Raw genomic sequence first — 50,823 nt, 5'->3', positions numbered from 1 at the left:
TTGAAGCCTCGAGTTCGTTGATTTTGACGTTGTCATCTTGTGTCACGGCCGTCGCCATGTTTTTTTTTATCTCCGCAAACAATGAAGTGACCATATCTGGACTAAGGAGGAGTGACGTAAGAGTGACGTATACGTCTCTGGTAGAGACCTGTCAATCACTGTGTAGCCCCGCCCCTAAAGCATCCCCTGCTTTATGGTCTGTTTGACTCTAAATGGACCATCATTTACTAAATGAACATCATGCTGTATTGAAGAAGACTTGAAACTAGAGATTGAGACCATAAACTCATGTTTACAATGTTTACTGAGGTAATGAATCAAGAGAGAAGTAGAGTCATTTTCTCATAGACTTCTATACAACCAGAGGAGTCGCCCCCTGGTGGACAGTAGGCATCGGCCTCACTCTGTAGCACCTGAGGTTGCCACCTGGTTTCGCCACAACACGGCACTAACTACCTGTCATACCCTCCAGTCTACCGACACTCACTAAGGGGGCGTTCCCGGTCTGAGGCGGCGCTGTGGACATTTGAGCACCGGGCTCAGTCAGTGCGGAGGGAGAGCTGAGCGCGGATACACGCTGCTGCTGCTGCTCGGCACCACCGGTGGATACAAGCCGAGATGTTCCTCTTCGAGAGAAAAAAAAAACATTTAATATTTTAAAATGAATTAATATAATCCGTGGACGTTGAAGTAGAAAAAATCGTGAATCCGACGTCTGGTGCCCGGCCGGAGACAAGAGGAGTCTGTGGTCTCTGTGCGCCCCGTTGTCGCGTCTCTTTGTTCGGGTTCGTTACATCTGTCCTTCACCTCCAACATGGATCATTTAGAGAAGGAGCTCAGGACGGATGACGAGGCGGAATACGAGGAAGAGGAAGTGGACCCCAGAATCCAGGTACCTGTCTGTGCATCCTTAGTATGGACTCGTGTTTTATATTTATATGTGTCTGTATGCATGTATGTGTCTGTATGTATGTGTCTGTATGTATCGACGCTGGTTGGTTGTAGTCCAGCCGTGTCTGTCTGCACACCGCTGCACCAGCATGATCTGCATTATTCTCCATGTTTTTCTTCATTTAAATGTAAATGCTTTGATATTTCAAATCAATCCCACAGATGCTGGTTATATTGATGCAAATGTGTTAGAAAGCAAATCCACTCCATGCTGAGTGACATTTAGAAGTCTTAAATATCTTTATGTTAAACAATAACCGACGAGTTGAAAATCGTTTTTCTTTGCAGAGCTTTTCAGAGTAAAGTTACAGCCTTTCAGTAAAGTACATATAATAATGAGGTTAAAATAATTAAACGTGATACAAATGAATGAATCTGAAACATATACAGCATGAAACACACTCTTATATAGAAGCAGTTATTACGGATGAAGGACTGTAAACAGACTTATGATCAAAGGTTTTTAAAATACAAATGAAACTACAATGAATGATTCTCATTTTAATCTTTTGCTTGAAATTAACTTGATAAATCATTTGTGAAATAAAATGCTGCAGATTAATTTTCTGTTCATCAACTAATTGATCGATCGACTAATCGTCTCTTTAAAATAACAGATTTCTGATAGTGCTGCAGCTAACTATTATATCGTTTTGATTATTTTCACACATATTTAATTAATTATTTGATCTTCTTTAAGCCAAAGGTAACATCTTGACATCTTTTGTCCGACCAACCATCCCAAAAACACCAAACACGTTATTTTTAATAATTACCGGAAACAAAATTGAGAAGCTTGAACTTGTGGTCGTTTGGTATCTTTGCTTTAAAAATGACTTAAATTAGGAATCGATTATCAAAATTGTTGCCAAATCTTTCAGCTTTAAAAATATTAAAACACACTGTTATATCCAGAGGTCCTGGTGTCGCCCATCATTTTCATTATCTGCTAATTTATTGATACATTCTTCATCCGTTAATTAATTTCTGGCTTATGATCCTTTAAACAAAGGTTGTTGTGCTCCTTCCTCACCGCTGAAAGATGTTTTCCTCCCTTTGTTTTATTTGAATAATCATTTTTAGAGGCAAATTGATCCGATAACGATAATGACGAGTATCAAAAGCCCAAAGTGATGTCACCTCAGCCGCAGTGACCGAACAAGTATTTAGTTTGAAGTGATTTTGAATAATTAGAACAATGTTGTTTTTATTGAAATGACTGTTGGCCGGATCGGTATCGAGGTGGATACTGAGCTCATTAAGCTGTCGTCCAGATGTGAAAGTTAAATACAGTTCGATGTTGAGCTCAGTGTTTCCTCCCACAGCGACACCTTTGGATTCATGTTACCTTTCATAAAAAAACAAAGCCGATGACTTCCTCACGGTGAGACACGGATTAAAAATTTGCTGAAAAAAAGGTATCGGAGTAGAAATCGTTCAGGTATCGGAATCTCTACCCGGAGAGAGAATGTCCAATCCGTGCAGCCCGCAGACTGTAGAAGTGGACGTTGTCGCCGTGACGTCACCCATTGGTTTGTGGACTGATGTTTTGAAGCCTCTGTGATTTTTCCGTGGGCATCTCGGATTACGATCGTCGCCATGTTGTTGTTTTTTTCGCAACCAATGAATGAATTATGACTGAGGAGGAGTGACGTAGAGACGCCGTATACGTCTCTGGTAGAGACCTGTCAATCACAGTAAGCCCCGCCCTAAAGCATCCCCTGCTTTATGGTCTGTTTGACTCTAAATGGACCATCATTTACTAAATGAACATCATGCTGTATTGAAGAAGACTTGAAACTAGAGATTGAGACCATAAACTCATGTTTACAATGTTTACTGAGGTAATAAATCAAGAGAGAAGTAGAGTCATTTTCTCATAGACTTCTATACAACCAGAGGAGTCGCCCCCTGGTGGACACTAGAGAGAATGCAGGTTTCACTTGGCAGCCTGGTGCATCCTTTAAAACATGAATTGGGTTATTTGTTATTTAATATTATACTAATTCACAGCTGAATTAGTTTTCTTCTTAAAGAACATGGACTAATGTAAACACAGACAGTTTATGTGAATATTTTGTGTTAATTCTTCCTCTTGATTCAGTCCAGATGTTGCTGGGTGCCCCCTCTTATACATCCAGATGTTACATATTGCACCTCTCTCTCTCCTCCATCTCTTTCTGTTGCCTCACCTCCTCTGTGGTTCTCTTCCAGGGGGAGCTGGAGAAACTCAACCAGTCCACCGACGACATCAACAGATGCGAGACGGCGCTGGAGGTCAGTCAACGCACACGTTTGCGTCGAATGTGTTGACGCGGGTTCACTTTGTGTTTGAGCTGTTTGACTGGCGGTGCATGAAATCACACGCACGGTTCAAAACATAAAATCTCACTGACATGACGTGTTACAGGAAACTCATTTGATCCCTTGAAGAGATTTTACCAACGACTATTCAGATCAATTAGCGGCGATCAAGCAGGCAGAGTTCGGAGTCTGACTTCATAACTGATCTTTGAATGCCATTAAAACCCTGTAAAGTCTGATGGCTTACTTTTTATGTGGGTCAGCAGTGTTCTGTGAGTCTTTACGGAGGTAAAAGTCCAAAGTCGTGTTCCTCCGCTGTGCCTGGTGTCAGTTCACATGGTGTTCTCAGTGACGGGCGTGTTTATCCGGTGAAAGAGGGACGAAATGGATCCTAGTTTACCTTTTTACGTTTTCTTTGTGATCAGGTTCCATCGTGTAGAGCTTGCCCTGATGTTGCTTTAATTTGGGACAACTTGGCAAGAAACAAAATCATTTGATAGATTCTGTTTAAATGTCTGTCGTCACATTTTGTTGGCTCAGAAAGAGGAAACTGTTACATTACTGTGGACAACCTTATTGTTGTGTTTTTGCTCTACACCGTGGTATTGAGTTTTTCGAGAACCGTGTGGTGTCACTGTTCCTGGCATCAGCCGTTGTCTGTCTGGTATCTCATCGTCTGTTGGTAGGTCTACCAAACAGGCCATGTGCCTGGTGTGTTCAACACTGTGTCGATTGTCAAAACCGTGACTGATTTTAAGTTTCTGCCCTTTTTTTATGGCTCCACAAGCTACGAAATCAAGTCAAGTTGTTTTCATGTCGCAACAAAGACGTCTGCTGTTCAGGACTGTGACCTGCTACCGTCAGAGGAGGGGGGGGGGGGGGGGGGGGGCTCATGACACACTAAATCAGTCTTTATGTGTAAACAAAAGTACAAACATGACACAGTAAAGACCAGGACTGTCTAGTCCTTGATATGGCTTCTGGTTCAAGCCTTTGCTAGCTGTCTTTGTCTTGATATATAACGTAAAACGGGTTTTGGACTGTTGTCGGGTAAAATAGGGGTTCTAGGAACCTGTGAGGAGCATTTTCCCCTGTTTTCTGACATTTTTATGGACTAAGCAATTATCCAATTAGTCAAGAAAGAATCATAAAAAAAATGGATATTTGTAATCTCAGGGCCTTGAATCCGGATATTCCTGTGAACGTCAGCACATGAACACGCAACGTGCTTACATCTTTTTTCTTAATCTCCTCCTGCCAAAGCCGATCCAAAATTCCCCCACTCGTGTCAGCCTAGTTTTATTTCCATGGGTAGAAATCTCCAGCAGCAGCAGCATTAGTGTGAGATCATCTCTTAACCCAAAGAGACGTTGTGATTCCTTGCTGCCGATGAGAGGAACAGGCAGAGTGACTGCAGTAATAATGAGCCGAGTGTCCCGGTGACGCTCTTCCGTAGCGGTGAGGCGAAGGATGCTAAATTTAGCGGATAACGACAAGTTCTAGACATTAACGCCTCAGGGCGCTGACGAGGCGAATCCGTCAGAGAGCGAGCGTCCGAGGCCGGAGACTCTGCACTGCATCGGTTTAATCACAGAGACGGAGGACAGGAAGCATCCATGGCTCCGTCTGTTGTTATGAGCTCTCTTTCTCCTAACTGTGTAGCTTTAACAGCTTCTAATGCATTTCACGTGTTATGAACAGTGAGAAAAATGAGAAAGAGGGAATCTGATGCAGCTTGCATGTTGCACATTTGGTGAACCCTGCAGGTTTCTAACGACCTCCTCTGCTCCACAGACTCCCATTCAACGGTTTCTTCATTTTCAGGCTGGTTTAGTGGATTTGGAGCTGGTCGTGTTTAAACGTTGTGTAATAGTGATAGTTGTTACCCAGGTTGGAAGGAGATGTTTGTTTCTAAAACGTTTTTCTTAAAAAGTTGATCATATTTATGCAGGAAGTGCAGTTAGTGACAGTGTGGGCTCCATGGTAACGTAGCTCTGACCGTTTGATGGTGTAGCAGCTGGGGGGCGGGGCTTAGCAAAAGATCAATTAACGAGCGGTATTTGTAAAACATGTCGTGCCACCAATTGCGATCTATGACCTTTCTGTAACGGGCCCCATACTGTTTATTTGTCTATTTCGTGGCCATTTTTCTGGTTACATTTTCTTGGTGATGCAGCCAGTAAGCTAGTAGCTACGTAGGAAGATGATGTCCCCATGTTGAATCTGCTTTGACTGGTAAAACCACATCATTCCCTAAATGTATAGCTTTGTGGTTTATGGGTCTATGATATGTTTTCTTTGAAGGAAACAAACCCTCTCTGGATTTTATGCTTTTTATCTCACAAGTAGCTTGTTTACTGGACAGAGCGTTGATAAGCTTTCATCGGTCGGGAGGAGTTTGACCTTGTCTCAGTTATGACATGTCAACAATTTATCTCATGAAACCTTTTGACCCAGGAGGTCAAAAGGTCTGGAACTCCTCCCCAGTCCGGAGTCCTGAAGAAGCCTCTGGGACGACAAACCTTGTGGTTGTTTCCTTGAAATGGTTAAAATTAGACTGTCAGTAGCTGTTTGTTAGGGCTGAAGCCTGCTGTTTGATGTGTGGTCATTTGGTGCCTAATAGGGTTGTTTTCCAGCTGGAGAGTTGCAACCTTTCATGTGAGGACAAACATGTTTTGTAGCCTCTAAAAAAGGGAAACTCTGCCAACAACGTTTGGGGACAGCAGGGTGAAATTTTATTTATTTTTATTTTTTAACAGAAGGCCATTGGTTTAAGCCCGGTTGCTGCCAAAAACATCCTTCCCCTGATGTCACTTGTGTAACTGACCCTGCTAAAGAAGATGGGAACTTAGAGAGAGATTATCCGGTTTCTGACTTGTTTTTCCTCTTCTTGCTATTTTTGTTCGCGGCAATTATACGACCGCGATGCGCTGAAATCATTCTGAGAATCTCCCCTCGACAAGGACAAGTGAACCAAACAAAGCTCTCTAAGACGTAACAGTTTGCTTCGTGCCAGTTAACAAAATTCTATCGGACATTCATTTTTCACAGGCGCCTGTTGACAGATTGGCCCTGATCTGTTTTTCAGTGTTTATTGGGACACTCAGGATAACACATGGTGTGAATACTTTGCCCAGATTAGATCAAGTTTAATGGTTACCAGCTAATGTTTCTTATCCCTTATTTAGACCTAGTGTTTGTGGTTTTATCTTGAAAGTCTGGGGTTTTTACATGCTCCAGTTCTGAGAAGTTGTGACTCACGGCAGAGGCAGCAAGGTTTAATTTCATTGAATTTACAAGCTGCTAGTAAAGCAAAGTTCAAGGTTCCAGAGCTACAAGGCCCTGTCAGAAGATGTAACAAGTGTTCTTTCAGAAGTGCAAGGGGAGCAAAACCAGAAACCTGTTTAAAGGCTGGACAGGAGCATTTTCACTGGCAAGAGATGGATAAATATCAACTGATTTAATCCAACACAGTCTAAAATGAAACCCTTTATATTGCCGCCTCCTTTTAACTCAATGAAACACTAATATTATTGTTTACTTCATTCGATACCCATCATGAATGGAAGCTAATTTCCGCAACACTGCACAGAGCTAACAACAGGCGGCAACCTCTGCTTCTCAAAAGTGAAACCAAAGCTTCATGTGTTAAAGCTGCATTCTCTCTAGTGTCCACCAGGGGGCGACTCCTCTGGTTGTATAGAAGTCTATGAGAAAATGACTCTACTTCTCTCTTGATTTATTACGTCAGTAAACATTGTAAACATGAGTTTATGGTCTCAATCTCTAGTTTCAAGTATTCTTCAATACAGCATGATGTTCATTTAGTAAATGATGGTCCATTTAGAGTCAAACAGACGTCTCATTAAATCAAAGAACGCTTCCATTGTTTGGCTGCGAGCAAAAACATACAAGTATTGTACTTTTATTCTTTATTTTGTGCACAAAAAGGAACGATTGCAAGAATCGTTTGACTGGAGAAGTTTTGCTACTACTTGGTCGACCCGTTTAAAGGTATAGAGTACCGATACCGAGCCCTAATTGATCCCTGCATAAAGAAAGCAGTGTGTGGTGGTACAGAGGGCTGTAAGCTGGGAGGGAGCTACAGATATAGCTCAGGGAGCTCAGGTGTAGCAGATGTTGTAAAAGTTCAGTTGAGTCCTCAAACATCCAGAAAGTTCTGTTGGTATCCTTTTTATTTCTTCACAGACCTGAATTTACCGAGGCTTCTCTTGTTCTCTCTCTCTGTCAGGACGCGAGGCAGAAGTTCCGCTCGGTTCTGGTCGAGGCCACGGTGAAGCTGGACGAGCTGGTGAAGAAGATCGGCAAGGCTGTGGAGGAGTCCAAGCCCTACTGGGAGGCCCGCAGGTTGGCCAGACAGGTCGGTGGACAATGCACGGTGGGACGGTGGTAGAATCATTCAGGACCGTTTGATCTCAAGAAGGGTCTCTGGGTCCGCTCGGTTCTGAGGGACCAGGTCCACATTATACCCCGTATACCCGGGTCTAATTGGGTCTCGTTTTACTGCTACAGATCTTCATGTGTGTCAACATGTCTGATGGATCCAAGTGCCCAAGGGTCATTTTCACTGCGGGATAAATGAAATATTTTAGGAAATCAGTAGCCTATGTAAGAAATTACACATCCCATCATTTTTGGAATGAATCTCCTCGTCTTCCAATTCGTTCTTAAACCGTTATTACCGAATAACAAGCAGCTGCTAATTACATATTCAGAATGTTTAGCTGTGCATGGTTTGTGTTACCAGGTAAAAAGTTTAGACTTGATTTAATTATAAAAGAGTTACAAAAAGTCCAGACCCGAGTGTATTTCTTTAGTCGTTAAATTGTGTTAAACGATGTGTGTCGAGGAGGAAGGAGACTTTTCATGCTGAAACTTTCAGTCTTGTTGATCATTCAAATGCAGAAATTGGTGACGAGCGTGCAAACTTCACAATCATTGCAGACCACAATCTCAGTTCCCTATTCGTGTGTGTGTGTGAGAGAATAAAGGGGGAAGCCGCCACCTGTCCGTCTCGATAAGCGCCCCCACAGCTGTAGGAGCTCAGTCAGGAAGCACGAGGACGGACTGAGACTCTAAAAGGCTTCATTATGTAGCCCCCCCCCCCCCCCCCACCATCTTCGGATGTTTGCTCCTATCTCGATCGACTGCATTCAGTTTTTTTTTCCTGAGGGGCTTAATCATTTCTATAAATACGATGGGTAATTTGTTCGTGCTGAAATTGGGGCAATGATGAAAGAGTTCCTGTGAAGTGACACTGCAGTTACACTTCTGCTTTCTCAGCTGCATGTCCTTTTAAAAAAAGATCTATTTAAACAAAGTTCTTTGATGCCTCGGCTACTATTACTATGATTTAAGGATCACATGGAAATGTGAGATAGTAGAGAATATAAAAATCACATGACACATGAATACCTTGAGCAGCGAGTCTCCGGTTCGATTCCCGGCTGGCCGGTTTGTTTGCTGCATGTTATTGCTCAACTCTCTTTCCCCACATGTCCCCTCATGTCTCTCTCCACTCTCACTATCACGTAAAGGCATAAAATGCCCGAAAACCTGTAGAAAAAAAATATCAATTCAGACTCTTAAAGATTGAAACATACTGTTCTTTGGCTTTTACCCGAACATCTTTGTATTAATTCTGAGAAACGTCACAAAACCTAAAACCTAAAACCTTTCAGTTTAGTCGATCATTTTATCAGTTTTTGAACTATGAAGCTTTGAACCGATGTCATGTTGGCATGAATTGTTTTGGTTGAGGCACCAAGGCTAAAAAAGACAACCATTAATTCATCCCTCCTTCATTTATGTCAAACCTTCTTCACAAAAGAAATGCTGCTTCACAGACGAACTGCAAACTGAGATATAAGTGAGAGACGCGGTCGGCTGACTTCAGTGTTCGTTTGTTAGAATAAATGGAGGAAGAGTCGCCCGCTGTGGTTGTGGCGTACCGAGCCTCTCGATTTGCGGGAACTGAGATGAGGACGTGCAGCGTGTGATCGTTATAGTTCCTTCTACCTGTCAGCTCACCTGCTGGCCTCATTTTATTTCTGTCTCCTCTTGATGTTTACTTTCACTTCTCAAGCTCGCATCGGCTTCACTTCCACTTTAAAATGTGCTGCACGCCGCTGGTTCGCACCGCTCGGAGAGCAGAAATACAGTTTTCATTCTGTGTCCCTGGAAAGGTCATTCATCTGTTAGGGGAAGTGCAGAGATATGCTAACGTGTTGCCAAGGTAAAATATGGAAGGAGACAAAGGTTTTTATTCTGTGTAATAAGAAGAAGAAGAGTGTTAGTGGGAGGAAGATTAGAAATGCAGAAGATCAGGTTGAGGCCGGGTTCGTGTTTTCCTCCTGGGAGGCAAAACATTTTGAAATTGAACCCGCCCACTGTCCTCTTCTCCGTAATGGATACCAAGTTCGGACATGGTTGTCGGTTATACTGCACCATCCCTTTCTGCATGACCACACAGACTGATTCAACTCCACATCCGTCTGACAAATAAACTCAGTCAAAGTTTAGGAGAAGAGTTTAGCCGATGACCCACTTTTTGCTCTCTTTGCTCAGTTAGAGAGTCCTGGAACTTGAATGAACAACACAAGTAAAGCAGCCGTTGTGTTGTGACGCGTCCTCTTGCAGAGGGCAGCGATTTCCAGCCCAAAACCACTTGGTGTCCGACTCCGCCTTGTCCAAGCCGGGTCCAGTCCCACTTTACCTAAACCGTCGTCGGTCTTGATCAGTTCGGATCAGTTATTTGTGAAAATGTAAGAAGTAGTGAAGAGGTTGTTTGCATTGGGAGAACTTTGTCCTCGCAGTAACACATGGAACAACTTCGAGACGAGAACATTTCTGTGTTTTGTAAATCGTGGGCAGTGTGGAAAAATGCTTTGGTTTGACAGTTAAAGGATGGAGAGTTTAAGTTCCAACAATGGTTTGAGGGTTATTGGATTGAAGTTCTGAATGACTAGTAGGACATTTGGTTTCCTTCTAAACCACAGACCTTTTACCAACGTCGTCCATTGGGTTGTTTTTAGCGCAGTGATGGCGAAGACGGTGTCAGATACTCCACATGCATAATCGCAGCAGTAATAATGATTCTACCTATTTTTAGTCAAAGCATCTTCCATTTATCTCCCACATCCAGGTTTGAAACCAGTCACTTTTGAAGTCACATCCAGCTTCTCTATCCTCACCGTCGCTGAATCCGCTGGCCTATTTAAATCATTTCCATCTGGTGCATTTATCTGTTCTCGCGCTCCAAACGCCCCTCAGGCCACATTTAGCCTTTGTTCTGCTTTATATCAACAGAGAGGGATAAACCTCATGTTTTGGTAGTTTTTCTTTGGCAGTACTTCTGTGGGCTAGTCCAGCACCCAAGCATTTAAAGCCAAGGCTTAAAAGAACGTTCTGGTTGCTTCAGCTTTTGTTTATCGTCTTTCGATAAATCATTTATTCCGTAAAATGTTCGAGAATGGTGGAGGTCATTTCTACAAATGTATTGGTTTGTCCAAACAGTCCAAATCCCACAAACGTACAATTTAAGGTTCTAAGAATACGCAGCGAATCGTCACTTTTCAGAAGGTGGAACCAGCATTTGACATGTTTGCTTCGTAAACTACTGACCAAATGACTTTTTACAGTTTAGCCAATATCCATACATAGATACTAAGCCCTCATTACAGCAAAAACGATAATGTTTTTGGCGTCTTCATCCCTTTCCAAGAGGGGAGCAAGCAGCTTGGTGGCTTTAGAGACTTGAGTCTACCCCACATTGTTGTTTTGTTAAAGTAACCATCCTGTTGTCTTGTCCTCTGGCAAACTCTGTTGATGGTTTGTTGGTCCACCACTTGGGTTTCGAGTGAAATATGTCCACTTCGAAGTGGAATGCCATGAACTCGGTTCAGATATTCGTGGACCCCAGAAGATGAGGCTGACTGTGACGATCCATACAGTACCCTCATTAGATCCTCATTGTCCAATACTTTGAATACCTTCAAAACTAATGACATTCCCATCAGCCTCAGATGTTTTTGCTAATTAGCAGATGTTAGCATGCTAATATCAGCACGTTATTGCATTCATTTAGCATTTAGCACCACTGTGCCTTTGTGTCCGGCCTCACAGAGCTGATCGTATGGTTGGAGGCTCCTAGGTTTGCCATAAGTCATTAATGCCAGCCGAGACTAGATCAAGTCTCATGTTTATGGGAAAACTCGGTGGATTCGTAAACTTTTGAATTAACGTACTATTAGTGACAACAGTAATCACCTATACTGTGCAGGTATCCCTGTGAAGGATCATTTTCCATCTTTTTGGATCAGATTTCGAGGACGGAGCAGATTCTATCAGAGCAGATAGACGGTGGGCTCGTACTTTTTGCTCAGCGTGAACAAACTGGCCCCAGATTCCCGGCAGGGCTTCAGTTATCTGTCCGTCTTGTTTTCCTTGTCGTTCATATCTAATCCATCTCTAAACGAGCCGCTGCCCCCTCAGCGCATTCACATCTTTAACAAGACGGCGCTGGAGCTATTCGTAGGGAATACTTCTAGTTTATGCCGTGATACAGATTTAGTTTTTTTCTGAACAGATGGTGAAAAAGTCTGTTGGAACTGATCATTGAAACAGTCGGAGGCTGTGGGTGTCTAATGTTTATAATAAAGCTGTTTTTGAGAAACGTGTAAATGGCCCCTGACACAATCAGGCAGAACTCCACACAAACCGCCTTCGTGTCTTTCACTTTAATTATTCACCGGCTAAAAATATCTCAAATTAAAGACCCACCGAGTCTCTTTGTCAGAGTCTCCGTTCAGTGTTGTGACGCAGTTCACAGTCCAATGTTTGGCTTCAGCAGCAGAGGTTTGGCTTTGTGATTGGTGCATCCATTTTTATCTAGCTTTGTTATTGACAGTTGGATCTGTTTAGGAAGGAGGGAAGGAGGGAAGGAGGGAAGGAGATCTTGTTTTCCTCCAAACTCTTGTTCTTTTATTTCATCCTTTCCTTGATTCTGAATGTTCATCTTTATTTCTTAGTACATATGAAGCTTTTTCTTCCATATTTCTACTCTTTCCTTGTTTACCTCCCATTTCTTTCTCACCTTTGCCTTTTTACTTTTATTTATTTCATCCATAAACCTTTCCTTTGTTTTGTTTCCTAACCCCCTTGGAACAACTCCTTCCTGCCTTCATCTTTATATTCTATTATCTATACATTTGTTCTTCCTTTATTCCTTCTCACCTCCCTTCTCCCACTCTTTACTCTCATTGCTTTCCTTCGTTTCCACACCTTCAATCTCCGCTCAGTTTTGTCCTCACAGTATGCAGACAGTATTTACCTTGACTCACTGTTTTGTTTCCACGATCAGAGAAGTCCTTCTCTTTCTCTCCGTGCTCCCTCCATCGCTCTCCCACTCGGTCTGATAAGAAACGCATTGTTTGCGATTGCAGATAAGCAGCGGGCAGCGCCCAGGGAGCGGTGTGGGCGGTGACTCCATTTGACCGCGTCTCAAGGTAGAAGATAAGATACAGACCTATAGCTCTGAGAGCGTCAGATAATCCACATTTGCATATCCGCCATCTCTCTGGCAGCTAATGATTCATGAGGAGTACAGTAAGGGTTTCCCTGTTTAGCGCCACTACGGCCTTGAAAGATCATTGGAAGTTTGGGAATTTAAAAACAAAATGAGACTCCTTGAATGTACTTAAATCCAGTAGAGCTGTACAAAGTAGTTCAGCGCTTCAATCACAATGTTGACGTTTGAATTCCAAAATCAGTATTTGTGCTCAGTTGCAGATAAAGATCAGGCTTCACTAATGTTATTAGTGTTATACTATTTGTAGAATTAGATTCCAGTGATTGTTTCTGACTCGCTTGATCCAAACATTTCCACGTTGTAGTTAAAACAATTGTCCGAAAGTCAAAATTCATTGAAAATCAATAGATGTAATCTTTTACAAAATTCACAAGATGTTTTTTATCAAAGGAGATTTGGTCTAAAAACAACCTCTTCACCGTGATCAATAGGGGGGCGTCCCTGTGGTCCCGGGTCCTCTTGTAGGAGGTGGATGAGGGCGATCTTCTCTGTTCCAGAGACAAAAGAACGTCAACTCCATTCAGCCACGATGGAGAGATCAATGTCTCTTATCTTGCTGCCAAATGTGAGTGTGTAGGTTTCAAGGAGTTTAACATCAGTAGACTGTTCTGGTGTGATATCAACATATTGACCCAAGGGGAAAAAAAATCATTGCTAAGAAAATACACTCTTATTTGAAAGGTCTCCTAAATGAGTCATAATGAGGATATTGAGCTGGAACTTTGGAGGCTGGGAACATAAATACTTATAAATATTTAGGGCTGAAATGCTGCCGTCATAACGGCTCCTTTTTGAATTTGTGAGCAGATATTCTTCAGCTCGAGGACACATTACACGTTGCATGAATCAAACCTGTGACCTTCCCGTAAAGGAAACGGCATCTTCTATTCCCGTTTGATCTCCCTGGTGAAGGTTAAAAAAAATAAAAGAAGAGATGCACTCACCTGAGCTGAGGAAGTGGGTCAGGGTGACGAGGAGGCTGAAAAGTTTTGCTTAAGGGCACATCGCTTGAAAGATGCACGTTTTTAAGTGCCGACTCCGGAGGGACGGAGTTAAACCTTCAGCGGGAGTTTTTTTTTTTTTTTAATGTAATGAAATATTCATCGTGGCTCGCTCTTCATTCCACCTCATCTCCCAGAGACTCGAGGCTGGAGATGTAAATAAGGAAGTCAGGATACGTGAGCGTTTCCCTTTTGTGTTTCCATCTCACTGCCAGGACAGGAAATCAAATTCTGCAGCGTTTTTATTTACATGTTTGTAGGATGACATTTAAAGGCTTTCCTTGGATCCAGTTTGATGGTCCCCTTTTCTGAATTGTGTGTTTTTATGTTTTGTAGCTGAATCACGTTGCTGGTTATTCTGTTTAGTAAGAGGGTCTAATGACTGAGCAGAGCAGCAGTGAATACTCTGAGTACTACTGGGTTTTTGTATCATGATGGTGCGTCGAAGTGAGAGTGGATGACTCGATCGTCAACGTGTCGGCTTGCAGAAGCTGATTTAAAGCGGCCGCCCACTCAACCGGCAGCGGCACACAGTGAGTCTGCAGATTAGCTGAAGCCTGCTGGGAGAGAGGGGGGGAGAGAGAGAGAGAGAGAGAGAGAGGGGGAGAGAGAGAGAGAGAGGGGGAGGGAGAGAGAAAGGGGGAGGGAGATCCGAATGCACATGATTTGGACGGGGGATGAAGCAGGCGTAGAGTTAATTTGCAGACGGATTTTTCAGAGATTTCTTGTGATACTTTTGATGCGAAGATTCAAGACGAAGTGCACGTACATATAGTCATCGTCTTCATGGGGTTCAGACTAAGACAATGTGACCCAATAAACATTGTGACCTTGGTACAGTAGCGACCTGTCAATCACAGTAAGCCCCGCCCTAAAGCATACCCTGCTCTATGGGTTTTTTTGCACCATATGAACATACAACCCAAACTAGAGCGGAGAGGAGGGTACGCTGCAATCATATAAATTGGGTCACAACACCTTGTGAAAAACGTGAGCTCTTTCGGTTGATGTCACCTCCCGCTTGTTGTCCTCTGCTGTTAGATTCGAGTCTGTACGTGACCATGACTGTGGCTCGAGTTTAGACAGATGTCGGGGGGGGGATTAGTCGGGAGAAGAGGGGAGGGAAAAGGGGGAGGAAACGATGAGCAAATCCGGGCCGTTGAGAAGATGCTACGCTAGATTTTGATTTGACAGCAGCTGGAATGGGAAGCTGTGAGTGTGAAGGATGGAGTGAGAGAGAGAGAGCCAACATGCTTCACTTAATAGATGTTTGTTTCCATGGTGAACGCCACAACCTGTGTATCCTCCCATCAGACAGATGGGACTATGGGGTGGTGGAGGTGGTGAGGTCGGGGGAGGCAGGGTGCTCAACTGATGAGGAGATAGGGTGAGGTTTAGATGTGCAATTTCCCCCCCTGAGATAAAACGCTAAAAGCATGGAGGTGTGGTAACAGCTCACAGGGCTAGTTGTAGCTGGAGAGCTAATGGCTATCACGCTAACCGGTAACATGCTAAAGTAGTCAGTCAGCTTTTCAAACCTCATTCTATTTCTTTGCTGCCGTTTACGTGTTGTCATGATTGTACATCAATTCATTTTGTTCAGCTATCGAAGAGAGGAAAAGGCTCCCCAGATGCTAACTAGCGATCTCATTAGCATGGCTGCCAATGGGACAGTAAGGTCACCAGGTTATTCAAAGGACTTGTATTTGTGTCATCGGCTCGTGTCTCAACTGTCTGCAAACTGCTTTGTAGAGCAGATTATATTCTTTCAGAGGAGGTTAAGCAAAACTCGATGGTTAGGTTGTTGACATACATTTTGTCCACAAATTCTCCCCTAAATCAAGCATCTCTCTCTTCTTCTTTCCCTCTTCTTCTAGTCTTATTTTTTAATGTCTTCTTCTGGGGTCGTTCCTTCTCTCTCTAGATTTTCCCTCCCTCTCTCGGTCTCTGTTTATCTCCCTCCCTCCCTGTTTTTGGCAGGCAGCCCTCGTCACATCAGACATTAGCCACAGGGAACGCTGCTGATGGACGTAGTGGAAGATTTGGAGGGTTAGGCTTCAGAGGCAGCCTCTGCAAAGTCAGAGCCATCTGGTTTGGCTTTGACCACCTGGGACGCTGTGCGTTTGTCGTGATGCCACTGGTCGGTCAGTTGTTGCATAACAGCTCTTGCAGGAACGTCATTGGTGCAGCTCTGACAGTGTTGTTTTTAAACTTTTGACTGTGACTCAATGAGAGCTTGTTGAGTAACGCTCCTTAGATGCACTTCTTCTGTTTATTGACCAAATATGTTGTCACCCATGTCAACTATTGGACACCTCCCTTGCTTCTCTGCCATTTTGGATCAGGCGGTAACCTCCGGTTCTGCCGAGTGAAGCCGATGTGGAAGTGTGTTAAAGCTGCATTCTCTCTAGTGTCCACCAGGGGGCGACTCCTCTGGTTGTATAGAAGTCTATGAGAAAATGACTCTACTTCTCTCTTGATTTATTACCTCAGTAAACATTGTAAACATGAGTTTATGGTCTCAATCTCTAGTTTCAAGTCTTCTTCAATACAGCATGATGTTCATTTAGTAAATGATGGTCCATTTAGAGTCAAACAGACCATAAAGCAGGGGATGCTTTAGGGGCGGGGCTACACAGTGATTGACAGCTCTTTCAGAGCTCAGGTTTTCTAGGCCGGGCCGCAGTTTCGTTCACCTCCCTCCTGGAAAAAGCAGCGATTTCCAATGTGTGTTTCTACGAGGAAGGCTGCGTGTTAGTGGGTCACACCGGGACAGAACGGACTTGCGTGGCATTCAACAGCCGTCCGATTGTCCCAGATCGTGCTTCACCTTTAGAGGACATTAATTGCCAGACTTGAGCCGAGATAAAAAATAATCAAATTACTTCGGCCAAAACGGCCAAATCAGGTCGCTTTGAATACAGATGCTTCTCTCGTGGTAATGGTGGTAAACGGACCTGTGTGTCCTCATAGATCAGTCGCGCTTAGTTAGTTTGTGATGCAACGGATCATAAAACTCAGAGTCACGGATCGGATCAGCACAGAAGAAGAAAATGGACATAACATGATCAGAGATTATAAACACATCGATGATGTCCTGATCACATGTTTTACTCGATATATTGGAGGATAACGATCGTCAGTAAAACTTTATTGAACACTGTGGTGGTTAACGTTAAACTGCGTCATTAATCCGCCGTTCACACGTGTGCCGAATCCGTACGGATCGACAGCGGTCCGTTACACGACGGACGGTGCTTATCTTTGAACGTAAAGACGGTGAACGGACGAATGAGGGAGAAGCACGTGTACGTGGCCGAGCGTTTCAGGCTGAAGCGAGTCTCGTCGTTATCGTCTCGGGTGTCGATGTGAAGGTCGATGGAAAGTCTTTTTATGATCCTAAAGGCTCCGTTTCCCCAGAACGTCTTCCTGCGACAGCTCTGACTGATGGTGACACTTACCGACTGTCCTCTCTGTCTGTCCTCCCATCGGTCTCCCTTTTGTCTCCCGCTCTCTTGGGGTTCGACAGATAGAAGGCACAGATCATTCATATTCAGATTCAGTGTTTCCCATTATTTAGTTTCATCAACTCAGCGCATAGTTTGAGATTTTTGTGATCCTTTTTAAATGACGTGATGACCCCTGAAGGCGGTATATGGATGTATAAATCAATCAATACAAATATAGAAATATCATAATACGAACAACGGCACTTAAATACCTTTTAAAACAATTAAAAACAAAGATAAATATGGGAATGAGCAACGAGAACAACCTGGTGAATAACCAGTAGTTACTTAAGGCATGATTATTGTAACTTTTACATTATTTATCATTTTATTGATATTTACTCATATGAGATTTAGTGAACAGGGGTTTGGACAAATATTTAATTTCCTCGCCCTCCTCCCCTTAATATTAATCTTCTCCCAATGATGCTGAAATAAAGAACATTCTGAAATATTTTGTCAGGATTTGTTTTTGTTAATAATCGATGAGTCGGGTGGATTTCAGGATTGATAATCTGTCCATTGGGTCTTTCTTTTCCTCCTCCATTCTTCTCTTTCAGTTAACACAAAGCGTGTTTTCTTTGTTTAAGGCTTCTTGAATAATTGAAGAAGCCTGTAAAGGCCAAATTGCCTTTTTCCTCCCGGAGAAGGAAGCTTTCAGAAATTTCACGGGCTGCGTGCAGAGCGATTAAAATATGAAGCAAACGAGAGGAAGAAAGAGAGATGATGATGCTGAGAGCAGAGATGGAAAGAGAGAGAGAGACGCAGAGGGAGAGATTAGGCAAGATAGGGAGGGAAAGAGATGGAAATATGGCGAGCGAAAGGGATTAAGTGAGATACAGAAAGCAACGGATGAAGCGGGAAATGAGAGAAACTAACGACATTAGAGGAGAGAATGTGAGATGGCAGCGAGCGAAGGGGAAGGATGGAAGGAGAACTGTGGAGAGTGCAGAGAAGAGAGAAAGTAGATGGAGAAATAGGCCGAAAAACTGTTCGACAGAGAAGAGGAAAAGGAAGGCAGGTAGTTGCCACCACAGGCTCAGCATCTCCAGCGTAAACGTGGAGGCAGAGGGAGCGTGAGGCTGTCGCCGTCGTTAAAGGGGCTCTTTGCCATCTTTAATGTCCGATCAGTGTTGACGGTAATTGTAGTCAGTTGAAGCTTTAAATCCCTCGTATGTTGACCCAGAAGCCTGCTGCTTGTCGAGCCGTGCACGCAGCGCCGTCATGTACCAGGATGCATTGCGGCTGTGTCGGTGTGCTAATGTAGCCGCAGCCTTGAGCCTCTCTCTCCGCTGCAGGCCTTCGACCGTAAACTCTTGTCACGAATGACTGCGTCTGAAAATCAAAGTCAGCCATAACGGTGTAAAATGTACCCTTTTGTCCTCTGCACTAATATTTTGCCATTTTCACTGTTTGCGACGCAAACGAGGGGAACAAGGAAGTTCTGTTCCGAGTTACCCGGAGAAATCCTGAAACATAACCGCTAAGCTGCATCTAGACACAACGCGATGAAGCACATCGTTTGAGAACAAAACGCGTCGACTCTTGTTGCTCAAGGACACTTTGCGAGGAAGTCAAGGAGACGTTGGTCGACACATGTTGGAATAAAAGGAAAAACATTGCCTTCTGCACCAAGAGCTGCTGTTACGAAGGCCCAGCAGGGAGGACAGCGACACAGACGCCAGCAGGCATTACTGTAGTAACACGAGGCTCCCTGTAGCATCCAGTCAGCATGAGCATTCATGCAGCGTGGAATACAAAGACCGACACATGACGGCAACAAGGCAGAGGCTGTGTGCGCGTCTCGCTCCGCTGGCATGTTGATGACCATCGATAATGACATTACTGAAGAGCATGAGGTGATGTCAGAGCGGCTGGATTCTGGATGTGTGGGCTGAAACTGCTGATGACCTGCACGTTTTCTTTTATTCAGTTAAAGCGTGGCATTGGAATCCGTTCAGGTCGAGAGATTCCCACAGAAAAAAACGTTGATCAGGTAGCTGCAGTTCTGAGATATTTTGGGAAGATAACAAAATGCAGAATGATTTAATGCTGCACAGACTTCGAATAATAATTCAACGTTTATTCAGGTTCATACTGGTCAAATACTTTAGTTTTTTGATTTTAAACTTTAACCCCCCCCCCCCCCCCCCCCGCTCTGTGCATGACGACGGCTTGTCCCACAGTGATGCTGCAGAGTTCAGCCTGAATATGAGAAGAGGCTTGTGGGAGTGAATTTGCAGCTGATGTGTGAACATTAATCTGGTTGCATAACTAAATGGTGTTTCATTATTACAGCTGAATCACTGCTCCATGAATCACAGACGATACAGTCAAAGGGATTTCTCCACCGCTCCGTAAATCAAAATGGATTTAAGATTAGCTACTCGTGAATATACTGCAACATATACTTTCACTGCGCAAATATTTCCTCAGTGCAACAAGAACAAGTTTATTTGATGCATCTGAAAAAGAATCCATTGCATTTTCAACAAGGGTCATCATTTTGATAATGGTGATCATGTTGATAATGGTGATAATGGTGATATTGGTGATAATGTTGATCATGGTGATAATGTTGATATTGTTGATAATGGTGATATTGGTGATAATGGTGATATTGGTGATATTGGTGATCATGGTGATCATGTCCTCCCTCTGTCTTTCAGGCCCAGCTGGAGGCCCAGAAGGCGACCCAGGACTTCCAGGGAGCCACTGAGGTCCTGCGGGCGGCGAAGGAGACCATCTCTCTGGCCGAGCAGAGGCTCCTGGAGGAGGACAACCGGCAGTTTGACTCCGCCTGGCAGGAGATGCTGAACCACGCCACCCAGCGGGTGAGGAGAGGGGGAGAGGGGGAGCTGACACCAGAGACAGAAGAGTGTTATTTAAGGTTTAGTTAGTGGAGGAATAATTTCATTTCATTTTACGGCTTTTTTATTACATTTTTTTACCTTTTCATAGGTTATTATAATGATTAGGATTAATTGTATTTTTTTTTATTTTGTATTTCTTTACATTTTTAAATTAAATGTGTCCAAACTTTAATGAGTCTTCCTGCTCACTTATTTCCATTTTTCACACAATGCGATAGAAATTTGACGAAACACTTAAAGATATTGAACCCCAGCGCGAGGCTGACGGTGAGTTCTGATTGGCTGTCACAGGTGATGGAGGCGGAGCACACCAAGACGAGGAGCGAGCTGGTCCACAAGGAGACGGCGGCCAAATATACGGCAGCAATCGGCCGCATGAAGCAGCTGGAGAAAAAACTCAAACGCGCCATCAACAAGTCAAAGTAAGAGACTCAGCCAACAAGCAGGCCAGGTTCACTGCTTATCAATGAGGAGGAGGGGCAGCATGCAGTCTGGCAGCCATATTGGACCTCAGCTGATAGAATGTTTACTTGTAAACACCTGGTTGTTGTCGTGAGTGTTGTTGTTGTTGTGAATATAAGTCACTACTGGACGGTTAAGGTGGTCGTTTTTTCATTATTACTGTATTCTATGATACATTTCTAAACACGTAAGAGATGATTTCATTGAAGAATTACAGACCGACTCTTTGACATCAGACGTCCACAGAGAGGAACATATTGTTCTGGGAAATGATCTCAACAGCCATCAACATGGCGTCATCGGTTAGCTCTGTGCTAACTTGACCTGATTGAAACCGTGTCCTGGAGGGAAAGTCTTGTCTTACCAGACAGAGCGGTTTGTGGTTTTCCTAAGCAGCAGATCCAGCTGCTCGACCCAGATGTGGTCTGATGAGCAGGTTGCTCTTCTCCATTCAGCTGAAAGTCTTTTTTCTCTCTGACGCAGTGAAACTCAGTCCGGAGTATTTCAAACGGTCAGGTGTTAAAGGGGAAGTGTGGTGTCACGGGGCGATGCCTTCGAGGCCGTACCGAAACCTCAGAATTAGTAACCCTCCAGGTGAAGTGAAATTATAACGAATAGAAACTCTACAGTTTCCCTTCTGTAATATTTCTCACTGCCTCTCAATATTTCTGAGCTCATTGCTCACATATTTAAAAAAAAACTAGAAAAGCAACATATTCATAGAAAAAATACATTTTACATTTACAAATATTGGAGATTTTGGGAATTAAGTCAAAATATTTTGGAGAAAAAGTCAAACAATGAAGTAATGAATTAATGATACTTTTACCAAATATTATGACTTTCTCCTTTAAAATGGCAACTTTATGTTTTACTATCACTTCTTTTCTGGTAAAAAAATATGACTTTTTTACCAAATATCTCTAAATATTAATTTTATTCTTGAATGAAGTTTTAGTGACATTAACACATTTTAATTCACAGAGCAGCTCGACACTCATTTGTTAGTAAAACGTGTTTCAGTTTTTCAGATAATTAACAAACATCTGCAGACGTTTCCTGTCCGGACGCATCCAGAAGTTTTGACTTTCTGCAGAAAGACACAGATCAGAGAATTATTCCAGGATTGAAACGCATTCAATTTATTTAATGTATTTAAGCCACAAACACTCAAACCCACAGTATCTGCACACAGAAGGTTCACTTCAGCACTGACGATGACGTCATCACATCTGTCTTTTCTTTTTTTTTGTCATTAACAAGCTTTCAAAACACTTCAATTCCTTTTTTTTTTAAAGTCCGTTTGGAGCGTTTTATGAACTTCAGTAAAACTTTAGTTTGAATAACGAGGAGTTGCAGACGAGCCGTGTCAGCCTCCGACTGTTACCGCGGCTGCAGCGCATCTCCAGCACGGTTATTAAGAAGTCTGATGAAGTATCAGCGTCATAGAGAACAGAGCTGGTACAGACATGCAGGCTCTGAAACTTCTTATCTCAGCGGTCAACTAGACACCAGCCAGCACTCGCTCTACTGTCAAACATTAGAAATTGTCTTTTTAATTCATAGATTTTTTTTTTATATATAAAAAAATAATTTATAGTTTTTAGGTTCAAGTCTTCTTCAATACAGCATGATGTTCATTTAGTAAATGATGGTCCGTTTAGAGTCACACAGACCATAAAGCAGGGGATGCTTTAGGGGCGGGGCTACACAGTGATTGACAGGTCTCTACCAGAGACGTATACGGCGTCTCTACGTCACTCCTCCTCTGTGACGGCAGCAATAAAACCTAAAGTCTCTGAAAACGTGGCTTCAAGTATCAAAGTGTTTTTCTGTAACATTAAACGTTAGCGAGCAGCAATCTAAGTTAGATTGTTAAGTTATTTATGAAGAGTTTAACTAAACTCAAACCGATCGTGTAACGTCAGTCACTGGGGGGAAGGTTTAAACTGAAACACCGACAGGAAGTGAAGCAAATGTCAGACGTGTACATTTACTGGAGTACACGTCTGAGATGTTTGAGAGTTAACTTATTTCAGAGCGTAGTATTGTACTTTTTACTCTTCTACATGTAACAGATAAAGATAGTCGTTCCTTTGCAGATTCAAAGTTTGCATACTAATCATAACGATCAGTTAATAAAATACAATTAAAAGATTAAAACCGCATGTAAGCAAGTAGCTCAAAATAAACTAGATAAACATGCTGCTGACACATTGATCATCTTTAATAATAATAATAACTTTGCATTTGGCTGGTATTTACATACTTTAATGTAACATTTTGAAGGCGGGGCTTAAACTTGTCGTGTATTTTTTACTTGTAGCAACATTTAAAGTATTTAAATCATAAATTCTATACTTGAAAGGTCACAACTCAGTATTTATTTATTTATTCATCAGCAGCCTCGTGTTCCCTCAGCGGGATGTTAATCCGTTCTGCATCGTTCTCTCATCCAACATCAGAACCCCTTCATCTCCTCTTCCCCCCCCCCCCCCCGCCTCCTCCTCCAGGTTGCCATGGTGATGATGTTGGTACTGCTCTTTTTCTGGGTTACTCTGTCTCCCCTCTGATCTAATCGTCTCCTCTCTCTCTCTCCTCCTCTTCCTCTGCAGGCCGTACTTCGAGATGAAGGCCAAGTACTATCTGCAGCTGGAGGTACGTGACGGCCGCTCTGTGTCAAATTCATCGAGCGTCAGAAAAAACAATCTGTGTCAAAGAATAGACGCACAGACCGCTTGTCTTCGATGTCAGCTGATCCCATTGTTAGCAGCACCGTGACGTCATGCTATCCAGTTAGCATTAGCCAGTGCTAGCATTAGCCAATGCTAGCAGGCAGCATTGCTTACATGCGGCGCTGCCTCCATCTCATGTCAAGTTGAAGGAAAAACTCCACCAAAAGACGTCTTTAGAAGAAGTTTACATGCGGCTCCATCGCCTCTGATTTGTAGGAGTTCCAGTAGATTGCAATGGTCAAAACAATTCAGTTTAATACACTAGTTTTTAGGGAAAACTCTGCGAGTGATCTCGGCTCCGTCGTCTATGGTAAAGCAGGATTATATAGCTGTGTAAGGTAAAGAAGCTGTAAGCTCTCCCCAGACATACCAAGTCATCTTAATGTAGTATATGGTGATTTAGAGTTGACCTTTCTGTGGGTATTCGATGCTTTGTTTGGCTCTGGGTCTCCCTGATAATTCCTGTAAGTGTTGTGAATGCTCAGATGCTCACAGATCGAGTAACTGTGCAGCTTCATCCTCATCTTCATCGTCCTCCCTCGCTGACCATCTCCTCCTCCTCCTCCTCCAGAACCTGAAGAAGAACGTGGACGAGCGGCAGGCCAAGCTGTCCCGGGCCAAAGGCGAGTACAAGGCGGCCCTGAGGAAGCTGGAGACGATCTCCGACGAGATCCACGAGCGACGGCGGAGCTCCACCATGGGGCCCCGGGGCCGCGGCGTCGGCGCCGAGGGCGACGGCGTCTCCGGGGACGACGTCTCCGGCTTCAAGATGGAGTCGGACGGAATATCCAGTGAGTTATTCCCTGATGCTATAATGAGATGAGATGATGATGAACAGCTGGAGGTCAACAGAGTTCTGTGTGAGGCAGTAAACCGCAGCAACAGAGCGTTGAACGAGTTCTTACTCTGTGATGATGAAAATCATCAGAGTTGCATCTCTCATCCTTTTTATTTTGTATATTGTGTAACAACAGAACACCGCCCGGTGCGTTTGTGTGCTTTGATTTATGTCGGGTAAAAATGAAACTCGTCCTCTGGGAGCGATGTGACGGTTCACATTCTGCTCTGTTCTATTTCTATCTCTGTTTGCACAGACTCACGTTTTTTTTTTTATCTTCCCGTCCTTTATTCTTTCTCTTCTTCCTTCTCTCCTCGTCCATCTCTCTGTCCGTTGTTCCTTCATCCCTTTCTCCTTCCTCTCCTCCTCTGAACCATTTCCATCCTTCCCTCTCTCTCTTTTCTCCCTCTGTACTCTCCTTTTAACCGTCCACCTCTTTCTTTTCTACCTCACTGTCTCATTTTACATCCTTCTTTCACTCTTAACTTCCCTCTTTCCTCCCTCCCTTCTCTCTAATCTTCCCCTCTATCTCTCCCTCCTTTCCTTCTTTCCTCCTCACTCTTTGGCATCTTCTTGCTCGTTGTCTCCTCTCCCTCTACACCTTTTCCCTTTGTTTTCTCCCTTCCCCCTCTCTCTACATACTTGCACTATCCTTTCTCCTCTTGCTCCTCCCTTCCTGCTCCCTCTCTCCTCCTGCAGTGGCGTCGGTGTGTTTCGATGACGAGGCCTGCGGCGGCAGCATCATGTCGGAGGAAGACTCAGAGACTCGCTCCACCTGCAGCCTGGGCTCGTCTCCCAGTAGCCCTCAGGAGCTCCTGTCGCCCTGCCCCTTCGCCAGCTCCTCTTCCTCCTCCTGCACGTCCTCCTCCGCCTCCCCGTCGCCCACTCCGTCCTCCTCCTCCTCGTCCATGTCTCCTCTGTCCAGGCCCCTCAGCCTGGACCTCCCCAGCACCGTGTCGCTGTCGGACTTCGGCCTCATCTCTCCGGTGCTCGGGCCTCGCAGCGAGTGCAGCGGAGCGTCGTCCCCGGAGTGTGACCTGGAGAGAGGTGTGTGTGTGTGTGTGTGTGTGTGTGTGTGTGTGTGTGTGGAATCATTTATAATGCAGCAGGACTTTAGCAGCTTTTTTCCCCCTTTTCAGAAAAATGTCGGATCCTAAATATCAAAATGTACATAAAGGATAAACAAAGAGACACAATACATGTTGAATGTTGAACAGAGAAAAGAAGTTAAAATATAAATAATAACAACAATAATAATGGTAATAACAACAGCGACACTAATAATAATAATAACGGCAATGATAATAATAAAAATACTCAAAAGTAAAGATTTGCAGCTATAAACTACTTTTATCATCAGCTCTGCAAAATCATAAAGGATTTATTTCACAATGATCTCATATTTTCTTCTTATATACGTAATAAATAAGAAGAGAATAATCTGCAGATAGCAGACTTGTAAGAAGAATAAACGCTCGGTGTATTAATCTGCTTGTAGAGGTCCGTTGGTGTGATGTTAGACGGGATAAGAGACAAACAGAAAAAGAAACGGGGGAAGTGAGACGGATGAGGTTTGAGAGTATTCAGACGTACGATCTCCTGCTTCCTGCTGCTCTCACAGCGGCTCCTCTAGAGGAGACGATCAGTCAACGTGACCGATCCCTGAATCAGTGCTTACTGCTGTGCTTCAGAGTCTGTAACGAGGAATCCAAATGTTTCTGAGCCAATCAAAGCTGAAGCGCTTTAACCCTCTGAAGTTGTTTTGCTCCCGTCACATCTTTCTCTCTGAGGTCTTGACGTTCTCTACAAAATAAAAGTCCTGCTCCTCTATGACACGGAACCATCATGACTAGAAGTAGAGAGAACTAGAACATGTCTTTAGAGCAGTTATGATGCTGCACATCATTACAAACAAATGCAAGTTGAATTTCTTTGATAATTTCTTTTACAAAAATTGGCAAAGAATGGGATCTATATATTCTATAAACATTCTATATATATTCAACATTGTTCCAAGTGTCCACACGTGTTACCAGTATTGGAAAAAAGATGGAGGCTCCACATGTTTTATATATTGAACTATTCACATTTTAATATCCTCTACTTCCAGCCTCTCCTCTCCTCTCCTCTCTGTGTTCACTTCCTGTAGTTCAGTCAGAATTTCTCCTCTTGTGGTCACATGACTGTTGGTCTCTATGAATCAATCATGACTTCATAGTTTCACAATGTAATGTTTTTAACACAATCTGGTTAAAGTAAACTCTTTATTAGTGGATAGATTTATAATGAGAACATGAAGAATTACATTTTTTGACAAAATATCAGTTTTTAAATTCAGTTGCTTTTTCTGACGGCACTGTTGGTCACACACGGTGTGTTTAAGGACCCTCGGAAAGAGGAAAACCCGACTACTATGACGGTCGTTTTAAAGGAAACATGCTTCTCCAAAGGGTTAATAATCACGGCCCATCATGGTCACGTCTCTGCTCATGAAATAAAGAAACGTTCTCTGCTGTGCTGCAGGTGACCGGGCAGAAGGTGCAGAGGGAGATCTGGACAACGCTCCAGCCTCCAACAACAACAGCTCCACCAGCAGCAGCAGCTCCACCTCCACCTCCAGGAAGAGCTTCAGCCTGGAGACGCGCTTTAGCTTTCTGAACCTGCGCCGCCCTCGCACCGCCAACGCCAGAAACGCAGCCCGCTGTTCCCAGAAGGCCGAGGCCGGCCAGACTGCGGTCCTGGTCGACGGAGTCTGAGGACAGAAGCTCTCTCTGCAGAGCTGAGCTGTTCATGAGCTACCTGCCACAACTGCACTGTTTAAAACAACTAAAACACTCCACAGTCAAAGAGAGACGTTGAATGTTAGTCGCTGTGTGTGTGTGTGTGTAACGTGTTCTGTGCGTCGTCTCAGCGTTCTTTCCTCTAATGAAGGACTTTGCACCTTTTTGGACTCTCATGCCTGAGACGTAAAAAGCACTGCTATGATGGAAAATACGTCATTTAAGTGGGACGGAAGAAAAAAATGGTTAAAAATGATACATGTTATATTTTATTTTGTTATTTTTCCACTAAAAGCTGAAAAGGCTTCTCACACAAAAGCAGAAGTACATCAGAGTACAAGCTCCTTCTAAAAGAGCTTTATCTATTCTACAATTCATATTACTGTTAAATGAATGCATATTACTGTTAAATGAGTTCATATTACTGTTAAATGAATGCATATTACTGTTAAATGAATTCATATTACTGTGAAATGAATGCATATTACTGTTGAATGAATTCATATTACCGTTAAATGAATTCATATTACTGTAAAATGAATTCATATTACTGTTAAATGAATTCATATTACTGTAAAATTAATTCATATTACTGTAAAATTAATTCATATTACTGTAAAATGAATCCTTTATTACTGTTAATTGAATCCTTTATTACTGTTAATTGGCACTTGGCATTCTGTAAACCGTGCATAGGTCATGTTAAAGGAATTAAAATGTGGAGATGTTTAATAGCTTCATGCTGCTGTATTTCATGCTGGACTGTGTTGCTGTTCTGCACTTCTAAGTCTACATGTTCAGGTTTAAGTACGATGGCCCCTCCAATGTTAAAAAAAGCTGTTTATTTGACATATAAGCTAATTAAAGTCATTTAATTGAAGTAAGTTAATTTACATTTGAGCTGTTTTAACTTTCCCTCCGTCTGCTGCACAGCAGGCAACACGTTACATGATGAATTATGTTTGAGACTAGAAATATGAACACATACTGATATTCTACACATCCTGTAAAACTATTAGATTCTAATGTCAAACATTCTATATAATATGATTTGGTGTTTATGAAGAATTTAAAACTGTATTGTAAGTAATCCCGTCTCACAATACACACGATGAAACGATACATTTTCCCTTTTTGAAGAATGAATTTTGATTATTTCACTTCCTAATCTGAATTATTTACTTGTATAAGTCACCTGTGTGTGTGTGTGTGTGTGGCGTTCATATTCTCAGACGTATGAATCTTCGTAAGCAGTCAGCTGTAGCTTCGTCATTAATGTTCTTGATTCGTTTTGAACTTTTGTATTTGATAAAGTGGGATAAAAGTTGTGCAAATGTCAGAAATTAATTTAAGAAAAGTACTTCATGTCTTTACATTTGGCTGGTGTACGCTGAGGTCGTAGTTGAAGACGGCGTGAAGGTCAACGCGTGGAGATGCAGAGGACCAGCCGATGAGATCAAACACCCAGCAGCACGGTGAGTCTTTCCTGGTTTCACCGCGCCGATGACGACGCCGCTCCACCGCAACAACTTAATGACGTCTCATCACAAATAACATCTACCGAGAGGGAAAGAGTTCAAGAGCTCGAGGCAGAAAGAGATGTAACGGGCGGATAAAACGCGATAAAACAGATAAAATGCACTCCTGCTGAATTCAATACGCTTTATTTCACTGTGTCTGGTGTGACCATTCATATTACTGTTAAATGAATTCATATTACTGTTAAATGAGTTCATATTACTGTTAAATGTGTTCATATTACTGTTAAATGAGTTCATATTACTGTTAAATGAATTCATATTACTGTTAAATGAATTCATATTACTGTTAAATGAGTTCATATTACTGTTAAATGAGTTCATATTACTGTTAAATGAATGAATATTACTGTTAAATGAATTCATATCTGGTAGCAAATTCAGAAAGATATTGTAGATATTTTGACATTTTATACTCTGGCTTTTGTAGAACTGTTTTAGACATGCTACTGTATAGTTAGTCGAGAAAAGTCAAAGTTTAGTAGATTACTTTTTTATAACTATTTTCGACCTTTTTGTACTTTTATTTTCTTTACTTGTACTTTTCGACATGCTCTCTAAAACCTTTAAATGACAAACTATACTACATGTTTTTATAACTTTTTAGATATACTATATATATATATATTACTTTGTATACTTTATACTTTTTCGATATACTATCATTACTTTTTAATGACTTTTCCACATACTATACTAAAACCACCTTTGATCTCACAGGTACGGTTCATTTATATGATGAGGCAGCTGATCTCTACACAGAAAACCTTCCTTTGAGGGTTTTTATGTGACCGGCGCTCGGCCTCACCTGGACCCTCGGAGCTCGACGAGCAGCTGAGTATGATGATGAGTGTGATGAGTGTGATGATGAGTGTGATGATGAGTGTGATGAGTGTGATGAGTATGATGAGTATGATGATGAGTGTGATGAGTGTGATGAGTGTGATGATGAGTGTGATGAGTGTGATGAGTATGATGAGTATGATGATGAGTTTGATGAGTGTGATGAGTGTGATGAGTGTGATGAATGTGATGAGTGTGATGAGTGTGATGATGAGTGTGATGAGTGTGATGAGTGTGATGAATATGATGAGTGTGATGAGTGTGATGAATGTGATGAGTGTGATGAATATGATGAGTATGAGTATGATGAGTGTGATGAGTGTGATGAATGTGATGAGTGTGATGAATATGATGAGTATGAGTATGATGAGTGTGATGAGTGTGATGAGTGTGATGAGTATGATGAGTGTGACGAGTGTGATGAATGTAATGAGTGTGATGAGTGTGATGAGTGTGATGAGTGTGATGATGAGTGTGATGAGTATGATGAGTGTGATGAGTGTGATGAGTATGATGAATGTGATGAATGTGATGAGTGTGATGAATGTGATGAGTGTGATGAGTGTGATGAGTGTGATGAATGTGATGAATGTGATGAGTGTGATGAGTGTGATGAGTGTGATGATGAGTGTGATGAGTATGAGTATGATGAGTATGATGAGTGTGATGAGTGTGATGAGTGTGATGAATGTGATGAGTGTGATGAGTGTGATGAGTGTGATGAGTGTGAGAGAGAGAGAGAGAGAGAGAGAGAGATCATGAATGATGAATGTGATGAGTGTGATGAGTGTGATGAATATGATGAGTGTGATGATGAGTGTGATGAGTATGAGTATGATGAGTATGATGAGTGTGATGAGTGTGATGAGTGTGATGAGTGTGATGAATGTGATGAGTGTGATGAGTGTGATGAATGTGATGAGTGTGATGAGTGTGATGAATGTGATGAATGTGATGATGAACAGCTCCACCAGCAGCAGCAGCTCCACCTCCACCTCCAGGAAGAGCTTCAGCCTGGAGACGCGCTTTAGCTTTCTGAACCTGCGCCGCCCTCGCACCGCCAACGCCAGAAACGCAGCCCGCTGTTCCCAGAAGGCCGAGGCCGGCCAGACTGCGGTCCTGGTCGACGGAGTCTGAGGACAGAAGCTCTCTCTGCAGAGCTGAGCTGTTCATGAGCTACCTGCCAAAACTGCACTGTTTAAAACAACTAAAACACTCCACAGTCAAAGAGAGACGTTGAATGTTAGTCGCTGTGTGTGTGTGTGTGTGTAACGTGTTCTGTGCGTCGTCTCAGCGTTCTTTCCTCTAATGAAGGACTTTGCACCTTTTTGGACTCTCATGCCTGAGACGTAAAAAGCACTGCTATGATGGAAAATACGTCATTTAAGTGGGACGGAAGAAAAAAATGGTTAAAAATGATCCCTGTTATATTTTATTTTGTTATTTTTCCACTAAAAGCTGAAAAGGCTTCTCTCACAAAAGCAGAAGTACATCAGAGTACGAGCTCCTTCTAAAAGAGCTTTATCTATTCTAGCATTCATATTACTGTTAAATGAATGCATATTACTGTTAAATGAGTTCATATTACTGTTAAATGAATGCATATTACTGTTAAATTAGTTCATATTACTGTTGAATGAATGCATATTACTGTTAAATGAATTCATATTACTGTAAATTGAATTCATATTACCGTTAAATGAATTCATATTACCGTTAAATGAATTCATATTACCGTAAAATGAATGCATATTACCGTAAAACGAATTCATATGACCGTAAACCGAATTCATATTACTGTTAAATGAATGCATATTACTGTAAAATGAATTCATATTACTGTAAAATTAATCCTTTATTACTGTTAATTGGCACTTGGCATTCTGTAAACCGTGCATAGGTCATGTTAAAGGAATTAAAATGTGGAGATGTTTAATAGCTTCATGCTGCTGTATTTCATGCTGGACTGTGTTGCTGTTCTGCACTTCTAAGTCTACATGTTCAGGTTTAAGTACGATGGCCCCTCCAATGTTAAAAAAAGCTGTTTATTTGACATATAAGCTAATTAAAGTCATTTAATTGAAGTAAGTTAATTTACATTTGAGCTGTTTTAACTTTCCCTCCGTCTGCTGCACAGCAGGCAACACGTTACATGATGAATTATGTTTGAGACTAGAAATATGAACACATACTGATATTCTACACATCCTGTAAAACTATTAGATTCTAATGTCAAACATTCTATATAATATGATTTGGTGTTTATGAAGAATTTAAAACTGTATTGTAAGTAATCCCGTCTCACAATACACACGATGAAACGATACATTTTCCCTTTTTGAAGAATGAATTTTGATTATTTCACTTCCTAATCTGAATTATTTACTTGTATAAGTCACCTGTGTGTGTGTGTGTGTGGCGTTCATATTCTCAGACGTATGAATCTTCGTAAGCAGTCAGCTGTAGCTTCGTCATTAATGTTCTTGATTCGTTTTGAACTTTTGTATTTGATAAAGTGGGATAAAAGTTGTGCAAATGTCAGAAATTAATTTAAGAAAAGTACTTCATGTCTTTACATTTGGCTGGTGTACGCTGAGGTCGTAGTTGAAGACGGCGTGAAGGTCAACGCGTGGAGATGCAGAGGACCAGCCGATGAGATCAAACACCCAGCAGCACGGTGAGTCTTTCCTGGTTTCACCGCGCCGATGACGACGCCGCTCCACCGCAACAACTTAATGACGTCTCATCACAAATAACATCTACCGAGAGGGAAAGAGTTCAAGAGCTCGAGGCAGAAAGAGATGTAACGGGCGGATAAAACGCGATAAAACAGATAAAATGCACTCCTGCTGAATTCAATACGCTTTATTTCACTGTCTGGTGTGACCATTCATATTACTGTTAAATTAATTCATATTACTGTTAAATGAGTTCATATTACTGTTAAATGAATTCATATTACTGTTAAATGAGTTCATATTACTGTTAAATGAGTTCATATTACTGTAAAATGAATTCATATTACTGTTAAATGAATTCATATTCATATCTGGTAGCAAATTCAGAACGATATTGTAGATATTTTGACATTTTATACTCTGGCTTTTGTAGAACTGTTTTAGACATGCTACTGTATAGTTAGTCGAGAAAAGTCAAAGTTTAGTAGATTACTTTTTTATAACTATTTTCGACCTTTTTGTACTTTTATTTTCTTTACTTGTACTTTTCGACATGCTCTCTAAAACCTTTAAATGACAAACTATACTACATGTTTTTATAACTTTTTAGATATACTATATATATATATATATTACTTTGTATACTTTATACTTTTTCGATATACTATCATTACTTTTTAATGACTTTTCCACATACTATACTAAAACCACCTTCGATCTCATAGGTACGGTTCATTTATATGATGAGGCAGCTGATCTCTACACAGAAAACCTTCCTTTGAGGGTTTTTATGTGACCGGCGCTCGGCCTCACCTGGACCCTCGGAGCTCGACGAGCAGCTGAGTATGATGATGAGTGTGATGAGTGTGATGATGAGTATGATGATGAGTGTGATGAGTGTGATGAGTGTGATGATGAGTGTGATGAGTGTGATGAGTGTGATGAGTGTGATGATGAATGTGATGAGTGTGATGAGTATGATGATGAGTGTGATGAGTGTGATGATGAGTATGATGATGATTGTGATGAGTGTGATGAGTGTGATGAGTGTGATGAGTGTGATGAGTATGATGAGTATGAGTGTGATGAGTATGATGAGTATGAGTGTGATGAGTATGATGATTAGTGTGATGAGTGTGATGAGTATGATGATGAGTTTGATGAGTGTGATGAGTGTGATGAGTGTGATGAGTGTGATGAGTGTGATGAATGTGATGAATGTGATGAGTGTGATGAGTGTGATGAATATGATGAGTGTGATGATGAGTGTGATGAGTGTGATGAATGTGATGAGTGTGATGAATATGATGAGTGTGATGATGAGTGTGATGAGTATGAGTATGATGAGTATGATGAGTGTGATGAGTGTGATGAGTGTGATGAATGTGATGAATGTGATGAGTGTGATGAGTGTGATGAATGTGATGAATGTGATGATTGTGATGAGTGTGATGAATATGATGAGTGTGATGAGTGTGATGAGTGTGATGATGAGTGTGATGAGTGTGATGAATGTGATGAGTGTGATGAGTGTGATGAGTGTGATGAGTGTGATGAGTGTGATGAATGTGATGAATGTGATGAGTGTGATGAGTGTGATGAATGTGATGAGTGTGATGAGTGTGATGAATGTGATGAGTGTGATGAATGTGATGAGTGTGATGAGTGTGATGAATATGATGAGTATGAGTATGATGAGTGTGATGAATGTGATGAATGTGATGAGTGTGATGAATATGATGAGTATGAGTATGATGAGTGTGATGATATATTTCTGGTATGTATAATTCATGGCTCCTCTTACTGACTGAGTAACAGTTTATACTGAAATCACTCATTAAAAAGGCTTCATGTTGATATGTGGTGATGAAGAATGTAACAGTCTGATCTCTCTCTTCCTCTTCCTCCTTCTTCCTCTGTCTTCCGATCTCTCTCTCTGTCTCCCTCTCTCCCCCCCTCTCCCTCTCAGATCAGCATTTCTCTTTGAACCTGTCGAGAGAGAGAGAGAGAGAGAGAGAGAGAGAGAGAGAGATCATGAATGATGAATGTGATGAATGTGATGAGTGTGATGAGTGTGATGAATATGATGAGTGTGATGATGAGTGTGATGAGTATGAGTATGATGAGTGTGATGAGTGTGATGAGTGTGATGAATGTGATGAATGTGATGAGTGTGATGAATGTGATGAGTGTGATGAGTGTGATGAGTGTGATGAATGTGATGAATGTGATGAGTGTGATGAATGTGATGAGTGTGATGAGTGTGATGAGTGTGATGAATGTGATGAATGTGATGAATGTGATGAATGTGATGAGTGTGATGAATGTGATGAGTGTGATGAGTGTGATGAGTGTGATGAATGTGATGAGTGTGATGAATGTGATGAGTGTGATGAGTGTGATGAATGTGATGAGTGTGATGAGTGTGATGAATGTGATGAGTGTGATGAGTGTGATGAGTGTGATGAGTGTGATGAGTGTGAGAGAGAGAGAGAGAGAGAGAGAGAGAGATCATGAATGATGAATGTGATGAATGTGATGAGTGTGATGAGTGTGATGAATATGATGAGTGTGATGATGAGTGTGATGAGTATGAGTATGATGAGTATGATGAGTATGATGAGTGTGATGAGTGTGATGAGTGTGATGAATGTGATGAGTGTGATGAATGTGATGAATGTGATGAGTGTGATGAGTGTGATGAATGTGATGAATGTGATGATGAACAGCTCCACCAGCAGCAGCAGCTCCACCTCCACCTCCAGGAAGAGCTTCAGCCTGGAGACGCGCTTTAGCTTTCTGAACCTGCGCCGCCCTCGCACCGCCAACGCCAGAAACGCAGCCCGCTGTTCCCAGAAGGCCGAGGCCGGCCAGACTGCGGTCCTGGTCGACGGAGTCTGAGGACAGAAGCTCTCTCTGCAGAGCTGAGCTGTTCATGAGCTACCTGCCAAAACTGCACTGTTTAAAACAACTAAAACACTCCACAGTCAAAGAGAGACGTTGAATGTTAGTCGCTGTGTGTGTGTGTGTGTGTAACGTGTTCTGTGCGTCGTCTCAGCGTTCTTTCCTCTAATGAAGGACTTTGCACCTTTTTGGACTCTCATGCCTGAGAAGTAAAAAGCACTGCTATGATGGAAAATACGTCATTTAAGTGGGACGGAAGGAAAAAAATGGTTAAAAATGATCCATGTTATATTTTATTTTGTTATTTTTCCACTAAAAGCTGAAAAGGCTTCTCTCACAAAAGCAGAAGTACATCAGAGTACGAGCTCCTTCTAAAAGAGCTTTATCTATTCTAGCTTTCATATTACTGTTAAATGAATGCATATTACTGTTAAATTAGTTCATATTACTGTTGAATGAATGCATATTACTGTTAAATGAATTCATATTACTGTAAATTGAATTCATATTACCGTTAAATGAATTCATATTACCGTTAAATGAATTCATATTACCGTTAAATGAATTCATATTACCGTAAAATGAATGCATATTACCGTAAAACGAATTCATATTACCGTAAACCGAATTCATATTACTGTTAAATGAATGCATATTACTGTAAAATGAATTCATATTACTGTAAAATTAATCCTTTATTACTGTTAATTGGCACTTGGCATTCTGTAAACCGTGCATAGGTCATGTTAAAGGAATTAAAATGTGGAGATGTTTAATAGCTTCATGCTGCTGTATTTCATGCTGGACTGTGTTGCTGTTCTGCACTTCTAAGTCTACATGTTCAGGTTTAAGTACGATGGCCCCTCCAATGTTAAAAAAAGCTGTTTATTTGACATATAAGCTAATTAAAGTCATTTAATTGAAGTAAGTTAATTTACATTTGAGCTGTTTTAACTTTCCCTCCGTCTGCTGCACAGCAGGCAACACGTTACATGATGAATTATGTTTGAGACTAGAAATATGAACACATACTGATATTCTACACATCCTGTAAAACTATTAGATTCTAATGTCAAACATTCTATATAATATGATTTGGTGTTTATGAAGAATTTAAAACTGTATTGTAAGTAATCCCGTCTCACAATACACACGATGAAACGATACATTTTCCCTTTTTGAAGAATGAATTTTGATTATTTCACTTCCTAATCTGAATTATTTACTTTTATAAGTCACCTGTGTGTGTGTGTGTGTGTGTGTGGTGTTCATATTCTCAGACGTATGAATCTTTGTAAGCAGTCAGCTGTAGCTTCGTCATTAATGTTCTTGATTCGTTTTGAACTTTTGTATTTGATAAAGTGGGATAAAAGTTGTGCAAATGTCAGAAATTAATTTAAGAAAAGTACTTCATGTCTTTACATTTGGCTGGTGTACGCTGAGGTCGTAGTTGAAGACGGCGTGAAGGTCAACGCGTGGAGATGCAGAGGACCAGCCGATGAGATCAAACACCCTCAGCAGCACGGTGAGTCTTTCCTGGTTTCACCGCGCCGATGACGACGCCGCTCCACCGCAACAACTTAATGACGTCTCATCACAAATAACATCTACCGAGAGGGAAAGAGTTCAAGAGCTCGAGGCAGAAAGAGATGTAACGGGCGGATAAAACGCGATAAAACAGATAAAATGCACTCCTGCTGAATTCAATACGCTTTATTTCACTGTGTCTGGTGTGACCATTCATATTACTGTTAAATGAATTCATATTACTGTTAAATGAGTTCATATTACTGTTAAATGAGTTCATATTACTGTTAAATGAATGAATATTACTGTTAAATGAATTCATATCTGGTAGCAAATTCAGAAAGATATTGTAGATATTTTGACATTTTATACTCTGGCTTTTGTAGAACTGTTTTAGACATGCTACTGTATAGTTAGTCGAGAAAAGTCAAAGTTTAGTAGATTACTTTTTTATAACTATTTTCGACCTTTTTGTACTTTTATTTTCTTTACTTGTACTTTTCGACATGCTCTCTAAAACCTTTAAATGACAAACTATACTACATGTTTTTATAACTTTTTAGATATACTATATATATATATATATTACTTTGTATACTTTATACTTTTTCGATATACTATCATTACTTTTTAATGACTTTTCCACATACTATACTAAAACCACCTTTGATCTCACAGGTACGGTTCATTTATATGATGAGGCAGCTGATCTCTACACAGAAAACCTTCCTTTGAGGGTTTTTATGTGACCGGCGCTCGGCCTCACCTGGACCCTCGGAGCTCGACGAGCAGCTGAGTATGATGATGAGTGTGATGAGTGTGATGATGAGTATGATGATGAGTGTGATGAGTGTGATGATGAGTGTGATGAGTATGATGAGTATGATGATGAGTGTGATGAGTGTGATGATGAGTGTGATGAGTGTGATGAGTATGATGAGTATGATGATGAGTATGATGAGTATGATGAGTGTGATGAGTGTGATGAGTGTGATGAATGTGATGAGTGTGATGAGTGTGATGAATATGATGAGTGTGATGATGAGTGTGATGAGTGTGATGAGTGTGATGAATATGATGAGTGTGATGAATGTGATGAGTGTGATGAATGTGATGAGTGTGATGAATATGATGAGTATGAGTATGATGAGTGTGATGAGTGTGATGAATGTGATGAGTGTGATGAATATGATGAGTATGAGTATGATGAGTGTGATGAGTGTGATGAGTGTGATGAGTATGATGAGTGTGACGAGTGTGATGAATGTAATGAGTGTGATGAGTGTGATGAGTGTGATGAGTGTGATGATGAGTGTGATGAGTATGATGAGTGTGATGAGTGTGATGAGTATGATGAATGTAATGAGTGTGATGAGTGTGATGAGTGTGATGAATGTGATGAATGTGATGAATGTGATGAGTGTGATGAATGTGATGAGTGTGATGAGTGTGATGAGTGTGATGAATGTGATGAATGTGATGAGTGTGATGAGTGTGATGAGTGTGATGAATGTGATGAGTGTGATGAATGTGATGAGTGTGATGAATATGATGAGTATGAGTATGATGAGTGTGATGAGTGTGATGAATGTGATGAGTGTGATGAATATGATGAGTATGAGTATGATGAGTGTGATGAGTGTGATGAGTGTGATGAGTGTGATGAGTGTGAGAGAGAGAGAGAGAGAGAGAGAGAGATCATGAATGATGAATGTGATGAATGTGATGAGTGTGATGAGTGTGATGAATATGATGAGTGTGATGATGAGTGTGATGAGTATGAGTATGATGAGTGTGATGAGTGTGATGAGTGTGATGAATGTGATGAGTGTGATGAGTGTGATGAGTGTGAGAGAGAGAGAGAGAGAGAGAGATCATGAATGATGAATGTGATGAGTGTGATGAGTGTGATGAATATGATGAGTGTGATGATGAGTGTGATGAGTGTGATGAATGTGATGAGTGTGATGAGTGTGATGAATGTGATGAGTGTGATGAATGTGATGAGTGTGATGAGTGTGATGAATGTGATGAGTGTGATGAGTGTGATGAATGTGATGAATGTGATGAGTGTGATGAGTATGAGTATGATGAGTATGATGAGTGTGATGAGTGTGATGAGTGTGATGAATGTGATGAGTGTGATGAATGTGATGAGTGTGATGAGTGTGATGAATGTGATGAGTGTGATGAGTGTGATGAATGTGATGAATGTGATGATGAACAGCTCCACCAGCAGCAGCAGCTCCACCTCCACCTCCAGGAAGAGCTTCAGCCTGGAGACGCGCTTTAGCTTTCTGAACCTGCGCCGCCCTCGCACCGCCAACGCCAGAAACGCAGCCCGCTGTTCCCAGAAGGCCGAGGCCGGCCAGACTGCGGTCCTGGTCGACGGAGTCTGAGGACAGAAGCTCTCTCTGCAGAGCTGAGCTGTTCATGAGCTACCTGCCAAAACTGCACTGTTTAAAACAACTAAAACACTCCACAGTCAAAGAGAGACGTTGAATGTTAGTCGCTGTGTGTGTGTGTGTGTGTAACGTGTTCTGTGCGTCGTCTCAGCGTTCTTTCCTCTAATGAAGGACTTTGCACCTTTTTGGACTCTCATGCCTGAGAAGTAAAAAGCACTGCTATGATGGAAAATACGTCATTTAAGTGGGACGGAAGGAAAAAAATGGTTAAAATTGATCCATGTTATATTTTATTTTGTTATTTTTCCACTAAAAGCTGAAAAGGCTTCTCTCACAAAAGCAGAAGTACATCAGAGTACGAGCTCCTTCTAAAAGAGCTTTATCTATTCTAGCATTCATATTACTGTTAAATGAATGCATATTACTGTTAAATTAGTTCATATTACTGTTGAATGAATGCATATTACTGTTAAATGAATTCATATTACTGTAAATTGAATTCATATTACCGTTAAATGAATTCATATTACCGTTAAATGAATTCATATTACCGTTAAATGAATTCATATTACCGTAAAATGAATGCATATTACCGTAAAACGAATTCATATTACCATAAACCGAATTCATATTACTGTTAAATGAATGCATATTACTGTAAAATGAATTCATATTACTGTAAAATTAATCCTTTATTACTGTTAATTGGCACTTGGCATTCTGTAAACCGTGCATAGGTCATGTTAAAGGAATTAAAATGTGGAGATGTTTAATAGCTTCATGCTGCTGTATTTCATGCTGGACTGTGTTGCTGTTCTGCACTTCTAAGTACATGTTCAGGTTTAAGTACGATGGCCCCTCCAATGTTAAAAAAAGCTGTTTATTTGACATATAAGCTAATTAAAGTCATTTAATTGAAGTAAGTTAATTTACATTTGAGCTGTTTTAACTTTCCCTCCGTCTGCTGCACAGCAGGCAACACGTTACATGATGAATTATGTTTGAGACTAGAAATATGAACACATACTGATATTCTACACATCCTGTAAAACTATTAGATTCTAATGTCAAACATTCTATATAATATGATTTGGTGTTTATGAAGAATTTAAAACTGTATTGTAAGTAATCCCGTCTCACAATACACACGATGAAACGATACATTTTCCCTTTTTGAAGAATGAATTTTGATTATTTCACTTCCTAATCTGAATTATTTACTTGTATAAGTCACCTGTGTGTGTGTGTGTGTGGCGTTCATATTCTCAGACGTATGAATCTTCGTAAGCAGTCAGCTGTAGCTTCGTCATTAATGTTCTTGATTCGTTTTGAACTTTTGTATTTGATAAAGTGGGATAAAAGTTGTGCAAATGTCAGAAATTAATTTAAGAAAAGTACTTCATGTCTTTACATTTGGCTGGTGTACGCAGAGGTCGTAGTTGAAGACGGCGTGAAGGTCAACGCGTGGAGATGCAGAGGACCAGCCGATGAGATCAAACACCCAGCAGCACGGTGAGTCTTTCCTGGTTTCACCGCGCCGATGACGACGCCGCTCCACCGCAACAACTTAATGACGTCTCATCACAAATAACATCTACCGAGAGGGAAAGAGTTCAAGAGCTCGAGGCAGAAAGAGATGTAACGGGCGGATAAAACGCGATAAAACAGATAAAATGCACTCCTGCTGAATTCAATACGCTTTATTTCACTGTCTGGTGTGACCATTCATATTACTGTTAAATGAATTCATATTACTGTTAAATGAGTTCATATTACTGTTAAATGAATTCATATTACTGTTAAATGAGTTCATATTACTGTTAAATGAGTTCATATTACTGTAAAATGAATTCATATTACTGTTAAATGAATTCATATTCATATCTGGTAGCAAATTCAGAACGATATTGTAGATATTTTGACATTTTATACTCTGGCTTTTGTAGAACTGTTTTAGACATGCTACTGTATAGTTAGTCGAGAAAAGTCAAAGTTTAGTAGATTACTTTTTTATAACTATTTTCGACCTTTTTGTACTTTTATTTTCTTTACTTGTACTTTTCGACATGCTCTCTAAAACCTTTAAATGACAAACTATACTACATGTTTTTATAACTTTTTAGATATACTATATATATATATATATTACTTTGTATACTTTATACTTTTTCGATATACTATCATTACTTTTTAATGACTTTTCCACATACTATACTAAAACCACCTTTGATCTCACAGGTACGGTTCATTTATATGATGAGGCAGCTGATCTCTACACAGAAAACCTTCCTTTGAGGGTTTTTATGTGACCGGCGCTCGGCCTCACCTGGACCCTCGGAGCTCGACGAGCAGCTGAGTATGATGATGAGTGTGATGAGTGTGATGATGAGTATGATGATGAGTGTGATGAGTGTGATGATGAGTGTGATGAGTGTGATGAGTATGATGAGTATGATGATGAGTGTGATGAGTGTGATGAGTGTGATGATGAGTGTGATGAGTGTGATGAGTATGATGAGTGTGATGAGTGTGATAAGTGTGATGAGTGTGATGAATATGATGAATGTGATGAGTGTGATGAGTGTGATGAATGTGATGAATGTGATGATTGTGATGAGTGTGATGAATATGATGAGTGTGATGAGTGTGATGAGTGTGATGATGAGTGTGATGAGTGTGATGAATGTGATGAGTGTGATGAGTGTGATGAGTGTGATGAGTGTGATGAGTGTGATGAATGTGATGAATGTGATGAGTGTGATGAATGTGATGAGTGTGATGAATGTGATGAGTGTGATGAGTGTGATGAATGTGATGAGTGTGATGAATGTGATGAGTGTGATGAGTGTGATGAATATGATGAGTATGAGTATGATGAGTGTGATGAGTGTGATGAATGTGATGAGTGTGATGAATATGATGAGTATGAGTATGATGAGTGTGATGATATATTTCTGGTATGTATAATTCATGGCTCCTCTTACTGACTGAGTAACAGTTTATACTGAAATCACTCATTAAAAAGGCTTCATGTTGATATGTGGTGATGAAGAATGTAACAGTCTGATCTCTCTCTTCCTCTTCCTCCTTCTTCCTCTGTCTTCCGATCTCTCTCTCTGTCTCCCTCTCTCCCCCCCCTCTCCCTCTCAGATCAGCATTTCTCTTTGAACCTGTCGAGAGAGAGAGAGAGAGAGAGAGAGAGATCATGAATGATGAATGTGATGAATGTGATGAGTGTGATGAGTGTGATGAATATGATGAGTGTGATGATGAGTGTGATGAGTATGAGTATGATGAGTGTGATGAGTGTGATGAGTGTGATGAATGTGATGAATGTGATGAATGTGATGAGTGTGATGAATGTGATGAGTGTGATGAGTGTGATGAGTGTGATGAATGTGATGAATGTGATGAATGTGATGAGTGTGATGAGTGTGATGAATGTGATGAGTGTGATGAATGTGATGAGTGTGATGAATGTGATGAGTGTGATGAATGTGATGAGTGTGATGAGTGTGATGAATGTGATGAGTGTGATGAATGTGATGAGTGTGATGAGTGTGATGAATGTGATGAGTGTGATGAGTGTGATGAGTGTGATGAGTGTGATGAGTGTGAGAGAGAGAGAGAGAGAGAGAGAGATCATGAATGATGAATGTGATGAATGTGATGAGTGTGATGAGTGTGATGAATGTGATGAGTGTGATGAATGTGATGAGTGTGATGAGTGTGATGAATGTGATGAGTGTGATGAGTGTGATGAGTGTGATGAATGTGATGAGTGTGATGAGTGTGATGAGTGTGATGAGTGTGATGAGTGTGAGAGAGAGAGAGAGAGAGAGAGAGATCATGAATGATGAATGTGATGAATGTGATGAGTGTGATGAGTGTGATGAATATGATGAGTGTGATGATGAGTGTGATGAGTATGAGTATGATGAGTATGATGAGTATGATGAGTGTGATGAGTGTGATGAGTGTGATGAATGTGATGAGTGTGATGAATGTGATGAATGTGATGAGTGTGATGAGTGTGATGAATGTGATGAATGTGATGATGAACAGCTCCACCAGCAGCAGCAGCTCCACCTCCACCTCCAGGAAGAGCTTCAGCCTGGAGACGCGCTTTAGCTTTCTGAACCTGCGCCGCCCTCGCACCGCCAACGCCAGAAACGCAGCCCGCTGTTCCCAGAAGGCCGAGGCCGGCCAGACTGCGGTCCTGGTCGACGGAGTCTGAGGACAGAAGCTCTCTCTGCAGAGCTGAGCTGTTCATGAGCTACCTGCCACAACTGCACTGTTTAAAACAACTAAAACACTCCACAGTCAAAGAGAGACGTTGAATGTTAGTCGCTGTGTGTGTGTGTGTGTGTAACGTGTTCTGTGCGTCGTCTCAGCGTTCTTTCCTCTAATGAAGGACTTTGCACCTTTTTGGACTCTCATGCCTGAGACGTAAAAAGCACTGCTATGATGGAAAATACGTCATTTAAGTGGGACGGAAGAAAAAAATGGTTAAAAATGATCCCTGTTATATTTTATTTTGTTATTTTTCCACTAAAAGCTGAAAAGGCTTCTCTCACAAAAGCAGAAGTACATCAGAGTACGAGCTCCTTCTAAAAGAGCTTTATCTATTCTAGCATTCATATTACTGTTAAATGAATGCATATTACTGTTAAATGAGTTCATATTACTGTTAAATGAATGCATATTACTGTTAAATTAGTTCATATTACTGTTGAATGAATGCATATTACTGTTAAATGAATTCATATTACTGTAAATTGAATTCATATTACCGTTAAATGAATTCATATTACCGTTAAATGAATTCATATTACCGTAAAATGAATGCATATTACCGTAAAACGAATTCATATGACCGTAAACCGAATTCATATTACTGTTAAATGAATGCATATTACTGTAAAATGAATTCATATTACTGTAAAATTAATCCTTTATTACTGTTAATTGGCACTTGGCATTCTGTAAACCGTGCATAGGTCATGTTAAAGGAATTAAAATGTGGAGATGTTTAATAGCTTCATGCTGCTGTATTTCATGCTGGACTGTGTTGCTGTTCTGCACTTCTAAGTCTACATGTTCAGGTTTAAGTACGATGGCCCCTCCAATGTTAAAAAAAGATGTTTATTTGACATATAAGCTAATTAAAGTCATTTAATTGAAGTAAGTTAATTTACATTTGAGCTGTTTTAACTTTCCCTCCGTCTGCTGCACAGCAGGCAACACGTTACATGATGAATTATGTTTGAGACTAGAAATATGAACACATACTGATATTCTACACATCCTGTAAAACTATTAGATTCTAATGTCAAACATTCTATATAATATGATTTGGTGTTTATGAAGAATTTAAAACTGTATTGTAAGTAATCCCGTCTCACAATACACACGATGAAACGATACATTTTCCCTTTTTGAAGAATGAATTTTGATTATTTCACTTCCTAATCTGAATTATTTACTTGTATAAGTGTGTGTGTGTGTGTGTGGCGTTCATATTCTCAGACGTATGAATCTTTGTAAGCAGTCAGCTGTAGCTTCGTCATTAATGTTCTTGATTCGTTTTGAACTTTTGTATTTGATAAAGTGGGATAAAACTTGTGCAAATGTCAGAAATTAATTTAAGAAAAATACTTCATGTCTTTACATTTGGCTGGTGTACGCAGAGGTCGTAGTTGAAGACGGCGTGAAGGTCAACGCGTGGAGATGCAGAGGACCAGCCGATGAGATCAAACACCCTCAGCAGCACGGTGAGTCTTTCCTGGTTTCACCGCGCCGATGACGACGCCGCTCCACCGCAACAACTTAATGACGTCTCATCACAAATAACATCTACCGAGAGGGAAAGAGTTCAAGAGCTCGAGGCAGAAAGAGATGTAACGGGGCGGCTGATGAGCGCCTGCGCCTCTTCAATGTATAACAGATAAAACGCACTCCTGCTGAATTCAATACGCTTTATTTCACTGTCTGGTGTGACCATTCATATTACTGTTAAATGAATGCATATTACCGTTAAATGAATTCATATTACTGTTAAATGAATTCATATTACTGTTAAATGAGTTCATATTACTGTTAAATGAGTTCATATTACTGTAAAATGAATTCATATTACTGTTAAATGAATTCATATTACTGTTAAATGAATTCATATCTGGTAGCAAATTCAGAAAGATATTGTAGATATTTTAACATTTTATACTCTGGCTTTTGTAGAACTGTTTTAGACATGCTACTGTATAGTTAGTCGAGAAAAGTCAAAGTTTAGTAGATTACTTTTTTATAACTATTTTTGACCTTTTTGTACTTTTATTTTTTTTACTTGTACTTTTCGACATGCTCTCTAAAACCTTTTTTTGACAAACTATACTACATTTTTTTATGACTTTAGAAGCTGAATTTGCTTCCGGAGTAGACCTGCAGAGAGAAACACAGACGGTTATCTAGAGACTATTTATGAACAACGATCTGGGTTCAAACGAGTCAAAGAGTCAAAGAGGCAAAGAGTCAAAGAGTCAAAGAGTCAACCTCTGGATGAAAGAACTAATTGACTCAAAATCATTCTTTGTTATCTGCAATGTTGTAGACAAAGTGTAACATGTGGATCTCTCTCTCTCTCTCTCTCTCTCTCTCTCTCTCTCTCTCTCTCTCGACGGGTTCAAAGAGAAATGCTGATCTGAGAGGGAGAGGGGGGGAGAGAGGGAGACAGAGAGAGAGATCGGAAGACAGAGGAAGAAGGAGAGAGAGGAAGAGGAAGAGAGAGAGATCAGACTGTTACATTCTTCATCACCACATATCAACATGAAGCCTTTTTAATGAGTGATTTCAGTATAAACTGTTCCTCAGTCAGTAAGAGGAGCCATGAATTATACATACCAGAAATATATCATCACACTCATCATACTCATACTCATCATATTCATCACACTCATCACACTCATCACACTCATCACACTCATCATACTCATACTCATCATATTCATCACACTCATCACACTCATCACATTCATCACACTCATCACACTCATCACACTCATCACATTCATCACACTCATCACACTCATCACACTCATCACACTCATCACACTCATCACACTCATCACATTCATCACATTCATCACACTCATCACACTCATCACATTCATCACACTCATCACACTCATCATCACATTCATCACACTCATCACACTCATCACATTCATCACACTCATCACATTCATCACACTCATCACATTCATCACACTCATCACACTCATCATCATACTCATCACACTCATCATCATACTCATCATCACACTCATCACACTCATCATATTCATCACACTCATCACACTCATCACACTCATCACACTCATCACACTCATCACATTCATCACACTCATCACACTCATCATCATACTCATCATACTCATCATCATACTCAGTGCAAAACTGAGCCATCTGACTTCTGTTGCTCCTCCAACAAGTGTGTGTGTGTGCAGAACGTGCTACATTCTACTGGCGTTCATATTCTCAGACGTATGAATCTTTGTAAGCAGTCAGCTGTAGCTTCGCCATTAATGTTCTTGATTCGTTTTGAACTTTTGTATTTGATAAAGTGGAATAAAAGTTGTGCAAATGTCAGAAATTAATTTAAGAAAAGTACTTCATGTCTTTACATTTGGCTGGTGTACGCAGAGGTCGTAGTTGAAGACGGCGTGAAGGTCAACGCGTGGAGATGCAGAGGACCAGCCGATGAGATCAAACACCCAGCAGCACGGTGAGTCTTTCCTGGTTTCACCGCGCCGATGACGACGCCGCTCCACCGCAACAACTTAATGACGTCTCATCACAAATAACATCTACCGAGAGGGAAAGAGTTCAAGAGCTCGAGGCAGAAAGAGATGTAACGGGCGGATAAAACGCGATAAAACAGATAAAATGCACTCCTGCTGAATTCAATACGCTTTATTTCACTGTGTCTGGTGTGACCATTCATATTACTGTTAAATGAATTCATATTACTGTTAAATGAATTCATATTACTGTTAAATGAGTTCATATTACTGTTAAATGAATTCATATTACTGTTAAATGAGTTCATATTACTGTAAAATGAATTCATATTACTGTTAAATGAGTTCATATTACTGTAAAATGAATTCATATTACTGTTAAATGAGTTCATATTACTGTAAAATGAATTCATATTACTGTTAAATGAATTCATATTCATATCTGGTAGCAAATTCAGAAAGATATTGTAGATATCTTGACATTTTATACTCTGGCTTTTGTAGAACTGTTTTAGACATGCTACTGTATAGTTAGTCGAGAAAAGTCAAAGTTTAGTAGATTACTTTTTTATAACTATTTTCGACCTTTTTGTACTTTTATTTTCTTTACTTGTACTTTTCGACATGCTCTCTAAAACCTTTAAATGACAAACTATACTACATGTTTTTATAACTTTTTAGATATACTATATATATTACTTTGTATACTTTATACTTTTTCGATATACTATCATTACTTTTTAATGACTTTTCCACATACTATACTAAAACCTTTTTAGACGTACTATCATGTGACTTATTTCAATATCCTCTATATGCTGTGATTTCTTTATAACTTTATTCAACATACTTTATTGTGACTTTAATCAAATAAAACAAGAGTCCAGACAGAAGCAGACACAATCCTCAGAGTTTGAACAGTTTAGTGCACGTTCTGCAAACATTACATCGTCATTCACACAACAGGCTGCTGCAAGATTGTCCTGCTGCAGAACTTCAATTAGTCAGTTTGTTGCCAATTAAAAATACATAACTTAATATATGGTAGAGAGATATGGCATTCATAATAATAACTTTGATTCACAATCAGTCAACAAATGTAGAATTCAAAAACACTTGGCATTGGATGTTTAAAGCTGTTTTCAGCTCTGAAAGGAACATCGGAACCCTTTAGCACAACAGCGTTCATAGTTCATGTACAGTCACGCTTTATTATCAGTTATTACAGTTATGAGTGAAAACTGTCTCCAGGTTCATCACATGGAATAATGTGTACGGAGCTGTTCATGGGACATGAAACATTTGAATGATTGTAAAGCTGAAGCATGTCACCACAATGACCTCTTTAAAAAGGAAGATTTGTGGATTATGTTGTAATATGGTTCCCTGTTGATGTAGTAACACAACCACACAGGCCACAGCGGAGAGAAACACACCACCAGCTCAAGATGCTCTACATCCATCGTCTCTCTGAGGTTTAACCTGTGGGTCGGACAAAACAAGCTCACTGGAGATGTAGCCTTCGTCCTCGCGAGGAACATTTTCAAACATTTCATCGGCTAAAAACGTGAAACGATGATGAAATCACAACAATCCGTTTGGCTTCACATTCAGTAGAGCAGCTTACAGACGCGTGAACGACGCGAACAGCTGCCTCAACGATGACGCTGCTGTTCACCCGCCACTCAACATGCACCACCAGCTCAACATGCACCACCAGAGGGCGCCGCCAGCACGCCGCCAGCTCGCCGCCAGACGTGTCACGGGAAAGAAAATTTAAGTAGTTTGACGTAAAATAAAATAAAATAATAAGAAACAAGGTGAGGAAACAAGGTGAGGAGACAAGATGAGGAGACAAGGTGAGGAGACAAGGTGAGGAAACAAGGTGTAGAGACAAGGTGAGGAAACAAGGTGTAGAGACAAGGTGAGGAAACAAGGTGTAGAGACAAGGTGAGGAGACAAGGTGAGGAGACAAGGTGAGGAGACAAGATGAGGAGACAAGGTGAGGAAACAAGGTGTAGAGCAGCTTCCTGAAAGCTGTGTGAACTGCTTGGTTGAAGGAACAAAGCGACGTTTTCATTCTATTCATTTCCACAAAGAGAAATGATAGAAAAGTGCAGTTTATCGAGACATAAAGGTAAACAGAGGATGTGTACTTGGCAAAACATTTACATTTTTGTTATCTGTAAAAGGTTGATAGCGACAGTCAAGCGCGTGCACATGCACACACACACACACACACACACACACAGTTTGTGATACCCGTCACCACACACACATCATTCGTTGCTGCCGTACTGGGTTCCCTGTGGTGCTGCTCTGCTGCACGACTCCTGAGATTTAAAAAACTCTTCTGTAGGAAACTAAAATACTTGTTTTGTCTCCAGACTATTTAAATCGTCTGACGAGGGGAAAGTAAAGCAACAACTACAGACAGGGACGGAGGCCTTCATTTGTTTTGCATCATGAATATCAAGCTCCTCCTCCTCCTCCTCCTCCTCCTCCTCCTAGGAGTTTGTTTCCATGACTTTCTATAAATAAGAGTTATTGTGACCCTAAATTGTATTTCTTTCTGCTTTGTTGTTAATTATCTTATTTAGTTGTATTTATATCTCAGTTCTTCCTTTTGCTTTCCGTGGAGAAGTGATAATGTGGTGTGTGTGTGTGTGTGTGTGTGTGTGTGCAGCCATGACGCCCGCTCTGCAGATGTTGGCTGGTGCTGGTTTTGTTAACCCTGTTACTTCTCTGCGTCCTGTGGAGTCCAGCATGCAGTCACATGATCACGGTCCTCTCATGAGAGCCGTGAGGAAACAAGGAAGTCGATGCTCCAAACCTACGTCTCTCTTATTATAGCAGAAGAAAAGCTCTCGGTCACTTCCGAGTTGACTTTCGATGGGTTTCGTTCCTGTACTGAAGTTCCTTTTTCATGATTTGTTTACCAGTCATGTGTGGAATCATCAAACCAACGTTGAAGTTCAAGCGAGAGAAGCTGAGGAAAGGCTGTGAAACATTCTGCAGTCTGTGTTTAAGCGAGGCCTCGTCACACAGACCCCCTCACGAGCACCTCTCTCCCTCTCCAGCTCCATCTTCACTGGAGCTGGGACACCTTGACCGGTGAGGTGCTGGCAAAGTCCAAGAAGAAGGGTCCTTCCTGTTTGGCCAGGAAGGTGGTGGGGATGACGTTGTAGAGGCCTGCTGGGACGTGGTCCGCCTCCATGTAGCAGAAGCCACACCTGGAAGAAGAGAGAGAGACTAAATGAGTAAAACACGGAGTACTGACGGGTCCGGAGTTACCGGAGTCCAGCAGACACCAGCGTCCACAGGCTCCACTTTAAACCGCTGGATGCTTCCTGTTTGTCAGGCTGCCAGAGGGACTACCGATGGCCCACCGAACCCACCGTACCTGTAATCTCCACTGCTCTTCTTCTGGAAGGCAGCTGGGCCGGGATCCCCCACCATCGACACCGTCACCATCTCAAAGCCGACGCTGTACTGCCTGCAGACACACAGGAAGTGACCACCTTTGATCTCACAGGTACGGTTCATATAACAAGGCAGCTGATCTCTACACAGAAAACCTTCCTTTGAGGGTTTTTATGTGACCGGCGCTCGGCCTCACCTGGACCCTCGGAGCTCGACGAGCAGCGGCCCCGGCCGCTCCAGGTTGATCTGGTAGATGGGGTTGTGTTTGTACGAGTCCTTGTTGTTCCCGCAGCCTCCGGCGCTGGGCCCCTTCCACTGGCCGTTGACCTGGAGACAAGAAGCAGAGACACGCCGACTAAAACACGACAGAACGCCATGAAACGCACCGTGTGTGTGTGACCGGGTGTGTGGAGAACTGACCCGTTTGGTTTGGGTGAAGGGGTTTGGGATCTTGGAGAAGCTGAATTTGCTTCCGGAGTAGACCTGCAGAGAGAAACACAGACGGTTATCTAGAGACGGTATGAACAACGATCTGGGTTCAAACGAGTCAAAGAGTCAAAGAGTCAAAGAGTCAAAGAGTCAAAGAGTCAAAGAATCAAAGAGTCAAAGAGTCAAAGAGTCAAAGCGGCAAAGAGGCAAAGAA

At 41.2% G+C, this 50,823-nt stretch overlaps 2 protein-coding genes across 2 annotated transcripts in view; one reads left to right on the top strand and one right to left on the bottom strand.

The window, feature by feature from the left end:
• Positions 1 to 768: 768 nt before the first annotated feature.
• On the top strand, positions 769 to 27,081 carry sh3bp5b (SH3-domain binding protein 5b (BTK-associated)). Its single transcript, XM_079165041.1, has 9 exons — positions 769 to 892; positions 3,166 to 3,228; positions 7,508 to 7,636; positions 20,045 to 20,209; positions 20,540 to 20,670; positions 23,326 to 23,368; positions 24,017 to 24,236; positions 24,983 to 25,330; positions 26,807 to 27,081. The coding sequence occupies exons 1-9, from the start codon at positions 815 to 817 to the stop codon at positions 27,037 to 27,039; spliced, it is 1,410 nt and encodes a 469-aa protein (XP_079021167.1). The 5' UTR covers positions 769 to 814; the 3' UTR covers positions 27,040 to 27,081.
• Positions 27,082 to 47,670: 20,589 nt separating this feature from the next.
• capn7 (calpain 7) overlaps positions 47,671 to 50,823 on the bottom strand; it is a 13,199-nt gene continuing 10,046 nt past the window's right edge. Inside the window, exons 19-22 of the mRNA XM_079164905.1 lie at positions 50,601 to 50,663; positions 50,377 to 50,507; positions 50,161 to 50,253; positions 47,671 to 49,990 (exon numbers count right to left, since the gene is read on the bottom strand). Coding sequence (XP_079021031.1) covers positions 49,846 to 49,990; positions 50,161 to 50,253; positions 50,377 to 50,507; positions 50,601 to 50,663 — 432 coding nt within the window. The 3' untranslated portion in view covers positions 47,671 to 49,845. The remainder of the gene's footprint in view (positions 49,991 to 50,160; positions 50,254 to 50,376; positions 50,508 to 50,600; positions 50,664 to 50,823) is intronic.

This window comes from Pholis gunnellus, assembly GCF_910591455.1.
Source record: "Pholis gunnellus genome assembly, chromosome: 8".
Lineage (NCBI taxonomy): Eukaryota > Metazoa > Chordata > Actinopteri > Perciformes > Pholidae > Pholis > Pholis gunnellus.
This window is presented reverse-complemented; position numbering and strand designations above follow the sequence as displayed.

Bases quoted from the DNA above. Each gene is read 5' to 3' on its own strand.
- sh3bp5b (XM_079165041.1), top strand. From the start codon at position 815: ATGGATCATTTAGAGAAGGAGCTCAGGACGGATGACGAGGCGGAATAC. The intron at 24,237-24,982 runs GTGAGTTATTCC...CTCCTCCTGCAG, and splicing joins GGAGTCGGACGGAATATCCA to TGGCGTCGGTGTGTTTCGAT. The intron at 25,331-26,806 runs GTGTGTGTGTGT...GCTGTGCTGCAG, and splicing joins GGAGTGTGACCTGGAGAGAG to GTGACCGGGCAGAAGGTGCA.